Here is a 72,089-nt window from a genome sequence, read left to right on the forward strand (position 1 = left end):
TCCCCTCCCCTCCTTCTTCTTTCCTTTTGCCATTACTTTAGCTATGGTGGGAAAGCTTTGTCAAAGAATATTTTGCAGCATGTTCTGGAAGTAAGATTTTTTTTTAACATTAATATAAGGGATTTATCAGTAACATCAGCACCATCACATTAAATATCCATACATATGCCGGCTGATGTTCAATGTTAACAAGAGATGTAGGGGAATGTAAAGCACATCAATCCATGAGTAATGGTATAGTTCTGGCCATGAAAGGAGCAAAACCAAATACTTATATGGAACTATAAGTAGGACATTCAACATTATATTACTGATGATTTTATACTGGAAACACTATAGTGTGATTTTACTGAATTTGTCTCTAATATGACACAAAACACAATACAAATGATTGTTTTCCTACTTAAGAAATATCAGGCTTGATGCTTAGATCATGTAGCACAAAAATAATAGCTTTGAGGAACAGAAGTTTAATTTACACTCCATGACATTATAGAAACACAAACGAATGTGGCTATAATCCCTCCATACAAAAACCTTGAATAGATGAAGTAATGATCTGAATGTTAAACACATTACTTAATATTGTTCACTCACATTTATTGAATCTTGAAAAAGACACGCTAATAAAACCCAATTCCTGTACTGCCAGGTTTACCCTGCATTAATGTTTTAGTTTGATCATTTAAATGTTTCATAAGTTCAAGTTTTATATTTCAATTTATTCTAGCAAGGTCCATGACAAAGCAACTAAGTCTTTAAGAGTTTGCTTGCCAGAATGATTTAGTCTTAATTTTTAATCGGATTGTGCAAATTGGTGGCCTTAAATAAAACTCTTCTGGTAAGGCGTATGCAACTAGAATTTAGTACATAATTTGACATGATTACAAACATAATAGAAAATTGAGGCATGATTACACTAACGGGAAAACAGTATGTAAAATATACCAAGAAGTAAGGGCCAGATCCTCTATTGGTAGTGTTGGTGGCACCAGGCATGGCCCAGTGTTAACAGAGGGGTGGAAAATGACAGTGCCAATGAAGGCTCCCTGTATTAGGCCTCTGCTTGTTCGAACCGCTTCCATGTTTAGACTTTAATTAACTCCACAGGCTAGATGGAAAGAATGGAATGTGTGGCAACTAGTTATCAGTACCAGGAGGCAATTATACAGCCTGCTTGCACCTGGCTAAAGGGAGTGAAACAGAATGACCGGTCAAGAAAAGTTACTAACGAGATAATATGTCTTTTGCCAAGTATGATCTAACCTGTTTAGAGTAATTGCTACGTTATAATGTATTTGCTGTATGGGAACTAGAAGGGAGGGAAGAAGAGGGGGGGGGAAGGAGGAGCTGGGCATTGGGGGTAATAGACATGCTTAGCTAAAATCATGTATAAAGACAGAGAGCTGCTTGTCTGGGGTGTGCTTGATCTGAGACGTGTGTCTCCGAGCACGTGCGCTTTGAGATCTCAAATAAACTTTTTTTTTGCTTCTCCACCCTGGTGTGTCTAATTGGAGCAAGGCACTCCGGGCAACGAACCACTGTTGCTGTCGCCTCAGGCCTTTTGTGCCGGCAACAGTAGAAATGGATAAAGCTCCATTTAACTTAATGGATCCATACCAATTTATACTAGCTGAATATCTGGCCCCTATATTTTCTTTTCACTATGTCTAAATATCACCATTGTTTTGTTTTCCTTATGAAACTCTGTATCATAATAAACTACTTAGGTATGTTTAGCCAATCAATCTGCTGGGTAAATGGAATCGTCTAAATGCAGTAATTGAGCAATTACAGTAATGCATTCCATGTAGAACTAGCCACTCAGATTAGCAGATTGATAAGGTTACACTGAGAAGGCAAAAACATTCTTTCAAACACGCTTTATTTCATTATCATGTAATTTTGTTAGGTTTTATTTTGTTATTTCATAATTCAATGCTCATGATAAATACATGAGATGCCCTAAGGGTACTAGTGTTTGTGTTTTAGGAGGTCTCATTCAGAGATCATCTGGGATAACACTATTGTCATAAGCTTTGTTTTTACTGAACTGCAGCCTGAATACCTCATGAAAACATGCAATTAGAGTTACCATACTTAAAATTCCACATACATTTTGGTCTTGATATTTCAGTTTTTTGTGTAGTGTTTGCAGGGAGCACAAGTTTGTTTCAATTCACTGCTAGCAAGAGCAGAAGCCACGTATGGGTGCAGGTAAGGTGAAGCAGCAGGCCTCGTCCTCCTCACTGAGTGAAAGGATCAAGCCTTTGTTTGTCTGCTCCCTTACACACATCAGTGCAGGATACAAAAAAGGATCGAGGTGTGGGAATGGACACAGATGAAAGTACACGGGTGATCTTCATCTTTAGCAGCCACAAGGTGCTTACTTCTCTTACACAAAGCAGAAACAACTTGGCAGCTGCCTAGAAGGGCTCAGTAGTGCCAAATGGAGTCCTACATTCCCTGTTCTGCTCATCGTTTCTTACGTTCTATTCCCACACTTGTGTGGTACAGAGAGATATATATCCTAATTTGCTTATATAGTGACTTGTTTGGATAGTCCACACTATTTATTCCTAACCATTCAGAGTACTCAACATTTATCCAGTATTTATTGATCTGCATATGGAGAAGAGTTTGCTTATAACCCCCTCTCTTTCAGTTGAGAAGGTAATTGTGAACCTTGAATAGCGATGAGGGCATCAAAACAAATAGTATCAAACTCAATCTTAGATAATATTGTCATCTTTGCTAGAACACCAAAACACCTTGAAAAAATAATGAGAGGACTGCGGGTAAGGGTAAGGAATAGAAAAGTACTATAGAATTTAAAAGAGATAAAACCAAATAGGGTCCTGAAGAAATTACTTTTAAAAACTTCTGTAATTTAATAGAGAATGATACCCTTTCTGTAGATGTTACAAACTACTCAATACAAATCTTTTCACAACAGGGCCTAAACCTTTTCCTATGTTTGGAAAGTGCTTCGCACACAATGGACTCGACTCAATTTAAATAAGAAATACAATAACAAGATTTTTGTATTAAATTTACAAAAGGGTACAATAATCCTAATGAATTTTCAATTAAATTACTTTGGACTGCATAGAAGCTCAAACACTCTTTGTCTTTTTCACCAACAGAAGTTAGTCCCGTAAAAGATATTACCTCACTCACCTTGTCTCTCACAGGACAATGAGGGTGCCTAACTATTCAGAAGGTCCAAATGATATTCAATACAAATGAGACAAAAGACACTGCAGTGGATGGAAATAATGGGAATGTCTGTCTGGGCAACAAATACACAGTATTTCTAACCAGATGTAGTGAAAAGACAAGTTATGAAGGATGAAGAATTGAATTATGTAAAGCAAAGTAAGGGTCCCTCCACTAACAAAAGTTATTGGACAGTTCTATGCCACACCATCTACGGAAAACCACCTTGGGACCCACTTGGAAGGCAGTGCTCTCCTTCTCTGTTTAATATGCTTACATCCTTATGAAATTGTTTGCATGATATTGGTTTCTCTGAACTCAGTATAACAAAAGAAATTAAAAAAAAAAAAGAAAACAAGACGATAGTGACTGTACATCACACACTCTATACTCCAGCGATAGATAATGGGTGAGATCTTCTCCCCACCCCCAGTCTGGGCTCCTTATGCTTGGTAAAAAGACTGGAGAGGAGTAAATGGGTCTTGAATTTCTCAGATCTAGGTAGGGAGGATTCCCTGGCACACGCACTGCAGAAAACAGTATACGACTCTCTCTTGAGGATCCCCTTGAAAGCTCTGGCATAGGGGATCTTTCAGGGATGAGAGGGGTACAGAATCATAGAATTGCAGGACTGGAAAGGACCTGGAGAGATAATTTAGTCCAGTCCCCTGCACTCATGGCAGGACTAAGTATTATCTAAACCATCCCTGATAGTAAGTTAGAAGTGAGGCCAGAGTATGTATCACTGCAGAGATTCCAGGTATAATAGAGAGAGCCTGGAGCACTAGGCCTGGTGCAAGACCTGAGGACTGAATCAGTGAGCAAAGCCAAGCCATGCTTTGAGCCAAAGTCAGGCCCTGTCATAAAGCAGACTTTTGCTTATAAGTTTACCGTCTGTTACATGAACTTGGCAAAGGTACAGCAAGTGATGCTAAAACACAGGCACTCCTAAGTACTAGGTACTGGATATTCATGTAAACGCATTCCTGGTAGATGGTACAGGAACACACTGACACCGAGTAAGATAAAGATGGGAGGACAGAATAATAAATGGGGGTGTTTTGTTCAAGCCAACAGGTACAAAGTGCAGGGTTGGTAACTAAATATGCCAGGAGTGTAATACATATTCTGTTTGTATCAAGGTATAAAAGAGAAACCACAGGAGGAGCTCCTTTGAGCAGCCGAGGGCAACAGACTGAGCTGAGACCATTGTGATGGATACATGTGTTAGTGTACCTGTAACCCTGGAGCCAGGGTGCCAGTACCATGCTTCATCAACAATAAACTTGGTTGAGAGCCTTTGCCTCCGAACCAAGCCTGTGGTCTTTCTGGGTAGCACTATCGAGGTCTGCTGGGACAGCTATCTGCACAGAGCGGGGACAGCATGTGGAGAGAACACACAGGAATGCCAAGTGATGACTCCAGACATTGCTATGACCCGCAGAGCAGCCCAGAAATGCTTCCAGAACTTACTTAGGCCCCCAGAGCTAAATTATGGTGGGAGCATCTCCAGACCCTGAAGCAGCCCATGATCAGGACAGCTCAACCCTGGCTTAAAGTCACCATGTCCCTCCCTCCCACAGTGCTGCAAGTTCTGCACCTCTCAGATGCACAGCACAGCATCTCATCCCCAAACTGTGTTTGTATATTATGGGTAGGAAGAGGTGAGAGATAGGAGAGTTGGGACATTTAATTTCTTACATAATGTAGTGATCTAAGTATTCTCACCATGAAAGCAAAGATATTTTTGTTTTGTTCTGCCACTGATGTTATTTTTACTGCACTGCACAGATAGCAAAGTCACACACTTTTAAGGTTGAAAAAAAGGAAGAACTATGTTGTTTGAATGCTCTAATCTGCAGGCACATTGGGCAGCTTGGTATATTACACAAAGCAATTTATGATAATCCATTCCACTGGCAACAAGATTGCTTACCTTTCCCTTCATAAATAAGAAAGTAGTAAAGAAAAAATATATATATTTGAAAGTCTTATGACAATCCATTGTACTTCTCTCTGGTGCAGGATATTTCTCAAGCATAGCAAGTTTAATAAATAGACGTTTACACTATAGATATTTGCTATTATCAAAATTATTAGGGCAATTTATTCTCATGTTTCAAGGCATGAAATGATTAATAGATGAGATGAGTGAAGAGATGTGCAAGGTGCAGGTGAAGCATCTGGCATGACTGCAATCAGAAACAAACCAATGGTCTGATTCAGTCAGGAAATTTGCACGTACTCTGGTGTGGACACCAGACAAGTGGACATATTGGGCATTGCCATCCATACCATTTTCATAGCTTGTATTTAATGTATTCTTTCTAGATGAGGAAGGTACTTGGAAAACTATGCATTCACATGTAGAATCATAGAAACGTTAGACTGGAAGGGACCTCAACACATTATCTAGTCCAGTCTCTGGCACTTATAGCAGGACTAAGTATTATCTAGACCATCCCTGACAGGTGTTTGTCTAACCTGCTCTTAAAAATCTCCAATGATGGAGATTCCACAACCTCCCGAGACAATTAATTCCAGTGCTTAACCACACTGACATTTAGGAAGTTTTTCCTAATGTGCAACTTAAACCGCCCTTGCTGCAGTTTAAGACCATTGATTCTTATCCTATCCTCAGAGGTTAATGAGAACAATTTACCTCCCTCCTCCTTGTAAACTCCTTTTATGTGTATGGGTATGTAGTGTTGCACACAAATGTACATATGTACTATGGGTAAGTCTACCCTGCAATTATAGTATGTGATACCTGAGCTGGCTTTAATCTAGTTAGCTTAGGTTGTGGAGCAGCAGAGCAATGACAGCACAGACTGCAGGACTGGGTGCCTGCCTGGAATACTGGATAATTACTTGGATGGCTAGTCCACACTGAAGTTAGTGCTGCTGTTGCTTCACTGCTCCAGCACCCAAACTAGCTAGCTTAAAGCTAGTCTACAAGTGTTGTAACAACACCCCCTGATTGCAATGTAGACATACCTTAGCACATTGTTTTGCTGAGTTTTTTTCAGCTGAGTACCACTGTGGGATCATTAGTGTTGTTGCTTCCACAGTAGAGAATCACACCACCAGTTGTATCAGCAGTCACATATTTTCATTCATGTACGAAGACAAAAGATTTGCCTTCCCTTCAAAAGGAAAGTGGTTTCAGCTCAGTCTGGATACGTGAGCCTTATCAAGTGATACTTGCTGACAAGTTTAAGCACTTAGAGGAATTGTCTGGGGTTATGACTTTACCGTTAACTGCGAGCATGTGTCTGTCAAGAGCCTGACTGTCAAGGTGGTTCTTAGCCTTTGGGGCTTACTGGATTCTTCAGGGTTCCTGAATTCACAGGGAAACAGGCAAATCTGATCATGGCCCTATCACTTTCATCTTGGGTGGTGACATTATTGTTTCCTCTCAAATGTGGACATTATCGCTTCAGGCAAGAGAGGGCAAGATAAGAAATTACATTTTATTTAAAGATGATTCATAAAAGGGAAAAATGATTTTCAACACAAAACAGCATTTTTTACTTTAGAGATCCAGGTCTGGTCTATCCTAAAAAGAACTCATCAATGACCAGAGAATAAAGCTAAGCAAAAAAATGTGGATGAATAGTTTATTTGTCACACACATACACAAAAAAAAATGGTTTGGGACAGTCTGAAGCTGTTTGTGAATTTGACCTGATTAGTTTTGGCTGTGGAAGTATTTTTTCAGGGTCAGCAACGTAAAAGTGAGTCTGAGTGTCCCTTTTATAACCTTTATGCCAGTGTTTAGGACACTTCTCTGGGATGCAGGAAACCCTGGTTTGAATTTTCTTGAAATCACCAGCTGTGTGAGACTTTTCCAAGGTTGGTGTTTATCTCACAGTTTTGAATCTATATGTTACCACTCAGATCTGAGTAGTATTTATTTAGATTTCTATGAAGACAATTTTCAATGGATGGTCTTGTTTAAATTACTGTAAAAGGACTACATCGAGGCTTATGGAGGCATGCTCAGAAGACAGTCTTACACTTGCTTCCTGCAGTGCCTGTCCTGGGGGGACCCCCCACACATTGCCAGTTATGAGGCTTTTAGGGTCCTTTACACCAATGGTTTTCAACCTTTCCAGACTACTGTACCCCTTTCAGGAGACTGATTTGTGTTGCATACTCCCAAGTTTCACCTCACTTAAAAACTACTTGCTTAGAAAATCAGACATAAAAATAAAAAAGTGTCACAGCATACTGTTTCTGAAAAATGGCTTACTTTATCATTATCATATAATTATAAAATAAATCAGTTGGAATATAAATATTGTACTTACATTTCAGTGGATAGTATACAGAGCAGTATAAACAAGTCATTGTCTGTATGAAATTTTAATTTGTGCTGACTTCAGTAGTGCTTTTTATGTAGCCTGTTGCAAAACTAGGCAAATATCTAGATTAGTTGATGTACCTCCTGGGAGACCTCTGTATACCCCCAGGAATACGTATAGCTCTGGTTGAGAACCAAGGCCTTACACTTCTCTGGTTCTTTTACCTGGTGACAAGGAGCCAAAGAAGGGATGAGGATCTCATCTTCAGTCTTTAAAGGAAGAGAGATGATTAGGGAGAGGCACCTAAAACCTCCAGGGCCCAGGTACTCCTCTGAGGTCATGTCATTGATCTAACAGAGGAGGGACTAGGCTGATAAACTGAAGTTGGAAGGACTTCAACCCTGATTTATATAAGCAAAGCCTTTGAAAATTCTATTCTTCCTTCCAGTTTTCAGTGTGTGGCTTATATCTACAATTAGGGAAACTTCCACCAATGATGAGCAGCATTTACCTTAAGCACAGGGAGAAACCACCAACTGATCTATAAAAAGACAGGTCCTAAGCATAGGGCTTACCCTTCCACTCCACTTTCCCCGTTGAGTGCCTTCTCTCTCGTTCCCCTATGCAGTGGCATCTTCCATATGATGTCCTGTCCCTTTTCTCTCCATGCTTTGTATGCACCTCTCCTTTTCTGGCAGCCAGGGCTCAAGCTCAGATTGTTTTTCTATTTTTTGTCCACACACTATGGATTGATCACGAACAAAAACAATGGAGAGAGCTTGACAAAGCCATTGCAGAATTGAATCTCTCAGGGAGAGACAGTAATTTAGGAAGAGGTAGAAGTTATGCAGGATGAGGAAACTGCAGAAAATGTCAAATCTTTTCCTTTTGGGACCAAGAATCATTACTAGAAAAATTAGGCTACTGCAAGATTTATTGGCTGAAAGAGACTTAGAAGTCCTATTTGAAAGTCCCTATTCAAAATCCTACCTGGAGGGAGAGTTTAAATATAATTTTCTCACCTCATGTTCATGAAAAATAACTGTGTGCGCATGTATGATCAGATCCTTTTCTTGGTCATTTAATTCCTACTTTGTCAAAGTTCTAGAGAGAGATTTTTGGAACCCTGTTCCCCTACTGTCTAAAGCAAAGTCTTATCTCACTCATTCAGTGTGAATGTTCAAGTGTGCAATTTAAAATAAGCTTCTGCCAGCACATAGGAGAAAAACTCAATTACTTGAATATTAATAGAAACTGAATATAAAAGGAGTAGAGCCATAGACAAAAGAAATTCACTTTTAAATATGATCAATTACTTATAGAAATTTGATCAGTTTTTTGTGGTAATCACAAAAGCTCTTGATGTTGAAATGTAAAGTTGAATAACTGTTAATTCTGCCAAAGGAAAAAAAATCTATGAAAAAATTGGTTGTATGTGTACCACTTCACATCTCCCCCACAGCACATTATGGGTACTATCAGAATAGTTAATAAATTAATAAATAATACCCTCACCACCACATGGAGGCAAGTTGGCTTATGTGCTACAATACCTAGGCTTACAACGTGAATTAATGAAGAAGAAGATTACTAAACTCAGTATCATGGCTTTGGAGAGTTAAAGCAGCCTAGTTTATTTGTGTTTAATTATTTAGTGCCACTGCAAAGTGGGATGCTGTTAAGAATGCTACTCAAATATGAACAAAACAAGATACCAAAAGCTTTGACAGAAAGAATTTTCAACGTAGGTTTGTGTAATATCCACAGAGAATGATGTCCTCCTGTACGGATTTTAATTTAGGCTGAACAAACAGATAAAAGGAGAGGCTGACAAAACCCAGAAGGATAGTGCTAGGAAAGTGAACTGAATAATTCTGTCCAAGAAATGCAAATCTTTCAAAGTTCATTAGCACAGTCAGTAGAGAAGTAAAAGGAAAAGCACCAACTGACTGAGAGAGGTAAATAGAGTCTAGCTCACCCGTAAAGGATCATTTTGTCAGGTCTCAGACTTAGTGCCCTTTTCCTGGAAGATGTTCAGAACTGTCAGAACACTTTGTATATCTTCTGTGCAAAGACAAGGAGAAGATTCTTTAATCAGATTTAAAACAAAACGAAATGTCACATCTTTTTATGATTCAGCCAGAGATGGGAGATCTTGATGAGTAGAGAACAACCAAAACCTTGCTGCAAAAAATTAGATCTAATGACCAGATTCTAAAAGTATTAAAGAATCATAGAATCAATCTTAGGGCCATTCCAAGTGAAGTCACCCAATGCAGACTGCAGAGCTGTCTGTGTTTTTTTTTTATTACAGAAACAAGGTAGATGAGGTAGTATCTTTTATAGGACCAACTTCTGTTGGTGAAGGTACAAACTTTCAAGCTACACAGAACTCTTCTTCAGGTCTAGGGAAGGAAGCAGAGTGTCTGCGCTAAATACAAGTTGGGACAGATAGTTAAGCAGAAGGGATGCTTGGAGGTGGTCAATGGGACTTAAGCTTAACTTCAAATATGTTTTTTACATTCTGTCATGAATAGGGAAGCACTTAAGCATGAGTACTTTGTATATTTTCTGTGCAAAGAGGACTTTCCTGAATTAGGGCTTTAGTGCTCACTTATTGGTACTGTCATAAACGTGGAGAAATTAAAGCTCTGGGATTTTTAATGGGCCTAAGTCCCCATATCTGAATAACACAGAAGTTTGAAATTGGTATTTTGATCTTATTTTAATTCCCCGTCCTGTGTTGCATTGCTGGAGAAATCTGCCCACACAGAGCTAATTACAAGATAAAGGTTTAACACTTTAGCTATTTATGTAACAACATCACATGTTTTTTGAAAACCCTGGATTGGGTCCAAATACACATCTCCTAAATGGGCACTGGGTTGAACTAAAACCCCAGCTCTAAATGATCCTTGAACTTCAAAGAAGTTCAATTCCAAATTTGCTGCTTGGGTGCATCTTCATCTGGAACACTACAACTTTTAATATCAATGTGCATGTGTACATTATTTTATTACTTATAGAAGACTGACTCATTGGTCAATGTGCCCCCTTGTGGCTGCACACAGCATTGCAGGACCTTCCCCTTAGTCACTTCCTTCAGACAGCTGTTCAGGCCATGTGATAGTCTACTTTTTCTTACGATCTGGCCCTCCATCTAGGTCACATTCAGTCCCCACTTTTCTGGAATAAACCAAGAGTCCAAGAAACTGATAGTCCATCACCATCACTCTTCAGCCCAACTCCAGACTCAATAGTCCTTACACCTCAGACCAAGGGGTTTTGATAATCCTTATCCCTTATATCACAGGTTTTCCAGACCACCTTCTTCCACAGGCCCACTGGGGAACTCAGCCTCTCCTTCTGCTTTGGTTTCCAGTGCAGAAGCCCTGTAGCAAGCACCAAAGGTTTATCTATTCAGACCCCTTGCTTCCTCCATGGGCCATTTCCTATCAGTCTGTCTTCAGGCGTTTCCCACAGCCTCTTCCTGGGCTCAGCGTGTCTGAGTCTCTCTCTAGGTCTCTTCTCTAGGCTCACTGCAAAGAGTTTTCTAGCACTTACTGCCACCCATCATGCTCTACTGAAGGTGAGCTTTCTTACATCCCTTACAGGTCACTACCTGACCCAACTCAGGTCTTCTTGCTCCCTTTAGGCCTCTACCATGGCAAAGAACCCTGGAGCATACTCACTTCCTCCAGCTTTTTTTTCCCTTCAAAATTCCACCCCGTCTCTAGGATAACCACCCAGCTCCTCCCCAGCTGTGCCTATTACTAAATTGGGCCTGGTCTACCATCCAAGTGCCACTGGGTGTGCTAATTGGGCCCTCAATTAACCCTTTGTTTGCCAGTTTGGGGTTTATACACCACATAACACTGCTATATCATATTCATATATGAATACATACATGTAAATAATGATAGCCCCTCCTTTACTTCCTCTCATCTCCTTCTCTAGCTGTCTCTGTTTCTTCCTATCTCTGTTGAGAGGGAGAAAAAAAGATAATCACATTCACAAATGCTGTTTTCTTTCTCTGAACTATTGTTTGTATATGACTAGTTTAATCATGCACAACATTTAGCCTTCATTACATTGAACATTTTTAGTAGTGGATGCCTCTGAGCACAATAATGCATAATTTGCATTATTCTTGCTTTTTCATTATCTTTTATAGGGATAAAAACATATGCTACAAATTACTCCCTGTTTTTAGACTATAATAAATGTACAAATTACACTCTCACATTAAAACACACTTAATTTACCAAACTCTTCCAAAGTATCTAAAATTTACAATGCTTCCCTTTATAAGAAAAGAAAGAAACCCAAATTTCCTAAAACAGGTGCCTAAGTAATGTCTCTAAAGTGGTGCAAATAGGTGATTGAGCATAAATAAGCTTTTCCAAGCAACAATATGGTACTCAGTATAGGCATTTAAATATGTGTTTTCACACTCTGTTACCTACTTGTATTTGCAGTTTTTACAGGTGCAGCTTGGAACCTTTTTTTTTTTTTTTTTACTAAGGACTATAGGATTTGTCCCTTAGCTAAATGTAGAAATGTTGCATATTGCATTTTAAGTAGAGCTTTTGAGGAATTTTCTGACTAAACATTTTTAACCAAAAATGCCAATTCATTGAAACTGAAACTGGGAAAATATTGGTTTCAACAATTTTTTCCGCTTGAACAAATTCTGAATAAAAACATTTTGAATTGTTGAAATGTTTTGCTTTGACAATTCTTAAATGTTCAAATTTCTCCAAATTTCTGTTTCAATGACACTTTTTGTTTAGAAATTTGATGTAATATTGAAAAGACAAAAAAAAATGAAATTGAAATGAAATATGTTGATTGACCCAAACTAACTATATATTTTTTTTTTGGTTAGCGAAAATTTTCAAGATTAACTTTTTGTTCCAACTTGGAATGGGACCCTTTTTTGATATCTTTGAAAATTTAATGGGAAAATATTTTCCTGTCCAACTATAATTTTGAGTGCTATCCATTGTAAGTTTTCTTGTAAATTATCAAATGTATAAAATTTTTACATCATTCATTTGAAACCCTCAAAACCCCCAGTCCTACAGGATGTTCCACTCAGGAAAATGTCTCCACCTGCACAGAGCCTAACTTACATTAACTGATCTGATGCAGGAGTCTATCTCTGCCAACCTCCTGGCCAGAACTGCGGTCATTATCTAGCTCACTTACTGTCCTCAAGGAGTTGTAACCTTGATTTATGCTTACCCAATTAGTAGTTTAAAAATAAGGAATAAAGCCAAACTGAATTCTTTAAGGTTCGCGCCTCCAGGGTGGTTACAGATAATTTAATTGAGTAGAGAACTCTGTATGACACAATAAGTGATAAAATTAAAGACCTTATTTAAAATAAATTAGTTAATTGAGCAAACAGGGATTACAATATAACCATACACTGTATTATACTCACATTATAAGATTAAATGATGCCCCCAGAGTTGATCAGTCCCTGGATGAGAAAAATAGGTACAATCCTTTCTCTAATGGCACCTTGATGGAGGATTAGTGTGCCTCTCTAAAATCAGTGTACCACCCTTTTAAAAACACCCTTAATTAATTAGCATTAATTCCACCTTTTTTACCATAATTAAATATTTTCTACTTTCTTATTGGCTATTTAACATTAAGCATCATCATAATTAGTATCTGCATAAATAGTACACCATTAACTATCAATATAGATAACATTTTTTAAAACATTAACATTTTATCTAAAACATAGTAAAAACCAATTAGGATCAAAACAAGTTTATAACATGATCTGGAGTTATGTCCTAACTTATCTATAACTTTTTGCTCTCACTAACAAACCCAATTTCTCATACTCATCTGTTCTTATCTTAACTTAGATTAAGAAATCAGTTGAAATTAATCTTTGGCCTAACACATGCTATAGGCTACAGTCTATTCCGATGAGGAAAGACTGTAGGATAGGATCCCTAACATGAGCTTGACCTTGTAAAGCACTGAGCACTCTGGCCCTGATCCACCAAAACATTTTAAGCACAGGCTTAACTTTTAAAACTTCAATGGAACTACTCAGGTAATGAGAGTAAATAGATGCAACATATCATAGAACCATAGGGTCAGAAGGGATCGCCAAGGTCCTCTAAGCTAACCCCCTGCCAAGATGCAGGATTTGTTGTGTCTGAACCATTTAAAACGGATGGCTATCCAGCCTCCTTTTGAAAACCTCCAGTGAAGGAGCTTCCTTGACTTCCATAGGGAGTTTGTTCCATTGCCCTACTGTTCTTACAGTTAGGAAGATTTTTTTTTCTTGAGATTTAATCTAAATCTACTGTGCTGTAATTTGAACCCACTGCCTTTTGTCCTGCCCTCTGTGGCAAGAGAGAACAATTTTTCTTCATCTTTTTTATGGCAGTCTTTCAAGTGTTTGAAGACCACTATCATATTCCCCCTTAATCTCTTCTTTTTCAAACTAAACATATTCACTTCCTTCAGCCTTTGCTCATATCACTTGCATTCCATCCCTTTCATCATCTTTGTCGCTGACCTCCGGATCCTTTCCAGTTTCTTGACATCCTTTCTATAGCGGTGACCAAATTTGGACACAATTCTCCAGCTGAGGCCTAACCAGTGCCTTAGAGTGGTACTATCATCTCCCATAACTTGCATTCTTTGCTTCTGTTAATGCAACCCAAAACTACATTTGTTTTTTTTTTCCCCAACAGCATTGCATTGTTGATTCATGTTGAGGTTGTGATCCACCACAACTCCCAGATCCCTATCAGCAGTGCTGCTGCCAAGCCAGTTATCCCCCATTCTGTATTTGTGCATTTGATGTTTCTTCCCTAAGTGTTTCTTCCCTAATGTAGCACCTTACGTTTGTCTTTGTTGAATTTCATTTTCTTGTCTATAGTCTTTGAATTTTAGCTCTATCCTCCAAGGGGTTTGCAACCCCCCCTCCTCCCCACAGCTTTGTGTCATCAGCAAATTTGATCAGTATGTTCTTTTTCCTATATCCAGGTAATTAATAAAGATGTTAAATAATACTGTATCCAAAACAGATCCCTGTGGAACCCTGCTTGAGACCTCCTTCCAATTTGACTTCATTCCATTAATAGTCTTTGCTTGCCGTTGTTTAACCAATTATGTATCTACTTAATGGTAGTTCAACCAAGCCCACATTTTTCCAGCTTATTTATGAGAATCAGGGGCGGCTCTAGGTTTTTGGCCGCCCCAAGCAGTCATGCCCGGGAGGCGCCCCCGAGCCGCGGGAGCAGCGGACCTCCCGCGGGCATGACTGCAGAGGGTCCACTGGTCGCGCGGCTCGGCTGGACCCCCCGCGGCTGCGGGCGGTTCGCGGGTCCGGCGGCTCCGATTGAGCTGCCGCAGGCGTGCCTGCGGGAGGTCCAGCCGAGCCGCGGGACCAGCGAACCGTCCGCAGTCATGCCTGCGGGAGGTCCACTGGAGCCGCCGGCCGAGCGTCCCCTCCGCAGTCATGCCTGCGGCAGGTCCGCTGCTCCCGGGGCTCCAGTGGACCTCCCGCAGGCATGACTGCGGCAGGTCCGCCGGCCCAGCCTGCCGCCCCCCCGGGAAAGGGCCGCCCCAGGCAGGCGCTTGCCCTGCTGGGCTCTGGAGCCGGCCCTGATGAGAATGTCATGTGGGACTATGTCAAAAGCCTTGCTAAAGTCCAGGTATATTGTGTCCACCACATTCCCCATATCCCCAAAACCAGTTACCTTGGCAAAGAAGGAAATCAAGCTAGTTTGGCATGATTCGTTCTTAGTAAATCCATGCTGGCTGCTAGTGATCACCCCTTCATCCACCAGGTATTTGCAATTTGAATGTTTTATACATTACTTTAGAAGCTTCCCAGATGTCAAGATCAGACTGACTGGTCTATAGGTCCCTGATTCCTTCTTTTTTCCCTTTTTTAAAGATGGACACTATGTTAGCCCTTCTCCAGTCTTCTGGGACCTCTTCATATGACACATCTGAAGAACAGATTTGATTTGAGCAGTCATAGCACAGCAAAGAGATATCCAGAAGTAAGGTTCCCTCTAGTGGAGTAAGGTACTGGGCAGAGTGGGACTCGGGAAGGATACTGGAAGGTAGGGGACAGGAATACTATACTCATCTCTGGAATACAAAGCATCTGGGTACAGAGGTTAGAATATTCACATACTTAGATAAAGCTAGATAGGAAAAGTCTTAATGACACTTAAGAACATAAGAATGGCCCTACTGGGTCAGACCAAGGATCCATATGTGACAGTGCCACCCATAAGGCTTTATGGAAATATGCTTTTATATATATATAAAACTCAGGAACTCAGTCATGCATGGACATGTGACTTGCCCAGGTGATTCCAAAACTCCATTTTGTAGCTGAACTTTGCATAGGAGAGCGGAGCGGGTCTCCACCCACAAGAGAAAGTCTACTTAAGCCCAGGGGAGACCCCTCCATTTTGTCTTGAGCTGGCTAAAGAGAGACCCTCTCCACCCCCAAAGATACCTGAAAGAAACTGGAACAAAGGACAGTGACTGCCAGGGGTGTGAGTGATTGCTAGACCCAGACTAAAAGGAAATTAGCCTGTAAAAGGAAGCATTCTGGAACTGGTGAGATTATCTGTATTCAGTTTGATTAGACATAGATTTGCGTGTTTTATTTTATTTTGCTTGGTGACTTACTTTGTTCTGTCTGTTACTACTTCAAACCACTTAAATCCGACTTTCTGTATATGATAAAATCACTTTTTACTTATTAATTAACTCAGAGTATGTGTTAATACCTGGGGGGCAAACAGCTGTGCATATCTCTCTATCAGTGTTATAGAGGGTGAACAATTTATGAGTTTCCCCTGCATAAGCTTTATAGAGGTTAAAATGGATTTATTTGGGTTTAGACCCCACTGGGAGTTGGGCATTGGAGTGTTAAAGTCAGGAACACTTCTCTAAGCTGCTTTCAGGTAAGCCTACAGCTGTTAGGGGACGTGGTTCAGACCTGGGTCTGGGTTTCCAGCAGGCTAGTGAGTCTGGCTCAAACCAGGCAGGGCACTGAAGTCCTAAGCTGACAGGGCAGGAAAGCAGGGGCAGAAGTAGTCTTGGCACATCAGGTGGCAGCTCCCAAGGGGGGTTCTGTGATCCAATCCATCACACCATCTAGCTCAGTATCCTGTCTTCTGACAGTGGCCAATGCCAGGTGCCCCAGAGGGAATGAACAGAACAGGTAATCATCAAGTGATCCACCCCCTGTCACTCATTCCCAGCTCTGGCAAACAGAGGCTAGGGACACCAGTTTTAGAGGGACAGCACTTTTAGAATGTCAGGGAGACTACTCATAGGCTTAACATTAAGGACATGCTTAAGTGCTTTTCTAAATTCACCTTGCAGATTGAGTCCATATTCTGTACATTATTTTTCCCCTTCCTCCCCTCTATCCATTTCATTCATTTCTCAAAGAGAAAGTTCTGAGGATTTTCTTCATGCAAGTTGATTGAATTCCAAACTGGAAACAACCTTAATAGAAAATCAGCTTATTGTACAGCAAAACAGTTCTCCCTCCTGAGAAAACAGGTATTATTTTAGTCTAAAGGAAGTGTCTATTACTTTAGAGTTTAAGAACCCACACATTGCTTCTAGAAGAGAGATGCAATTACTTTTAACTGCTGTGCTCAGCATGAAAACATTTTGGAAAAAATGCTTCTCTTAATCATATTTTGATATCGGTATTTAAAAAAAATAAGTAATAGATGGAGAACTAAAATCTATGTTAATTTTTTCTATTATTATCTATAAATCTATTATATATTGTAAAAATACTAGCTATGATGAACGTTTACAAACTATGCACATACCATTAACATTTTAAAATATGACTCTATTTTAAATAAATGATTCCACCTTAACCCTTTGAGGTTTTCTCCTTAATTACTGTGTCTATTTAAAGTGGTAGCCGTGTTAGTCTGTATCAGCAAAAACAACGAGGAGTCCTTGTGGCACCTTAGAGACTAACAAATTTATTTGGGCATAAGCAATGTGGGTTCTAGCCCATGAAAACTTATGCCAAATAAATTTGTTAGTCTCTAAGGTGCCACAAGGACTCCTCCTTGTTTTTGTGTCTATTTAAAACCTCACATTTAATAAAACCAAAAACACTTCATAGTTGGATTTGTCTGTGTAAACCCTGATTTTGTGACTTTGATAACTTCTTACTAACAGCTTTGACTTATTATTCAACAGCAGATTTTGAATTAAAATTACAGAAAATTTGCCACAATAACAAGGCTTGCATGATTTATTCCAATGCATATGGCACAGAGAACAGACTCCTAATATTATATTAGCAATGTTTTATTTGGTATGTGTGATGTTTTTGATTACTGTAAAAAAATTTCTAGTATCAATTAATATTGTTGAGTTCTTTCTCCTTCTGTTTCTCCTGCCATGGAGAGAACTTACCTGCATATACTGATATTCAGCAATTGAAAGCCTCTAATGAAGTAAAACAAAAGAAAAAAAAGCTGAACAGTCACAAGCAACCTATTCAAAATATTTACTCTATGGGAGTATCTAAAATGGGCCCAAAGGAGCATTCCAGTAGTGGCTGGTGTACAAAATGAGTGATTTGGGGAGACTCTCCCTCCGCCGCTCCAGCACACACACTCTTGCTGAAACTGGAAACGTAGGAGCAGAGGCGTCAGGGAGCATGTGAAGACAACACTATATTCTGGAGCGGGTAATGCAAGTGTAACAGTAGTCTAGTATATTAGCATCTCTCAATATCTGGTGTGGCATCAGTTTGGAAATTGTAGCATCTGACCTGGGGAAACAAACAGGATGCATTTTCACTGTGAAAATCCCAATACCCAGAGATGCTTTCAAATCACAATTGAAAACGCCTTTCCTCCTTGGTAACCATTTGCATACTAGTGGTTTGAATTAGAATATTATTTCTGTGACCTGAATCTGCAGCAGATATTTAATCTACAAAGAGGAGTTTTGCTGCTGAATTTGCAGCACACATCACAGAATGACACTTTATGCAAAGACAAGCTGGCTTTGTGTGTTTTATGTGACATAAAAGACAGCGCTATCAGATGAGATATTATCCTGTTTGAACAGTAAATGTTCAGAATAAACACAGGAACTGAAGCTCTCCATGCATACCACTCCAACTGTGTGCTGGGCACAGAGGGTACATCTACACTGCCCTGGAAGAGAGCTGTCCAGCTTAGATCAAGGGACCCAGGCTAGCAGGGCTTGCACTAGTGCTCTAAAGATACCTGTGTAGGCACAGTGCTTTGAAGTTGTGGCTCTGTTTTGAGAGCACTAACCCAAGCCATGCTAGCTAGAGTCTGTTGACCCAGATGGGAAGGCTCTATTTTGTGGGCAGTGTAGATGTACCTGAAATGCTATAGGATTGGGCCCATGCTATCCTGATGATAAGTAGTAGGATATGCTCATTAGGGCCCCAATTCAACAGCCCATTCATATTCAGCAAAGCACATAAACATGATCTTAATTGTAGACACTTGCTTAAATCCCATGTAATTCAATGGGATTAAAGAATATGCGCTGCTGAATAGGAATAGACCTAAGCACTTATTTAAACACTTTTCTGAATTTTGATATAGGAAAAGGTCAAAAATCAGTTCCCTGGATCTTAGCTTGCGGTGTGAATGAATAAACACATATTGGGGATTCAGGAGATCTGGAGTTTTAATCCTGCTCTGCCACTAACTAACTGTGTAAACTAGGGAGACAAGGTGGGTGAAGTAATATCTTTTATTGGGCCAACTTCTTCTGGTGAGATAGAGAGAAGCTTTTGAAATTACACAGAGCTTTTCTTCAAGTCTTGGTACCAACATGGATATACAACATAACCTTAACCATAACACAATACCATATAACTTTGAGCTGTCTTAGATTTCCTTTCTATAAAATGGGGATAATGTTTATCCATCAACCCAAAAGGGTGTTGTGAGGATAAGTTATTTAACACCTGTATAGTGCTTTGAAAATACTAGTCATTATACAAAAGCTAAGTATTATTATTACTATTATAGTCTGCACGAGTGATGGGGTTCACCTAAAGAATGATAACGAAAACTTTATCTGTTAGACAGGTGCCGTCAATATTGTCTTTTAAAATGCCAGATTGTTGCTTTGGATTTATTTTCATTGCACCCTTGGTTGGCTGTGGGTTTACAAAAGAATACCTAATCTATCAGTCAGATAGAATGCCTTTATTCTAGGATTTCATCTAGACCAAAAAAATGTGTAGTTTTGTGTAGCTAATCAGAATAGAGGAATTCTGAATTATGCTATTTATTGCTATTTATTGAAGATAAATATCAAAATCTTATAGAGGTAGTGATTTAATCCTATTTGAGAACAAAATCACTGACACCACTTAGCCTATTTGCCTCACTACCTTTGTGTCTAGCTGCTTAAAATAAATGACTATCATATTGACAGAGATATTAGAAGTAGTCTATTCAGATAAATTCAGGGTATAGAACAATAGCTCAGAAACATGATTGTCAGCTAAAATATTAATGAAACAGATTCAGAATTTCACATTAAGTAGATGACAGTCACTTTATCAAAAACTCAGCTGCTGGCTGGGTTCAGAAGTGATCTTAATTGTCCCAGGGCTCGCTCTCTCTCCAGGTTGAGAAGCTGCAACATGTGCTTTGATTCATGAACATGCTTAGGTGATTTGCTGAGTTGGAGTATCCATGATTAAACCCACTGTCCGTGGAGGAGAGTAGATAGTAGATCACATATAGCTCAGGCACCCCATACTATCACTTCCCTGCAGCATATTGATAATACCATGAAACCATACAAATTAGACATAGAAAAAAACTATTAAAATTATCATCCAGTCCATCTCCCTGACAACGCAGGACTGATCACTACAGGAAATTCATAGTTCACTATCTATTTTGGTTTCAGATGTTCCAAGTGCTGGGTCTTCCTCCACTTCCCTTGAAACACTGTTTAGCACACTAACATATTGCATTGTCAGCAGTTTTTTCCCCAGCTGTTCAGCCTACCGTACATTTCCTTTTCTTAATTTGTGTTCACATTACTCCCTTTTATAAACCTACATACCCACTGAACTCAAATTGGTCTTGCTAGCCATTAAATATTTGTAGACATATGTGCCATGTACTTATAACTTAGCCAGAATATACTTCATTTTGAATGTATTTTTATATTTCAATAAATGTTTGATGAATCTATGTATTAGATTCTAACAAAAGGTTAATTTCACCTTTCCGGAAATGATTACATATCACACAGACACACACAAAGAGAATTATTTTAGAATGGAACTTTTGCTGTACTGCTTTTAAATCTTTTTTAAAAATTATCATTTAATACTAGATTTTCAGTTTGTAAATGTATGTCAGATATGCAAATTATAATATGGGTGCCTTTTTGCATATACTTAATATGTATATACATAAATAGAACTAAAATACATCAATAATAGAATTCAAATATTTTACTATACATAAAATTATTATCCTTTCAGCCACTTAATTTTTGTATCTCTTTTCTGAGCAACATCCAGTTTGTGGATATCTTTCTGGTATTGGTTTCCTCAGAATTAAATTAAATATTCCACAAACAGCCATACCACAGCCATATACAAAGGAACTTTCACCTTCCTGATGCATGACCAGCTGTCTTTTGCATATGCAGCTCAAAACTGCCCTGACATCTTTGCTGCCATATGGCATTCCAAAGTCATGGGTAAATTGCTCTCCATTTTCACACCTATGGTATTTTTGTTTATTTGTTCCTTTTTAGAATTACTGCTGTCCAGTTTCTTGCTCCCATTGAATGTCTGATTTTTTCCTCACTTTAAAAATTGCATTTTTCAAAGTTGAATTTCATATTGAAGTTTACTTTTATTATAATTTAGCCTTTATATTGCAGTAGTGCCCAGAGGTCCCAGTCAAGATCAGTGTCCCATGGTGTTAAGCAATGTACACGCACACAGGTATTTACTGGTCCTGTTTCTAAGATAATTAGGTTTCTTTTTATTACTTCCCTGTCCTCGCATCTCTTTAGTATCATCTTTGAATGTAATTAATGCAATGTATCTCTCTTTTAGATTAGTGAAGATATGAAGCCCTGATTTAAAGCAGACCCCTGCGGCACCCTACTAGACACCTTTCTGCATTATGAGACATTACTGATATTGTCTTTTGTTTATGCCCTTGAATCCGGCTTTCAATCCATGCAATAGTGTTAATACCTAAACCAATTTTAATTAATTAATATAGACAAACATTTTAAGACCCTATCAATATATTAAAATCCAAATATATTACAGCTACAGTTTTCCATTCACCCACTCATTTTGTAATTCTAGCACACACACAAAAGTAATTAAATGTATCTGCTCACATTTATTCCTCCTAACTCATGATGTCTATTGCTAATGGCTGCATCTTCTAGCTATGGAGTAATCTTTTCTCTTAATATGAGAATATTCGTTCTATTATTTCACTAGGAATAGGAGTCAGACATGCAGGACAGTAAGAGGCAAGATCCAGCAAGATGTTGAGTAGTATAGTATTTATTGCTTTGCTGTAACAGAGCCAATCTTTTGAGTGCATGAACAATCTTATTGAAGTCAATGGAACTATTCACACGTTTAAAGTTAAGCATGTATGTCAATGCTTTGCTAGATCATAGTGATCAGCATCTAGTAAGATCAAGCCCTAAAAACTGCTGTCATAATTCTTTCCTTTTTCTGCAAACAGTTCCCAAATTTGTTTCTCACTAATCTTCCAGTACCTCCCCCGAGTTCATTATGACATTTCAAAAATACATTTGAAGTGGTGGCATAGTTCATTCATTAGCTAACACACGTTAATAATTTAGGATGCATATCATTGAAACTGCTTGATTTGTATACTTTCAAATCTCCCCAAGTATTCCCTAGCCTAATTTTCATCAACGCAATAGCTACTTTACCATGATTTTTATTACTTCCTAATTGTTAAAAATTACTTTTATTTTTCTTATTCAAGGGTTTTTTTTAAAGAGACTTCAGTAACTCAGCCATTATGGAAACATCATTAATTTCATTCACTCCTCAGGACATACTTGAGTCCTTCAGTGGCAAATGCAATTTTGCTCTGCACCTGGCAGCATAATGGTTCTTGTTGACAAATGCTAATTATTTGTGTGGGTTTTTCTTTTCCCAACATTTTTGGCTCTGAACTTATAATCAAAGTAAAAAGGGGGCAGGGAGCTTCCCCTCAAATAGTGGAACAGCTTTATTTGTGAGTGTCATGGGAAGATAGAAGGAGAAAAGAAAGCAAGCAAGTAAATGCATTAGCCTGAGGGGGAGGATTTCTAAGGATGTACTCTTATATCCAGCTGGGACTGGTCTCTTCTTTAGCCCAACAGATAAAAAAACCTCCAGAAAGGTACAATGGGATTTTAGCACTGAGAGGGAATACCGCCTTGCAACAATTGAAACACAGCTTAACTAGCCTTAAATCAGACTACTTAATCAACTGAAATCCAATGAAAAATAGCGGCTGTTATGCCTTAGCAGAGTGTGGATGAGGAGATTAACTGGGGTGAGATTAAGCACTTCAGAAAGAGAACTTTAACTACTTTTTAATAACACATTTCAATATGGCTGAGAACATGGAGTTTCAGATAAAGGCTGCTAGAAAGTAAGAATCATCAAAGCCATGTGGAAATGCTTTGTTGCTCACATACAGTACGGGACAGAACTCATTTTCATGTATGCTTTCTTAAGGTTATTCCTTATTATCATCTTCTAAGGTTCATGATAAGCAGAAAGAGAAAGCAGCATTCAAGAGGCTTTTTGTCATTAATGGTTGTCATTTTGATTTAAAAAAAGAACCACTATAATTTAATGGGTAAATGCAAATGACCTCAGCACTACAGTTTTGTACTTCAAAGGGGGGAAATTTGTTTTGAAGTTTATTTGGCAGATGAATTGCAGCTAAAGATAAGCAAAAAAAATTTGAACTCCCAAGAGCTATAATGCTTGTGAAAGTGGAAAATGCTTGTGATCAAATATAATAGAAATTAAGGCTAATAAACAGGTTTCCTAATATTCTGTCTACAAGGTGAGTTGAAGTGTCTCTCTGGAGCATAGCATCATCACTTCTGAATTCATGAGGTCTGTTTTATTTACAAGTTCCCCCCTCCCATCCCTTTTCTGAATGAATGCTACCTTCACTCCTAAACAAAAAAGGTGTCTCTTGTAAGTAACCTGTCCAGATTTGTTTTTACAGTTGATGCCTCTTATATTGGATATGCAGGCAAAATTAATAGTTTCTTCTACCCAGCTCCTTTAGCAGACAAGTGCTGGGGAGTAACTCACAACAGAGAATTAAAATGACAGTTGAATCATTGTACAGGAATGTCATTTAATATAAACTGCTTCATTGTCATACTACATAGTCCTACAAACTATAGAACAAAAATATAAGACAAGACTGCCTTTTCTCATGCTATTTTTAAAAAAAATCACAGATAATGTCTACAGTATTATTAATATGTTTTTGCATTTCAACTAGAAACATTTCTGTTCAGTATTAAACACAGAGATTTGCACACTTTCTACACATTCTATTACCATCAATGCTGTGTTAATATTAGAGGTATTGGAGCTTCAGTAGAGCTATGCTGACTTACACCAGCTGAGAATCTGTCCCGGTAGCAAAGCACTTTGTGCTTTTTTTTTCTCTGGTTGATATGCAGTGTCCTACAAAACTTCTCGCACAGGCAAACTTGTTAGGGCTTGCTAGTAGCTCAGCAGTCAATGCCCATTCAAACAGGTGCACTTTGTCTGGCTCCGCTTTTTAACATCAGACATATAGAACAAGACACAGCTCATTGTGTGTTTGCTTCAGAGAGAGCTCCATGCTGTCAACTTGACAAAATCAAGTATAAGACAAGCCAGGACACTGTAAAAATCATTTACCCTCTAGTGCATATAAAGATAGCTTAAAGCAAGGGATATAAGTTTTGACAAGGCATTTAAATCCTCACAGCTGACCGCCATCTGAAACAACCAAGCCAAAAGAAGCATTGCACTATGGAACTAGCAGAACTGGAAACCACTGGGTGAGATTCTGGTTCCTGCTGCAGTCCTTTTACACCACCAGAGTAGCATGAAGTGATCCAGAGGAATTCCCCCAGTGTAGGCTCAGTGCAAAGCTTATGTAGGCGTCTCTACACTGCCTTCCTGCCCAGCATCTAGTAGAGGGGTGCACTAGGGATAGGAGGGGGAGGGGTGCAGTGAAAAGCACACCTGCATTTCTGGGCTGTGGAGACATACAAGGCTGCTTTGAGACTCGGCCTGAGGTTCCTCTAACTCAGGGGTCGGCAACCTTTCAGAAGTGATGTGCCGAGTCTTCATTTATTCACTCTAATTTAAGGTTTCGGGTGCCAGTAATACATTAATGTTTTTAGAAGATCTCTTTCTATAAATCTATAATATATAACTAAACTATTGTTGTATGTAAAGTAAATAAGGTTTTTAAAATGTTTAAGAAGCTTCATTTAAAATTAAATTAAAATGCAGAGCCCCCCGGACTGATGGCCAGGACCCAGACAGTGTGAGTGCCACTGAAAATCAGCTTGTGTCCCGCCTTCGGCACGCATGCCATAGGTTGCCTACCCCTGCTCTAACTTATCCTGACTTCTGGAGTAGCCAGAGTTACAATGGTGTAACACTTAAACCTTATTTTGAGGACTTAAGTGATGCACAGGGTGTTTGGGGTCCTCTACACAGAGGGAAGGAACATGGTCATGTACTTAAAGCCCTGGACTAGAAAGAGATCTGGGTTCTATTCAAGATCAGTGCCTCATTTTCTAACTGCAATAGTTACTTTACCATAGCTCTCTGCGTAATACTGCAATTTCTAAACAGATGTGCTTTTAAAATACATTAATTAATGTTTGTGCAGGGATCTGACACTATGGCAATGAATACATCAGAAATAAATAAATCTGGCAGGGGCAGAGAAATCAAGGAATATCATTATTATCACCGTGTTTATCTCATCTGCCCTTCAGAGGAAGGTGCTTTTTAGTTTACATTGCAAAAATTGTCATTTTTTCCTTACAATCTCCTTATTCACAGTTCTTTCCAGTGGGTTATATTTCTGTACAGCACAGAATATATTTTCAGCTTAATGTATATGCAGTAAATGTACAGCTCATTACAGTGATTGGGAGTGTTGTGACTAAAGCCACCTCCACACATCTGTGAATATTTGCCTCTTCAGCATTGCAGTTTTCCCACAAGAAAGTCTGAGCCTGAGCCAGTTTACAGGAATAAATATGGTTGCCTCTCAGTATCTTACTGAAGTGGAACACACACCCTGCACCCAAATACTGCAATGCCAAGCTCCAGAATGGCTTTTAACACATAAAGAGACATGGCAGCAAGAGACAGCAGAGAATGGTTTGGGTTCTACTGCTCAAGAATGAAGAAGTGGGATTGCCAGTGGCCCCTGGATATATCCATGGGGCCGGCCTTAGGGAAAATGGCACCCTGGGCAAACTTGTATTTTGGCACCCTTTCTTTGAGAACAGCATTGAGGGGCGCAGGGTGTAAGCTCCTGTCCCCAAAGTCAGACCAGGCTGAATAGGGAGGAGTTTCTGAGTGTGGGGGATCCCCTGGCCACACACTCCCTGACCACCTAGCAGGAAGAGAGTGGGTGTGCAGCCATCACTCATGCTCATGGGAAGGGGAGACCCAGGGGCTGGCTCACTGGCTCCACAGGGGCAAGCCCTGCTGCCTGTACCTCCCTGTCAGGCTGGCAACTCCAGGAGGCATCACCAGCCTCCCAACTGGCTGGCCAGGAGCTCCAGCCCTGGGCCTACCTGCACTCACCCTTGCCAGCTTACGGAATTCGGATGGCAGCCCCGTGACCACAGCAATCTGAATCCATAAGGGCAGCCCTGAATATCCACATCAAAGAGAGCAGGCCCACATCAGATTTGCTAACTGTACCTTGAAAATATTGGCATGTATTAAGAGGCAGCCAAGTCTCCTGTCGAGACGATGGGAGATGTGGGCTGTGACCTAGCATAAAAGGCTCTATCTGCCTAATCCTGCCCCATGGGAGTCTTTCAGTGGGACGTTGATCAGACTCCATGTTGATTAAGAGTTTCAGGGACCTTTATAATTTTGGAAAGAAAACATCTGATTTTCCGAAGTATTATCCAAACTGAACCTGTCTCCAAACCTGTTGAGGTTCACACATGAATAATTGCTAATGGCTTCCTTAATGAAATGAAAACTAGTTTGACAGTAGCAGGAACAGTTGTTTGGAAGAGATGACACTTGGTTTTGAGTAAGCATTCTTTTGAAAATCCCCACTTTACAGTTTAGGGACCTAGACCTATTTTTATATTCAATAATAAATTCCAGCAACGCTGTCTCCCACTGCAGCCTACGAGTGATTGTCATTGACTTCCAGGGAAGTTACTTTATCCTGTGAGAGGAAAGGACACCAGTAAATGCTAAACATTGTGAAACAAGTGGGAAATGGTAGGAAGGAATGTAGCTGTACAAAGATGTATTTGGAGACAGGAACAATTGCTTTATACATTCAAAACATAAAACAACAGCAACAAAAACAAATAAACAAAACTCCCACACTACCTCAGTTTCCTATTGGTTCTTTCACTCCTTATAAAAATCTTAGCTGTTAACTGAAGACTATAGTTAGTTTCTAAACAAGATTAAGGAATTTACAGTTGCAAACATAACTAGATTCTGTAGGGGTTTTTTGTTTATTTTTTCCTGTGGCATTTTTTCCCCTTAGAGAAATGCACACCAAAAGTTCAGTAGCTTATTAAGCACTGAGAAGGTGTGTGAGACAATTTCATTTATATATTTATTTATCTGTGATTTATTTGTTGGCACTGAAGATCTTATGGTTCTCTTCAGGGGACAATAACGTTAACTCCAGATTTCAACTAAGATAATTACATTCTGCTTTCAGTGTTTGTTTGGATAAGATAGTTTTCACTTTTGTCCTACACTTTTATGTATTATTGTGCACTCTGAAACAGCTTCTGTGTTTTAGTTTAGAGGTGGCTGAACTGTTGTATGAAAGTAGCTACCAATTCAACTACTTTTGATGTGATTTTTGATCACTTTTTTATTTGTGTCAAGTCAGCACTTACACATAGGTCATTTCCCCACAGCTAACAGTGGTTAGTGTCTCTGCAGGGTACTGCAGTGTCTAAACACTTACTCAGCTCCTCACGGAGATTTCAAAATTGTCTGTCTAAACTATACCTTTTGGCTTTGAAATACTTGTTCCTGTGAGGTCTAGAAATGAGACTTGGAGCCAAGTCAATGCAGGTAGCTAGATAGACATGGTTTCTGAAATTTCAGAGACAGAGGATCAATAGCACAAGCACACTCCAGCCAAACAATTTCTTTAAGAAAGTGTCCAAGGACTAAAGAATTTAAAATGGAGAAAGCTCTCCATTTAGGCACCCAGATGAAATGACAGTGCACTTCCACACATTGTGAATTGCACACATAATATATCCATTTTGCATTTCTACATGTGTTTTCCCCAGTTTTTACATAGTTTGCCAGCATGAGTAATTGTAAAAAAAAATATAAAAAAATCATGGACTAATCAATGTTTGCATAGTGTTTTCCTACAGCACTGAGAATGAAAATAATAACCTGCATCTGCTAAAAAATCACTTTTTTATTTCTTCCACAAGACATCTAGGATTTCTGCAGTAAAGAAATACTAAATGGCTGCATTCCCAAACTCACTGCTAAATTAGGGGGAAAGACTTATGAATCGAGGAAGAGGAAGAAAAGCCCAAAGTTCAGAACTGCATTGGTGATGGTGAGGGTTTAGTAGTTGGTGACCAGCTATACACATAGGTGACCAGATAGCATAGGGTTTCTCAAACAGGGGTCGCCGCTTGTGTAAGGAAAGCCCCTGGTGGGCCGACCCGGTGTGTTTACCTGCCCCGTCCACAGGTCCGGCCAATCGCGGCTCCCACTGGCCACAGATCGCTGCTCCAGGCCAATGGGAGCTGCTGGAAGCGGCAGCCAGTAACTTCCTTGTCCCGCGTTGCTTCCAGCAGTTCCCATTGGCCCAAAGCAGTGATCTGTGGCCAGTGGGAGCCGCAATTGCCCGGACCTGCGGACGGAGCAGGTAAACACACTGGCTCGGCCCACCAGGGGCTTTCCTTACACAAGCGGCGACCCCTGTTTGAGAAACCCTGAGATACCAACTGTGAAAAAACGGGACGGGGGTGAAGGGTAATAGGCACCTATATAAGAAAAAGTCCCCCAAAATGGGACTGCCCTATAAAAATGGGACATCTGGTCACCCTATAGACACATATCACTGAGGGAAAATGTCATTTCCCTTGGTCTGGAGGCACAAGAAATTATGCCCTTGTGTAACAGGTAACTAATGTAACATGTAACTAACTCAAAGGCTGGCACCGGTATCTTACAAAGAACTAGGGCCCTGACTCAGCAAGGTATATGAGCACTTGGGTAAATTTAAATATGTGAGAACTCTCATTAACTTCTATGAACCAGGGCCTAGGAGCCTTGCTGCACCCTAGGGAGGGAGGGATAACTCAGTGGTTTGAGCATTGGTCTGCTAAACCCAGGGTTGTGAATTTAATCCTTGAGGAGGCCACTTAGGGATCAATCTGGGGCAAAAATCAGTACTTGGTCCTGCTAGTGAAGGCAGGATTACCTTTCAAGGTCCCTTCCAGTTCTAGGAGTTAGGTATATCTCCAATTATTATTTCTACTGATCCTGCTTTGCAAGGTCCAATTCAGTGTGTGGGCAGGCAGGGACAAAAAATCTTGTTTCTGCAATGTGGACCTTATAGAACACTTTTATGTGTGAAGTATTTTTAGCAACACCAACAGCATAGTGTGCATTGATGCAATATCCACAAGAGGCCAAAGCTATGGGGGGGACTCAAAAGGCCCCCAAACCTGAAATGCATATAGATTTTAATATTCAGATTAAATCTTTTTTTGAGAAATTTACATTCAGCTATTTAATCTTCTGGATTTGTTATTAGAAAAGTCTAGGGAGTAATTTGCACATGTTACATTCAACCAATTCCCATTCAGCATCCAAATTTAAATACAATTTAACTGTGACTTCTCTGTAACACAGCTGCATGGCTGTACACTTCCTCTTGTTTTCATTTAGAAATGATCAGTCTACAGCAGTGCTGATTCTTAGATCTTAAGCCCACCAGACTGACCAGTTCTGGAAACTGGAGTCTTTTATTTATTCCACAGCAAAGTGTAAAAAGGCAGCAGGAGCTTCTCCACTCTGACCTGCCAATGATCCTCAAACCCTAACCCACAGGGACCATCTAAAGGACCAATAGAGTAGTTTGTGTTCCATGTACAGAACAAAAGCTTTAAGTTACATAGAGTTAGCCCAAAAGAAAAATATTGTCTGAATTGTAGACAAAAAAGGAGGAAGAGACAATTACTTGTAAAAAAAATCTGAAAGTAGTTTAGATATAATCTACCAGTTTACTATTATTTAAGAGTGTTTTTAGTAATGTTTTGCTCTTGACACTAGCAGAATGAGGTCCCTTTACTATGCTTTCAGACTTTGAGCTTTAGATACACATTACTAATTTTACAGCATGTTTGGAGAAAATTGGGAAAATCCTGTTTCTGTTACACCCGTGCAACTCCCAATAACTCATTTGGGAAAAGTACTGGAGTAACTACGCAAAATTGGTTCATTGGATACAGAAAAACCAATAAGAGTCAGGGTGGTATGAAAGATGAAAACCTTATGCTTGTTCTGGAAAGTGAAAGGAACCAATTTTACATACTGCTTCAGAGAGAAGAGCAAATGGACTAAGTCAGCAGTCAAGACAGGGTCTGAGTCTGACAGCTTTTATCTGTTATAGCTTTTATTACAGCTGCATCTACCAGCTTTCATGGTTACAGAAAATGGATTCATATGTATAGATAGCACAGTGCAATGCAAATGTATTGAACATAACATCTTTCACACAAACTGATCCCTACAGTTTTCATAGAGGTAGGTAATTTGATTTAAAAAAATAAAAAATAATAGAAGAGGGAGAAGAAAATTAAGAGTAATAGGCAAGGGAGAGAAGATGTTTTCAGGTGAGATCTCAGATAATAACAATCAGATATGTTATAGCTTTTGTTGGTAGGAAACAATGTAGTTCAAGTTAAGAATCAAATCTACCTTTAGACTCTACTTGCTCTCTGCCACTGTGGCAATGTAAAGTCATCTTAAGCAGACATCATTGCATTATTTTGGGGCAGCTTAGTATTTAAGGACTTAAAGATGAAAGCCACTCAGCCATTAAGGATGACTTTAGAATGAAGCTGTGGGTCAAATTCTATGTTGAGTTCCATCTGTGCACTCCAGTGAAGTCAATTTGTTGCACAGATGTATATGGTGGCAGATTTTGGATCTCTACTTCTAAAGAAGGCAAGTTAACTATTTAAGGACACATTTATTGATCTAAAAGTACTTTTGAGAGTGCCTTTTAATTTCTTCTCCACTTTCCGCTTTTTAGCATTCCTTCTCTTTTTTTCTTAAAAAATGCAAGCTCTAACATTCTCAACCTCTAAGATTCTTAACCTTATAGTTGCATTAAAGTTAACGTATTTCAAAGTCTGTTTTTCTGGCCCTCATCCAATTGCCACTGAAGTCAATGGAAAGATTCCCATTGACTTCACTGGGACTTGGTCAAGCTATCTAACTCAATGGTAGCTTGGCCACTTTGCCAAGAGTAAAAACATGACCACTTTGTATGGGGCCAGGTTTTTACCCATAGTGTATTTTAAATTGATGGTCTCTTTGCTAAATACAGACTTTAAGAGAGTACTTTATATGGGCCCAATCTTGCAAGCCTTCTACACATAGAGCTGTCATCAATTTCAATGGGAGTGTAAGAAGCAGAAGGCTAGAAGGATAGGGATCACAGGGCTCCAAGTCCCTACTATTGTATTATGATAGCTAAGAATGAAAATAATTGGCACACAGAATAAATGTGTAAATGTAATTCACTTAGGCGCCAATCAGGGAAAAAATCACTATTTAAGGCAGCATTTAAGCATGTGTCTTGTTGTATTCAAGTCAATGGAAAGCAAGCACATGTTTAACTGCTTTAAATTAACCATGTGTTTAAGGGCTTTCCTAAATCGGGGCCCTAATAAGCATACAGTTAATGTGCTTTGGCCAATAAATCAGATAATGTGAGCACTCCAATAGTCATCTAAGAGCTCACTATATCAGTCAGCACTATATCAGTCCCACATAAGCCTTTTTTTGAGGGGTACATTTTACCCTTAGATGAATAATGGCTATTTACAAGCAAACACCTGATTTGTGTGTGCAATTACAGTAATTATGTACACACAGTAGGTTTTCAATTCGCCATGTATTTTTGCATGTGCACATTTAGGAGAATCAAGCCCAAACTCTATATTGGAAGCTATAAAGGATGTGCAATGCAGCTGAATTAATGTTAAGTTAGTCATATTAATTTTAGGAATTTCCCAGCCTGGATGCTTAATGTTGTACTAATGTTTTGAATTTAATAGCTAACAAGACATGGTGAGCCCCATATTCAAAGGGTTGTAAATTGTAAATAAAACAGATCTTCTTGGTCAGTCACAAAATTGTTCAACACAGGCAAAGTACTAGATTTTTGGCTAATTTTTATACTCTGGACTCTACAAACCTGCAATCGAAATTTACCACTGGATTAGGCAGCCAGAACTCCATATACATAAGAATGGCCATACTGGGTCAAACCAATGGTCCACCTAGCCCAGTACCTTGTCTTCTGACAGTGACCAGTGCCAGATGCTTCAGAAGGAATGAACAGAACAGGGCAATTATTGAGTGATCCATCCCATCATCCAGACCTAACTTCTGGCAGTCAGAGGTTTAGGGACATCCAGAGAATGGAGTTATATCCCAGACCATCTTGGCTTAGACTTTCAGCCTGGGGCTGGAGCCCAGGCTCTAGGACTCTGTGGGGTGGGAGGGTCCCAGAGCCCCGTAAGTCTACATAGAAATGAAATAGCCCTGCAGTCCAAGCCCTGCGAGCCCAAGTCGGCTGACACAGGCCAACCTTAGGTTTTTCCTTGTTGTGCAGACATACCCTAAATCAAATGGATCACCCTTTTATAAATGCTTGTTGACACCCTCTAATTTGTGAGGCATGATTTTCTTTTACAAAAGCCATGTTGACTCTTCCCCAACATATCGTGTTCCTCTATGGATCTGATAAGCCTGTTCTATACTATAGTTTCAAGCAATTTGCCTAGTACCGAAGTTATGCTTGTTGGCCTGTAATTGCCAGGATAACCTCTGAAGCCTTTTTAAAAAATGGGTGATACATTAGTTATCCTCCATCTGGATACAGCCATCTGGTACAGAGGCTGATTTAATGGAGTTGTGTCCTCTTAAACCAGCTGTCACTTTGGACACTTGTTTAATTATTCATTACATTTGAATACTATACATCAGGGATCAGCAACCTTTGGCATGCGGCCTGCCAGGGTAAGCACCCTGGTGGGAAGGGCTGGTTTGTTTACCTGCCGTGTCTGAGGTTCGGCCGATCGCGGCTCCCACTGGCCGCGGTTCACCACTCCAGGCCATGGGGGCTATGGGAAGTGGTGGCCAGCACATTCCTTTGCCCGCGCCGCTTCCCGCAGCCCCCATTGGCCTGGAGCGGCAAACTGCGGCCAGTGGGAGCTGAGATCTGCCAAACCTGCGGATGTGGCAGGTAAACAAACCAGCCCAGCCCACCAGGGTGCTTACCCTGGCAGGCCGCGTGCCAAAGGTTGCTGATCCCTGCTATACATAAACACCATATAATCTATCTGAAACAAAATATTACCATTCTTTCTATAGAGATCAGCTTCAAATGGTATAAATACAATCTCTTATCCTGGGGCATTTTTCTAGCAGCAATTGTTGGGGTGATATAAATAAATCACAGCAACATAGTGAAATGAAATCAACAGAAACAAGTTCTTATGCCTCTTTCTTGCTCTCTCTTTTTTAAAGGTGACTTTGACCAGAAAAATTCTATGTTGTTTTGAACAAGGCCCCTGTTTATCCATTGAGCCAAGTAGGGTGTGGAAATATTCGGGAACTACTATTGATTTTAAGCATCATTTGAACCAAAGAACAGATTTCAAGTGACCTTCCACTGTGATAACAATATCTGTAATCTGAAAAAGAGCTTTGTGTGGAGGAAGTTAAGGTCTCTGAGTACAAAGTAAGATAAATAACAATTTAGGAAGGTCAGCTGGCAAATCGCAGTTCAAACCAGTAGCTAGCAATAGCATTCCAGTTAATATACCAACAGCAGTTCGGTAGAACCGTTTCAGGATTTTTTTGGCATTTTGTTAAATTTTGCACTAATGACTAATGGCCAACGCAAGCAACATGAGTCTCTGTCTAGTCAGTTTTGGACTCAAGCAGCAGTTACTTCTACATTTATTTTAATACTTTGCCAGTTCTGGCATTGAACTCTGAGAAATGCACATTGTATTTTTGTTTCAATGACAACATTTAAAAAATAAAATAAAAAAGAAGGTCAATCCTAGGCTCTAGATACCATTAACAGATAACTGAAAATACAACCCAGCTAAAATAAAAATAGGAGTAAAAAATCAACCAACTTTGTTTGCACAAATGTTAGCCTATAAAACCGACTACTCCCCGATACAGCCCCAACCTGTCCCCTATGCTCGGTTGAGAACAGGGCTGGTATACAGACCTTTCATGAGCTCTGGAAGGATCCTGTGCAAGCAGCTTATTCTCTGGGGCCATTTACACCCACTCAAAGGCACTTTTGTGCTGCTGGAACAATATAAAGTGGCCTTTGCTTTACTTAGCTCTGGTCTACACTACGAGTTGATATCGAATTTAGCAGCATTAAACCGCATTCACCCTGCGCCCGTCCACACAATGAAGCCCTTTATATCGATATAAAGGGCTCTTAATACCGGTATCTGTAATCCTCCCCGACGAGGGGAGTAGTGCTGAAATCGGTATTGCCATTTTGGATTAAGGTTAGTGTGGCCGCAATTCGACGGTATTGGCCTCCGGGAGCTATCCCATAGTGTACCATTGTGACCGCTCTGGACAGCAATCTGAACTCGGATGCACTGGCCAGGTAGACAGGAAAAGCCCCGCGAAATTTTGAATTTCATTTCCTGTTTGCCCAGCGTGGAGCGCCGATCAACACGGGTTACCATGCAGTCCCAGAATCAAAAAAGAGCTCCAGCATGGACCGTACGGGAGATACTGAATCTGATCTCTTATGGGGAGATGAATCAGTTCTATCAGAACTCCGTTCCAAAAGACAAAATGCCAAAGCATTTGAAAAAATCTCCAAGGCTATGATAGACAGAGGCAACAGCAGGGACTGAACACAGTGCTGCGTGACAAGCGTAACGGAAAGCCAAAGAATCAAATGGACGCTCATGAAGGGAGGGAGGGGGGACTAAAGACTTGAGCTATCCCACAGTTCCCACAGTCTCCGAAAACCATTTGCATTCTTGGCTGACCTCCCAATGCCTGAAGGGTCAAAAACATTGTTGTGGGTGGTTCAGGGTATATGTTGTCAATCTCCCCTCCCCCCACCCCACATGAAAGAAAAGGGAAAAAATCATTTCTCACCTTTTTTCAATGTCACCTGTGACAAAGTTCCTCCTCTACCTTGGTGGGTCATGCGCTTATTGGCAGATTTGCTCACCTCAGTGATCTTCCCCACAGTCTGGGTCAACTTCTGTATCTGATCAGGAGTTGGGAGGTTTGGGGGGAACCCGAGCCCGCCCTCTACTCCGGGTTCCAGCCCAGGGCCCTGTGGATTGCAGCTGTCTATAGTGCCTCCTGTAACAGCTGCATGACAGCTACAACTCCCTGGGCTACTTCCCCATGGGCCTCCTCCAAACACCTTCTTTATCCTCACCACAGGACCTTCCTCCTGGTTTCTGATAACGCTTGTAGATGGCAGACAGTGCAATAGGACTGGTAGCCGTTGTCATCATCCCATGAGTGCTCCTGGCTGGCCTTGGTGAGGTCGGCTGGGGGCGCCTGGGCAAAAATGGGAATGACTCCTGGTCATTCCCTTCTTTAAGCTTTGTCTCCTGGAGAGTCGTGCCTGGAATATCATAGCAGCTGGAGGCTGCACTCCTCTCACCCCCCCCCTTTAATGTCTAATGGAGATTCAGTCCTGCCTGGAATATCATAGCTGCTGGAGGCTGCCTCCCCTCCCCCCCCCGTTTTATCTCAATAAAGTCAGTGTTTCTTATTCATGCATTCTTTATTACTTCATCACACAAATGGGGAGATAACTGCCACGGTTGCCCAGGAGGGGTGTGGGAGGAGGGAAGCAACAGGTGGGGTTGTTGCAGGGGCACCCCCTAGAATGGCATGCAGGATGTCTGGGGCTCTGACCCAGAGCGGTCGTTTGCCTCTCTGGTTCTTTAATAGGCTTGCCTGATATTCTAGGCAGGACTGACTCTACCTTTAGACAAAATGTAAAGAAGGGAATGATCTGGGAAGTCATTCCCATTTTTGTCCATGCGCCTCCAACCGACCTCACTGAGGCTAGCCAGGAGCACCCATGACAGCAGCAGACGGTACAATAGGACTGGTAACCGTCATTGCCAATTTCCAAAGCAGCAGGCAGTACAATATAACTGGTAACCATCTCTGCTAACTTGCAAAGGCAAGTGAATGCTTCTGTGTAGCACTGCAGTACTGCCTCTGTCAGCAGCATCCAGTAGACATACAGTGACAGTGAAAAAAGGCTAAACGGGCTCCATGGTTGCTGTGCTGTGGTGTCTGCCAGGGCAATCCAGGGAAAACGGCGTGAAATGATTGTCTGCCATTGCTTTCATGGAGGGAGGATTGACTGACGACATTTATCCAGAATCACCCGCTACACCAACCCAGAATTTTGCTCCATCAACCCAGAATTCCAATGGGCGGGGGAGACTGCGGGAACTATGGGATAGCTACCCACAGTGCAACGCTCCAGAAATCGACGCTAGCCTCAGTACATGGACGCACACTGCTGAATTAATGTGCTTAGTGTGACCGCGTGCACTCGACTTTATACAATCTGTTTCCAAATACCAGTTTCTGTAAAATCGGAATAATCCCGTAGTGTAGACATACCCTTAGAATCAAGGCCCAGTAACTTCAGAGGTTTAGATAAATATGAGAGCTTTGTTGTGTTTTTCTGAAACAATCTCCTGTTGGTGTGGGTGGTGGAGGGGATGACCCACTATTAACACTTGGAAGAGTTATAGGGAAATTAGAACTATAACTTTTTCATAAAATGATATCATTTAATTTTATTGTTATTCAAATTGTTGCTGGAGCATTATCAGCAATTGGATGGCCCATTTTAAGAAAGGTAATTTCAAAATGCTATATTTTTGTTTGTAAGGGATGTAGTTTATCTTTTATTGTACAATGTCCATGACAGCAATGGGGCTTTGATAACTGGGCTCTCATGCCAGTTTGAGTGAAAGCAGCAGGTTTAATCACAGCATCTTCAGTTTTTGAATAATCATTTCATGATTTCTTAGACACATGGAGCCTGATTCCCATTTTATGTTATATTAAACTGATGTAAATTCACTGACTAGAATAAATCATAGACTATCAGGGTTGGAAGGGACTTCAAGAGGTCATCTAGTCCAACCCGCTGCTCAAAGAAGGACTAATATCCAGACAGATTTTTACCCTGGGTCCCTAAATGGCCCCTTCAAGGATTGAACTCACAAACCTGGGTTTAGCAGGTCAATGCTCAAACCACTGAACTATCCCTCTCCTCTTAAGCCTGAGCCACACCAGTAAGCATGAGACCAGAACCAGGTCCATCTTACAGCTGACTTCATGGCACATTCCTACACATTCCTATGACCTTCTCATAGGTCATTTGAGAGCCCTGTGAGCTAGTTTTCCTCCAGGTGATTGAACTTCATTCCTTCGTGAAATTCCCAGTCTCTTCATCAGCCCGTGGGTTTTCAAACCAGGAACTAATTTGGGATTATACCACCAACTGACATTTTAAAAATAAGCATTAGGAGCATCTGAAAGAATGAGGTAAGCCCACACTGTTTGAAAATCTAACAAACTTTTCATGCATCCAGAGTCTTTACAGAGCAGCACCTGCCTACCATACAGCTGACAGCAGGCAGCACTACCCACTGAATGAACATGTTGTTATACTTTCCATTCCCTCAGCCTCTCTCATACCACACCCACTTGCAACCCTGCTCGTGGGGGAGCGGAAGCCTAGTGTGTTATATATTGTAAGTATTAGATGACCCAGTTTACCCAGAGGATCTGAGTGGTTTTAGGAAAGGGAAGAGTATATCTGGTCTGTGTATCAACTCATGCTCAATTTACATACTGGCATTGTGCATGACAGGTGCACATATAATTCAATTATGTACAATGGGATTTATGTATTTGCCACCACTCTGTTTGTACAATCAGATATTCTCTGCCAGGCATCCAATTTTCTCTTCCAGCCATCTGATCTAATATGTTCAGTGGGGAAGTCTGAATGGAGGCATAACAAGACTTGTTAGAACATCTTCAAAGTTCCTCTTAATATTGGATCCATTTTGTTCATCTAATATATATATTCAGAATAGCATGCTTATTTGGAGTCAGTCTTGGAGACAATGTACCTAAATTACAGTATAAACAAAATTTCAAAATAACAACAAGCTTTTTATTGAATAACATACCTTTGGACTTGATTGTGTAACCCTTGACTCACTGATGAGCATTTACTCACGTGAAAAGTCCCATTGAAGCCAACGGGGACTACACACAGCAGTGCTACTCAATGTGCAAAAGGAGTATGACATAGGGTCACTCCTACCTGGAATGCCCTGCTCAGCTTCCCTCTCATTCGCATGTGCAAAGGAATATTGTTGCTCTCAGGGGCAAATACAAACCCTTTCATTAATATAAAGTGCCTCAGTCCAAAAATCCCTTTGCAGTCAAAAGAGTTCCTCTCAATACCACAAAGTAAAACAAGGTTACAATGCAGCAGCTCTTCAATCCCATTCCAAGGTTACCATTCCCAGGTCACTCACCCAAGAATCACTCTGTCCCAGTTCTTTTAACCCCTGTTCTAGAGACCCACTATCCAGGCCTTTTACTTGAGATTTCGAAGATCTGCTTCTCCCAAAAATCTTCTCCCATATCCCCCAAATCACTTCTGTGGCTTAAGGGTCCCTACAATATTTCACACACCTCAGGCCTCCTCTCCAGTGAGTCTGACTCCTGCTCAAGGGAACCTCCCTCCAGTACCAACCCCTTTTTCTTGGGATCCTCCTGAAGCCCTGCAGTCATGTCTTCTGTCAAAGGGCCCTCTGGATTGTTACACTTCTCAGGCCTTCTTGCCTGTGAGTCCTAACCCCACTTCCCAGGTCTTCTCTCCAGAGTCAACTGCTTGCTTCTGGGCTTGGCTTACACTGGCCATGCTGGTGGTCCTCCTCATTCCTAGGGGCCTCTGCACAAACCTTTCTGCAATTTGGTAGGGGTCTCCGACTCTAGCCAGCCCTTCAACAATTTTCCTCACAACTCATCACCAACAGCTCCTAGTTACTGCTCTCTAGTTTCTTGCAACTCTTTCCCTTGAGCAACTTTTCTGCTCCTTCTGTCTCTTCTCTGTATTTAAGCAACTCTCACCCAAACCTTCCTGTCTTCCTTCAGGGACCTCCCTCCTCTATGGAACAGGTTCCTTAATTTAAAACCCATTGGATAGCAGCTAATGAGTAACATGTGCACTGGGTCCTGTGACAGTGTGCAATCCCATCCTTTTGGACTGTGAGTGAGATTCTCAAAGGTACTTAGGTACTTGAAGTCAATGTGAGTTAGGCACCTAAGTACCTTTGTGAATCTAGTTTTCATGATTAATTTACAGGCTACTACTGGAATGAGACGTTGGACCTTTGAGGGCAAAAAGGTACAATGAATAATTGTATTCAGTTCCTTGTTAGGTCTGAAAAATGTTTTACAAACTTCTATTTCCCAGTACAGTAGTGGTGAAACTTTTCTTACTGTTCACTAGTTAATCCCTCTTTCTACTACAATATCTGTGAATATTCAGGGTGTATAAGTGTGTTTATGTCAAATTCTTCCTGTGGTACCAGGACCATAAAAAAAAATCTACTACCCTACAAAATATTTTAGTGGAGCATATTAATCAGTAAAATACGTGGTCTAGGAATTTGATACTCAAAGCTACCTTCAAGTATTTGCAATTTAAGCACAGTCTTGTCAACTCTTGCATTTTTATCACAAATCTCATGACATTGGTGTTTATGCTCCCAGCTGCTGGAGTCATGTTATTACTTAAGAATCCCAGCGTTCATTCTTTAAGGCCTTATCTACCCTACAGAGAAAAGTCGATCTAAGCTATGCAATTTGAGTTATGTGAATAGCTTAGATCTACTTCCCACAGGGTCCACACTATGCAATGTTGATGGGAGATGCTCTTCCATCAGCTCCCCTTACTTGTCTCGATCTGGTGGAGTACAGGAGTCAATGGGAGAGAGATCTGCGGTCAATTTAGCGGGTCAGACCCGCTAAATCGACCGCCAATGCATCGATCACCGCACGTTAATCCCCTGGTAACTGTAGACAAGCCCTAAGTTTCTAACCCTAAGAAAAGCAAGCAGAAAAGCTTGAAAATTTGAACCCTAGCTGTTCCAGCCTCAGAATGCAAATAAAAAGAACCCAGCATTTATTATTTTTAAATATTATGAGTTTTAAGCCAACATCTTGATTTTGGGGGGGCCTGGCTCATGATTTCTGAATAGTTGGGGTTTAGAGTAATGCTGTCTAGTACTGCTATTGGTGTTAAAGTTACAACTTAAGGACAGTTGCAAGTTTACATTAGTTGTCTCACCTCATAGCAGGAGAATAATGTAAAAAATACAAAGTTCTTTACATTAAAAGAGCTTTAGTAGATTAGTAATTAATCGTCCTGACCTTGTTTCCACTGAAGTCAGTGACAAAATTGCAGTTGATTTCAATGGGCACAAGGTCAGAACCTAAGTTTTTGTGGGAATAATGGTTTCATCTTTGTTTCATCTATTTTTTGCATTCTAAAAAAGTTGATTTCAGTATAATGTATTACTTCCTTGTTTGAAGTAGAATTTGACCCTATTTGAAAAGACTTGTCTCCTCCTTTCACATAGCTTTTGAATCAAAGGAACATTTTCATAATCGTGTCCAGGTACACACACAAATCCCATTAACTATAATAGGATTTGGCTACATATTTTCTGTTCAGTCTTTCAGAAATGTATGTGTCCCTCAGCATGGGTGTTTTTTTCCCCTTGTTTTCATTTACCTTTGTACACAAATACAATATACTTTATACCACATTAGTTTTAATTGAAGGAAAAAGATGAATGGATTTTTTTTTTGGAGGATGGGGGACAAATCTCCTCAAAATAGAAGTGAATTCAGGAAGATCACACCCATTTCAGTAACAATGGCTATTTAATGAAAAATAATGGAAAGAAGGTTTGCACAGTCCCATAGTAAACATGAGCTGTAGACATAACAAAATGTATTGGGATAGTCCAAGTAGAGAAGCAAGAAGTTAAACCTAGGAATGGACTATGTGTAACCTGTAGTTCAAATGCAGCCCAGATAATTTTACAATATGTTACATGGTTGGTACCATCTTTAATAATGAAGCATGGCTCATAGAAACTACAGGTGTCAGTATGTTAAGCCTAGAGCTTATACAAGGTTTGCATCAATTCTTATTTTCCCTGAACTAGTAGACACATCTCTACTTGCAAGGCAGTGAAGAAATTAAGCAGAACTGTGTTTTATCTCTCCTGGTTATCTCCCCCACTCTTCTATCACAAACCACTAACAATGCACATCTGTGCCTAGCGCACATGCTAATAGGAATTGAGCCTGAAATTTAAGATTTTCCTTATGACAGATTTTTGTCCATAATGCAGAAGAGAGTAAATTTTGAAAAAGCCTTCAGACTGAAGTCTGGACAAAACAATAGAATATATGTTACATAGTAAATAATCCTGCATGGGCAAGAAGATTAATTAGATAGTCTAATAGGTCTTTGCGATCTGTAAGCTCTATGAAAACCTACAGGAAAGTCAAATGTCTAAAATGCTCCATATTCTGGCTGTTGAGTAAGGTAGTACCCTCTGCTTTTTGAACTTCATTTACATCAATTTCTGCTGCTTTATGTTCAGTTTCCTGTCTGAACACAACTACATCCACATAAAAAAGATTTCCCAATCAGAAGTTATAATTAATTTATTTTTTTCCTCTAAGTGAATCTTTTAAAATAGTCTACCTAGGATTCCTGTATCTTGCCTATTCAAAAGCATTAATATATAATGAGGGCATTTTTTTTATACTATGCACCTGATGCTGAAGGCTAATTTCCCCCATTTTGGTCCCTAAATATAGGCCAGCGTCCTAAGTCTTGTTGCTATGCAGCTTAGCCATAGCAACGAACACAAAAGCTGGTATGTTATTTCTATTTTCCCTTCCAGACAGGTTTTCTTGGTAAAAAAACACATGCTAGATATAGCACTGTCAAAATAGGTGCCGTATTTCCTGAGAGAGAGATGTCAAACATTTCACCTTGCAAAAGATTATATTGTGCAAAGAATGCTAGGGAGGAAGATAGGGAGGTTGTACTCATCCTTTTGATGCACAGTTAGGGAAGTTAGAAATGCAAAAGAGAAGGTCAAGTCACTTAAGTCTTTACTGAGTGAAAAATATCATGGCATATTTTCTTCCTACACAATGAAGGGCCACTCCATTTGTACATACCAAGTTAAGTACAGTGTTCAGAATACAGTATGCAACCCCAGTTTATGCTCACTCTTTCATCATTTCCAAGTCTGCATTATACTGAATATAAACAAACCTGAGCAGAAACTGAACAACAGTGCTCTATGTGGCTCAAACCGGGGATTAAGGATTTTATTGTGGTTAAAGCACAAGACTAGCAGGCAGGAGACATAGTCCTATTCTGAGGCCTCTCATAGACTTCCCATCAGATTGTAGGCAAGTCACTTAAGAGGAGATTTTCCTAAGGCACAAATGACAATTAGGGGCCCAACTTCCACTGACTTTCAATGAGATCTAAGTGCCTAATTTTCAAGCATGCCTTTGTAAAGCTCCTCCTTAACAGCCTCGTGCCTCAGTTCCCCCCATTTGTAAAATGAGGAAGATAATACTTTCCCATGTCACAGGTGTATTGTACAGTTAAATTCATTAATGCCTGTAAAGGTCTTTGAATTCCTCAGTGCCAAGTGCTTCACAGTAGAGGGCAGGGAACTCAGCTAGCATAAATCACTGTAGCTTCATTACCTTATAGAGCTATGCTGATTTACACCATCTGAGAATCTGGCCCATTTTGGGAAATATCACTAACTTAAATACGAAGCTATTTACAAAACTTCACTGGTTGTTTTATTAGTCTTCACTCCACCCAGTGATTTTAGAAATACATTTAAAAATAAATCCTTGGGGAAAGAAAAATATTTACAGTGTCTTTTAGACCTGGTGACTTTCAGCCTTGAAGTTTCAGTCAGCTGTTACAACAACTTCATAAAAAAATAGTGGAATTTGCCTTCTCATCATTTTCATGAACAAATTATAAAGTTCCCTTTCCATCTGGGTCTGTGTTTCATCAGAAGTTTGCAGCAAAAGGAAGATGATATGGAACCTGAAGATCAGCCTCCTTCTGCAAAGTGCTGTGTACCTCTACACTCATAAACTTCAATGGGTATTACAAGTGAGACAGACTTTGTATTTGGGTGGTTAGGGCACTGATGTGGGTTATGGTAAACCAAGGTTCATGTCCCTTTTCTGCCTGATTTGATCAGATGCGGGATAAACAATACTCTACTCTGAGTGAGGCAGAGTAGGGACATGAACCCTGTCTCCCACAACCCAGGCCAACACCCTAACTATCACCAGATTTTAGATTGTGATACACATGACAACAGCTATATTGACACAATTACATGTTTGGAAAAATATTCAGAAGGTTTGCTTTTGTTTCAATGAGAAACTAAACAAATGCTGAAACCTCCAATGTGCCTGTGAAATAGAATCGCCATCCTCCTGTTAGTTCTACTTAACACCTTGCAGACTTGGGACCTTAGTCACAGTCCATCGACCAGTTCCACAGAACATCCAGGGAAGATGCTGAGTATCATCACTGCTTGACATGGAATGGGAAAGAGTTGTGAGTTAGTAATCAAACAAGAAGCTTAAACTAAAGAGGATAACACAAAACAAAACATTTTTGAAACTTGTGGCAAATTACACAAGCTGTCTTTTAGCACATCTTTTTCCTAAGTTGAATTCATATGTTACTGGTCTCTGATTGCAAACATAGGAAATAGCGAACTTCCTTACTGAGTTATATGGTTAATAGATTAATAGATACTATTAATATCAACATCTGAAAAGTGGAAAAAATAAGCAGACAAAACCATATGAGAACCTACAGACTCAGTGAAAAATTGGCTACAATAGATTTACAGTTCTTTTCATGTGTGTAGCCAATATCTTCCCCTTCACGGGTATGCAGTTCCAAATTGGCAATTATGGGCCAAAATCTACTGCTAGTTACAGTGGTATAAATTGGTATAATAACCTGAGTTGCTCCTAATTTACACTGGCTAATCTGAAAATAGAGTATGTTTTTCCACGAGGGGTACTACAGACTGTACCAAACTCTCCCATTAGCTCAGACTGAAACTTTGAAAGCGACTTAAAGGACAATGAAACAACTTGCCCTCTGATTTGTGAGCTGTGGGCAGAACCCTAACTACAGTGCCTGTGTATAACTGCTCACTGGGTGTCTTTATTTTCATTCACTTCCGCATGACACCATCAGACTTTTCTTTTCTCTTCCAACTGCTAGTTCTTTTTGTGTAAATGACACACTGTATACTGTATGTAGCCTTGAAAAATCCGGAACTATCTTAAATAAATTGAAGAAACTGTCTTATATCTTGCTGTCTCTCTTGCTGGAGTTACTCACATCTGGGAAGTGAATATATATTGTGTGTGTTATTAAGGATAGAAATTAATTCATATGCTACTGAATGTTTTGCACCCTGCCTTAATTTAATCCCTTTGGTGTTTCATGGATGTCGAAAAATGTAGGGCTTTCTGTAAGAATTTGGGGAATCTCAATTAAAGTTAACACTGAGTGCCACCCATGTTCAAAACATGCTGAAAATTGGAACTGTGTGCCTTCATGTCATTATGTTATGTCCAAAAGACATTATGCCTCATTATGCAATGTCACAATACAAAGATGCAATATCACATTGTGACTGTGCCGTGTCATGGCACTGCAACACTCAGAATAAGTGCTAACCCTACCATAATTACATTACACTTCCTCTCCACAAACTGAAAGAAATGGTAGAAACATAGATAAAATGGGCCAGATTCTCTTCTGTGCCAAGATAAGTTTTGCTACAGGAGGGAAAGTGGGTGGCATCACAGAACCACCTGATTCTCAAGATGCCTTGTCCCTATGTTAGAACAACCTAGCAGTTGGCTATGGACCCTAAGGGTAGCAGAGAATTGCCATAGGCTAATTCACATATGGCCAGCTATGGTCAGGTTACATCCACCTTTTATTTTTTCAAGCAGTGAAAAGAGGATGGATCTGGGTCTCAGAATCTGGCTCAATAATAATAAAATGTTCTTACTGTGAAGTATTGTGTAGCCCCCATTCTTATTTCTTTATTCCCTTTTCTCTCTCCTGTATTTCATTCTTTTATTTTAACTCTACTCCATTTTGTTCCATCTGTAATTTTCCTCACCTTCTCATTTGTTCCTTCTCCTCAGTTCTCCTTCTCTTTCTCATCATACCACCAGCTTCCTCTGGCCCTCAAACTACTTTCCCTCCCTTCTTTTCACTGCTGATTTCCCATTTCTTTCCTCATCTGAGTCCACCCAGGCTCCCCTGTCTCTTACTGTTCTCTCCCCCACTGTGCTGACTCCACTTCTTCTCGCTTGATGGAAGTGGGTTCATCCTGGTCACCAATGGCCTCTTGCTACAGTACTGCACAAAACATTTCCATCTTCTGTCTTTTGTGCATTGTCCATATGCGCTGATTTACTTGAATTAAAAACTCCCTGCACTTTTTTCCTTCTCAATAATTTCTTATATCATCCAACTTATAAATATCATGTCTATTTTCCCCTTGTACAAAGGGGCTAAGTGAGATACACACAAGCAGAGTGCAAAAAATCTCAAGTTCCTTTTATGGAAGAAGAGTAAAAGAAAGATCCTGACCACTGTTGTTATTAAAAATCCCACGACAATTTTTCTTAGAGTAGTTGCATTAACCTCTTTCTTGGAAATTTTCCAATATGGGTAACTGTGATTGCCTACTTTAATTCCACTTGCAATTTTGACTGGATACAGTCTTAAGGCACTTTTACAATTTTGCTGTACATTAAATAATTGCTATGTTTCATTCCAGAAGTGACTGTATTTGGGTGAAGGCTTCAGTGTTACCTAGCAGGAAGACCTGAAGTAGATGACTAGAAGAGTTTTATTTTCCTTTGCTGGTGATGAAATGGGAAAATATTAATTTAGGCATTGGTCCTGTTAGTTACTAAATAGCTTTTAGACTTGTATATGCTTCCAGAACACTGGAAGGGTGTGCTTTTATTTGACTGCTCTTTGGTATTTTAAAGGTGTAAAATTATTAAGGCCTCAATTCAGCAACCTTTAATCGTATTGAGAACCATTTAGTCTCAATTAAGTCAATAGGTATTTTTATGGGTCAGATTCTGATGCTTTACTCAACAGAGAATACTTTGAAAACACTAGGACTACTCAGACTAAGGTAATATCTCAACTTGAATAAGGGTTAATAAATCAGATAATAAGTAAGAACTGTTCGACATAGATAAAGGTTGTAAAATCAGGAACATAGACAAAAGAAAATAAATAAAGCAAATACTAAATTTAAAGACCAAAGTTCCACTCATGTTAACATCTCATTCCTAGGTTGCTTGATACTCCCATATTTGTGCCATATGATCTTCCAACTCAGCTCATCTTTATAATCTCCATATCTTCCCACCTCTGCAGCAACCCTGCCGCTCCTGAACCTATATGCCATGCAAAATCCCTGTTGCCTTCCCATCAAGTCCTTCCTCAAAAATTACTTTTTCTAGTAGTTAGTCATACACTGCAAATCTACAGGCTGGCTTTCAGTGTAGTTTATATATTAGAAATATATTAGAAACAAAAATACAAAACAGAAAGGACTGGTATGGTACATACGGAACAATTATGAAGTCTTGCTTCTCTAACTCACTCATTCTTGTATCCCCCCTCCACTCACCTTTTTGTGGAAATCCCTTACTGTGCAATATCTATTACAATTTGTAAGCTCCTCAGGGCAGGAATTTGTCAATGTTAGTTATCAGTAAAGTGCCAAAGACTCCTGTGGTACTCTATATAAAAGAAATCATCTCTCAGGGTAACAGTGAAAAAAAGGGGATTGAATAGATAGAGAAGCACCATTCTGTCTCTCAGGCATACATTTTGCCTGTGAAATGGGATGCCAGTTTGGACATTTGTCATTACTGTAATGATGAACAAATAACAAGAGGAACAATATGTCCCTTAAATGCACCTCACAAATATTTCCTGCAACATGGGTTTTGATGTGTTTTTGACATTATCAGAAAAGGAAAACAAAAACCCACTGTTTGGTATTTGCAAGAATTGTGTTTGATACCAACCAGCCTTTTGAAAGAGCCTCAGCAGCTCCTTCCTGACAAAACCTGGAGGGCAACAATACCTGGAGGGAACAACCCTCCCTCCCCCCGAACAATCCTAACAGATTTTTTTCAAGCTGAATTGGTATTATCCTCAAAAAATGGGTCTGGGTTTGTCCCAGAATTGTTCACCTAAAAATGATTGCTTAGGGGATAAGAAGTTTCTTTTCTGTATTTTGCTCTTGGAGGAACCAAACCAGGAACAAAACCAGGGAAATAAAAAGGAGAATAATGAAGACAAAAAACCTTGTTGATTATTCTATGGACTGTCTCACTAATGAAAGATCTCCATACCATAATCCTTAAAATAATGGGGGGCTAAATTCTGGAGTACATATGTTTAAGACTTGTATCCTGCAAAGAGAACTATGAAGGCAGAAACTCTGTGCCCAGATGGAGATCCAGTAATCTGCATGGTTTCCTTTGCAAGGCCAGGACCTTAATACTTACACAGGCAAGAATCCCACTGGAGCCAAGCACTTGTGAACAAGGACTTCAGGGCTTGGCCTAGAATAATATTAAATTGTGATTTACAAATAGTATTTTCAAATATGTGAGTTAAAACTTTGAGTTGAGTTATTGTTGTACCTGTTCATGATATATTAAGTGGACATAATTTGTAATAATGTATTAAGATTTTATAAGATGTGTTTTATGCATATGTGAAGACCATTCTTGAAAGGTCCATTAACTATAAAGAATGAGGCCTTGATCCTGCAAAGACTTACAAATGTGCTGAACTTTAGGCACCATAAGTAGTTCCACTGATTGAAGGGGACTATTCACATTGTGTAAAATTAAGCGCATCAGAAGGTTTTTGCAGGATTGTAGCCTAAATGTATATGTATGACATAAATTAAGAATATACACACTGGGGCAGATCCTAGCATACTGTAAATTGGCATACTTCACTTGACTTCAGTGGAGCTATGCTGATTTACACCTGGTCCAGTGTGTGTGTGTTTTTGTGTGCGTGGTAGGTTGTTTCCCCTGGTTTCTTTTTATGTTAGTTCACTCGCACATTGTGTGTCTTAGACTTGATCTTTTTAAAAAAATGTGCAAGTTTTATAACAATAAAAGTACAATGCAAACTAATAACAGTGTTGTGACCATTTTTTTTTCTCTTTTGGAAACACTTGTGCAATATTTAGAAAATGGAAAATTGCTGTGTTACTGTATGTACATTTGTAAGTGCATCATTAGTGACAACATAACAATAATTCACATTTAGGTTTCTCCTTTCATCCCCACAGATCCCAAAGCACTATACGAGCTACAGTGGAACCTGCTTATATTGAAAACATTTTTGACACAAATACCTGCTTCTGGGCCTGATCCAAAGCCCTTTGGAGTCAACTGGAGTGTCTCCATTGAATACAATGAACTTTGAATCAGGCGCTGTGAACAGAGTTTCATTATAGAAGAGCCTCTTTACTGCCTCTTTTTCATTTGGACTGGAGGATCACTAAGCCTGCCACTTCCTCACCTCCAAGCCCAAGAGCTCAAAGAAGCAACAGAGACAGCTGACTTCAGCCATTGCTGATGTTGCTCTCTTTTTTTCCTCCTAATTTTGTGCTGTTTGGAATAGGGAAGAAAGGGAGGAGCGAACCAACCCTCCTTGTAATGCTGCATGTTATATCTGGCCGGTAGATGATGGTGCTTCACTCCAAGGGATTAGTGCACTAGAATACAAATTGGGGTCAGCATTCTGTCTCCTAATTCGACTTGTTATAGTCCAGTTCAAACCCCATTGAATGTTATGGTTTAAACCAGCACTTGTCAGGGTATGGAACTTCACACTAATCCGTGTGAAAGTCCAGTCTAATGGAATGAGGTAATTCAGGACTTTTATTACTCTCCAGAATAGGAAGATTTTCACTACCTGTCCTGTCTACATTAGGGAAGTTTTCTAAAAAATTCCCAGCATGCCTGACACTGGCATCTGTGTTAGCAACACAGGGTGTCCTAGTATAGAAAGGCCACTGGCTGCCCCGGTACACCATATTATGTAGACATGCTATAGACTAGGTTGTATACTAACCCAGAAACGCTCTACACTACAGGTAGCCACAGTCCATATGTCAGTAGAGTGAGACAGCTACAGAGGCAAGTGCCTATCTATTTTAGGTACTTCTTTGTCACCCCCACCATCCCCCATCCTCACAACACCCCTATGAGGTAGGGGAAAGCTATTATCCCTATTTTACAGATGGAGAACAGAAACACAGAGAGATTGGGGCCCAAATCCTCAAGAGTATTTAGGCCCTCAATGAGAGTTAGGTGCCTAAATACTTTTGAGAATCTGGGCCCAAGTGACTTGCCCAAGATCACACAGGAAGTATATGATGGCACAGAGAATCGTACTGGAATCTGCCAACTCCCAGGCTAACACTAGACCATCCTTCCTTCCATTTATTTAAGATGAGTCATGTGCTGAACATGAGATGAAGCTGGAAGACGAAAGCTGATTCCCCATGGACATCCCCAAAGAACTCTGTGATTGAAAAGTCCTGTTCTAGAATGGTACACCCTCAAACAGAAGGAAGAAGGACCAGGCCGGTTTCAGAGATGCGTTTATTGAACTTTGTGGCCAACAACAAAACCTGAACTCCTCTGGGTTCATCCACCCCTAAGAAGCCTTGTTATTCAAGTTTCCAGAGCACTATTATGCACAGCTCCAATATTGTGTCTGATCATTTGTTTTCATAGGGCTTCTTTTTCAATTTTCAGCATTTAATTAACTTTTTTTCTTTCCATGTCATTTCTTCCTTCAGAATGAAAATATGTCCCCTTTACTGGGAATAAATTGTGATGCATAAAAGACAAGTCTCCCTCACCTCTATATATACTCATCTATACAAACATGAACATGTAGATATACACATATGTATTATAAACACACACATGCACATATATAGAAACATACATCAAAAAATTATAAAACAGCAAGGTGAAAATAGATGTGAAAATACTGTTTTAAATAGCTCTCAAATGCAGGGCACACTTCATAAACTGCAAATCAGCTTCCTGAATAAAATATGAGGACTTGTAGCTCCATGACGATCTATCTCAGCTAGTTTATAAAAAAAAATCTGAAGAAAATTTCTAAAATAGGCCATATACTCTCTGCAAAGGAATAAACAAAATAGCCAGCAGTGACAGTGTTTGCTTTTCATGTGGTGGAACTGTGTGCAAATACAAGGCATAACAAATGTCAGCTCCTCATTTGCAAATTAAGATGTAAAGGAAATGTCTGTGACAGTACATGCAACAGTTCATATTTGAAGTTTGGCACAGTGAACTGACAGTCACAGAGGAACTGCAGTTGCCTAATCCTTTCTTTCTGCCTTCCAGCGACTAGGGAGGAGGGTGGAATTTAATAAATATGTGATGAGGAAACACTGTGAAAGGCTGGCATATCTTCTCCTCTGCAAGAACTCATCTTCAGAGATAATTAACTAGGTGACAATATACAATGTGCCATTAACAAGAGCATTCAAGTCATTTCTGGACTTAAGTACAATTTTAAGCCGCTTATCAGATTTTCATTTCTGAATCCATTCAGCTGTCAGGCTTACATCCTGGCTCTTTAGTGAAGCTCACATGGGAATCCAAACCTTCTAATTTTCTATACAGATTCATTTCAGAATCAATTAGAGTTGGTGGCAGCCTTGTCCCTGTGTGCTAAGGGGATTAGCTGGGCACTTGCTCAGCTGACGCTACCTTTGAATGCACATTCATCCCCCCATCCAGAATGAGCTTTTTTTTCCAGAGGACTCTGAGTCAGTTGAAAGCACTGAAACCAACAGATGGCAGATAATCACTGGAACAGTCTCCAATTTTGTCAGGAAAAAAAATTATATTTCAAACTCTCTCCCTGGTAAAAGATTGTGGGCTGTTTAGGCCTGCCCTACTTAAAAACAACATGAAAATTAACACACACCCCATCAGGATTCTCTCCCAAACTCAGAACAATATATTGGGAGTGAATAATCTCTTTAGCTACCACCAGAACTTCCAAGTGCTCCTATTTTATTTTCCCTGCACTAAGTCTCTTTTGACTGAGTCTCTGTATCTGACCTTCCACCCATGGATTATTCTCCTCTCTCTTACTTATTTTAGCAGTTCCAGCTTGTCTTCCCTAAACGCATGGCTTTTGTCTTTGAGCAAACACTTCAGAGCTAGAAACCATCTGGAGCTGTTGTCCACTCTGTTCAGTTTCCAGTCAGTTGAGTCTTTATTCAGTGACTCAGATCATTGAGAAAATGTTTCAATAAAGTCTGTAGAGCGGATTTGCTGTGCTGAGTTTTTCAGCTCAAGGAGCATTTGTAAATTAATACTAGGATCCACAAACTCAGAAAGGAAAAGTCCTTCATATGCCTCTTTTCTGGCCTAGTTTTATAAGGTGCTGAGCACCCAAGAAAGAGATGTTGGTGCTCAGCTCCTTTAAAAATCATTCCATTACTTACCTACTAAGACTTTCATTCAGGTTCCTCTACTTCATCCGTAGGAGCTGACAACATAAAAAATACCTATTACAGCATAAGAAATATTTGCATTGTTTTAGGGGGTTATGATGTCATCAACTCTGACATGAGAAACACAGAACACTGAAGCAGATAAATACACTTATACATTTATATTTAAAATGTATTTAATTGCAATTTTAAAGCTTTAGACCCCAACTCTGCAGAGCACTTGAACACTTGCTGAACTTTAAACATGTGAATAACCCCAATGACCTGAACAGGACTACAATTATTTTTTAGGGATATTCCATCAACAATATGTAATGGGCTTAATTTTCTGAAAGCTCTTTGGTTCACCTTTAAGGCCTAGACTATACTAGAAAATTAGGTTGGCATGATCACGTTGGTCAGGGTGTGAAAAATTCACACCCCTGAGCAGTGTCATTAAACCAACCTAAATTCCCATGTAGACAGCACTAGGCTGACAGAAGAATTCTTCTCTTGGGAAGTTGGATTACCTATGCCAATGGGAGAATCCCTCCTGTCAGTGTACGTAGTATCTACATTGAAGCACTACAGCTGTGCTGCTGTAGCATTTTAAGTATCGACAAGCTCTAAGATATTTTTGACCTCAGAGGTACAGTATAGACAATACAATACAGGCATTGATCCTACTTCCACTGACTTCTGGGAAAGTAGGATTGGGCACACACTGTCTTATGTGAGAAATACATTTCTAACTAGCTAAGGAGTAGGAAAAATTGAGTGAATTTTCAAAGTAGTTGTCAGACTTTCCTTTTTGAGGATGTTCTGAACTCTGTTCTTGAATATACATCCTTTCTTTTTTATAACTTTCCTGACATAGTATTTTTGACTAGCATGCATTTCAGATCAGTAATGAAGAGGTCATTACTTGCAGGCATATAGACAAGGATTTTCCTGAATCAAAAAGCATGAGATATGCTACTTAAGTCCACATACTTAAGGAAAATATTTTTTGTGAAAAATCAGCTTAAATGATATGGGTTTGCAATGGCCTAAATGTTCAAGGAAAATAACACCACATGGTGATCTGTATTTTTATTATCTTTCACAGGCTCAAAAGCCCCCTTCAATTCTCGGCTGGAATCCATGTGGCTCAGCATGTTTGCATGACTGTCATATTGCTAAACTAATAATATTTAATGTGCACAGTCCAAATGTGAAAAGATCTAGAGATGAGTTTTTGTGAAATCATGTTTAGAATGAGGAAAGCTAAAGAAAATAATGTTCACATTTTATTATTTATAATAAAACGTGAACATTATTAATACAACCAAAATTGATGGCTCCATTATTTTATATATACATGCATGCAAGCGTGCACACACACACACACAGTCTTACTAAGACCATACTGAAAATTTATGCTAATTTGCAAAAGATTGTACTCCACATAAACTAATTTTAAATAGGTGTATGATATTCATATAATTTAGACATGCTAGAATTAGATCAAGTATTAAATTAGTATTAGATCACTGTTTGCATAGTATTTTATATATATAATGTATAATAATGTTGATGTCTTCTAGCATGAGAGGAATGTCTTATTCTTGTGCTCATTTGCATATGACAGTCAATTTAAAGTGAAAGCACAATATTCTTAGTATAATATGGTACAGAGTGATGATACCAGGATGGGAGTTGTGGGTCTCAGATCATACTGAAATGGGAAGCAGAACATACAAGCTGTTATCATTTTTTTCATTGTCATACATATCTATGGGTTAGGACCTCCATTGGTGTAAATAGCCATTGCTCTAGTGGCTTCAATGAAGCTACACTGGTTTACACAAGCTGAGAAACTGGTCCATAATGATCACTAAAGATGACAGAGTGACAGCCCTTGAGGGCTGAAGCCACCCATGAATCAAGAACAGCCAAGCAAGCTGACTCATGGCACCCCACCAGTGTACAGCAAACCTGATCTGAAGACCACTGGGATCAGATTCTGTGCTGTACTTTAAGGGTACATCTACACAGCAAGTGGCAGCCCTCGACAGTGAATCTCAGAGCCTGGGTCTACAGACTTGGGCTCGTGATAAGATGCTAAATTTAGCGATGTAGATGTTCAGGCTCAGGCTGGAGGTCAGGCCTTGGAGCCTAGGGAATGGGGGGGGGGACTTCAGAGCCCAAGTCACAGTGTCTACAGAGCTGCTTTTAGCACTGTAGCACAAGCCCCACAAGGCTGTGTTTGTTGACCTGGACTCTGAGACACACTGCTGTGGGCTGTGTAGATGCACTCCAAGAGGCTAAGAACTCCCAGCCCAGGGGGAAGACAGCTAAGGTGGCTTTAAGCCTCCTTTGTATCCTAACGATTCTGGGCTTTTCCAAGGGCTGGAGCAGCCTTTGGCATAACTCACACAGCCTCTTGGGGTTAAGGTACAGCTGCCTGTCCCCAGCTTCCTATGGGCAGCAGTGCTACCCAGAATCTAACAGCAGTACATGCTGTGGCTCCACCCCTGCCACATCCTTCCCATTCTAGCCACACTCTTGACATGAGCCCTTCATCAGGCTTACGAGGAAGACCTTGGAGAACAGCCTGCAGCTATTTTCCTCAGTTCCTGTACTGGGGGAATTCTGGCTGGAGCTGGGGCTTTAGATCTCCTTTATGTCACTACAGCTTCTTTACCTAGCATAAATGGTTTTGGGGGTGGGGGAGTTGAAGATCTCACCCCTGGTAATTTGCGAGTCTAACTTTTCTCCCTAATATATGAATTGAACAAATGAAGTAAGCAGGGTCTGGATGAGCTCTCCCCTGACATCTAGAGATGAACTGGGGGAAAAGGACATCAGGTTCAGGCCGTATTTGCATAGACACACCTACTCTGGCTAGGTGATCACCAGGAAGATCTGTTTAGACTGAGGCTATGTCTACACTACACACCTTACAGTGGCACAGCTGCAATGCTGTATGGTCTCCCATGTAGCTGCTCTATGCTGAATGGAGATAGTTCTCCCATCAACATAATTAAACAATCCCCAAGGAATAGTGGGAGCTATGTTAGTGGGAGAGCATCTCCCGTCAACACAGTACTGTCCACACCGGCACTTTTGTCACTGAAATTTATGTCAGTCAGCGAAGTGTTTTTTTCACCCCCTTGGCCAATAGAAGTTTTACCAACAAAAGTGCTAGTATAGACATAGCCAAAGTAATCAGTTTTGGCTGTTCTGGGTTAAAATTCACGGCAGTATTGATTGCAGAGGTCATGAAAAGTCATGCTTATTATGTGAATAAAGGGCAGCAGAATTCTACTTAGCATGCCCTGACTGAATGGGTCATTGTGATGGAGTGTACTCACCCCGCACTGGACAGGATGGGGTTAACTCTTCCTTGGTGGCTGAGGAAGCCACACCTCCACAGTCCTACTGGGCATGCTCCAGGTGCATTGGCTGTATAAAGGCAGGCGTCCCAGCTCAGTTGGGGCTGATCACCGGAGGGGAAGGACGTAGCATACAGGCTTTCACTGGGGAGCAGCTATCAACCCACCTCACAGAAGCTCAAAGCACTGAGGCCCCAGCCAATGCCTAGGTGCCTGCTGATACTCAGGAGGGAGCAGAGACATCGGGAACAGACCCAACTGAGCAACCTGGAGGTGTCCCAACTACTGCCATCAGAACCATGGTAGGAAGCAGCCCGGGGGGCACTATCCATAGTCCCGGACATAGGCAGTATGTTGTGGTGGGATCTCCACTGACCTCAGTGGCGGAACCCTCTGCCACTACTAGGGTCGCTGGGTTGGGACCTGGTGGAGTAGGGAGGTCCTAGGGCCCCCTACCCTAGGCCCACTACCCTGTGAATCAGGGACACCACATTGACTCTGGCCACTAGGTCTGCCAACCCTGCAGCCCAGGGACTCCTCATTGACTCTGGCCACTTGGCCTGCCTACTCTGCAGCCCAGGGAGGCCTCATTGACTCTGGCCACTAGGTCTGCTTACCCTACAAACCAGGGTCTTCTCAGAGACTCTGGCCACTAGGCCTTGAGACCCTGTGAATCAGGGACCCCCTATAGACTCAGGCCACTAGGCCTTGACCCTGAGAACCCAGAGATTTGCCACGGACTCTGACCTTTAGGCCTTATTGCCCTGGGACGTAGGACAATCCAACCACCGAAGAAACAGGTGCTTGAGGGATGGGGTGTACTCACCCCACACTGGATGGGGATCCCTACCCTGTCACAGTCACCCTAAAGTGAACCTCACTTGCTAAGCAGGGAGTAAGGATGCCAAATCCATGTGAAAGGTACAGGAAGTGCGGACAGGTGTTCCTACCTGGTGGTGTGAACTCTACTTAAAAATTCCTAGATATCCTACTGCCTTCCCTTCCAGTGTTTAAAGACAGAGCTGATCAGACTCAGTTGAGAATCCTTATTTCTGCTCAGGGATTACTAAAGCTGAAATCACAGATAAGCAGGTCTAAGGGCTAAGCTTTAGACCTGGTGTACAAACCATGTTCCAATGAACACGGAGGCTGCAGTAGCAGTGAGGTTCCCTGCTACCTGATGAAATTACTAAGAGTATGTCTACACTGCAAATAAACACCTTTGGCTGGCCTGTGTCAACTGATTTGGGCTCACAGAGCTGGGATGCAGGGCAATAAAACTGTAATATAGATATCTGAGCTCAGGCTGGAGCCAGGCCGTGGGACTCATGTTGTGGGGAAGGAACCTCAGAACATGGTATTGCAATTGCAGCAAGCAGTGACAGCAGCAGCAGTAGCAAAGGAGGCAGCAAGTGGAGACAGAGATAACATGAGCCACGCTGAATGTGGCAAAGGCGAGCAGCAAGCAGTGGCAGTGATAACAGCGGCAGTTCTGAGCAGCAGTAAACAGTGACAGAGACAGTGAGCAGAGTCACTACTTGACTCCCCTGCTTTGAGAGGTGAGCAGTGAACCCATGTGAACATACCTCTGGGACTCTAATAACTAGGGTGAACTGTAAATGGGATGAAATGGAGGGAAAGGGTAATAGCATGTTACTGGAACATTTAGCCATTGGACTTTGGCACTGCAAGGTGGGAAACTGAGCCAAAAGACACTGCCCAACATACTGCGGGGCAGGTGTTTACTTGTAATTTGCATACATTTGCATCTCAATTGTGGTGTTTTCCCAAATGAATACTGGGTTCCCCTTTAATAAAAGTTTTATTTTGTTATACACACACTCAGTGCTTGCGAGTGGGGAAGTATTGCTTCTTAGAGACACCCATGGGTGGTGGTCAGTTTTCCCAGCTTACTGAGTGGGAGGTCAAGCCAGATCTGTTTTGTAATGTTAAGAGGAACCCCTAGATATTGAATCCCATCCTGGCTGATGCCAGCAGCCCCAGGCAAAAGGGTTACCTAATAAAAGAAAATCAATACATAACTAGGGTGAGCTTCATCCCCCATAAGAAAGCCAACACAGAGACTTTGAGCTGGCCCTCTGCTTATCTTCTGTAGAGGGCAAATAATAGAACCATGAGTAAAAAGCAGCATGTTTTTAAAAATGTGCTATCTCTCACTTAATTAGTTCCCTGTCATTACAAGGGACTTGGAGGTTGGTGCATGTTGGTCCCTTCTTTTCTCTGTCTGTGACATACAATAGTTTAGTCTCCTGTGAGCTGTAATACATTGGTCTAGTTTTGGTTGCTGAGTTTAGTGTGTGAGTGCTGAGAGGTGCTGGTGACCTGTGATATACGGGAGGTCAGAGCAGATGATCTGGTGGTCCCTTCTGACCTTACATTTTATGACTCTACATAGCGTGTCACTTCAAATTAGTTGGCTAGGCCAAATAGATTGAAAACTGTCTAAAGAACAATTTGTAAATATTAATTATAAATGGCCACATATCAAATTGTGGAAAGGTGTCTGGTAAAGATAGGAGATACAGGGGCCAGCATTACTTGTTCCTTATTTGATATCTCCATTAGTGTTCAAGAAGAAGCTGTACACCTGGCTAAGGAAATTTGCAGATAATAGGGGCTTGTCTACACAAACATTTATTTTGCTGCAAGCTAGGCTGTGCATCTACCCCACACTAACCTGTCATGGACTAGTGGACCTTACTGACGTTCATTTACACTTCATTAATGTGCTTAGATCTAGTCCTCTTTGAAACATCAAAAAAAGGACTGACAAATAAAACAAAGGGACGCAGAAAATTAGCAACATGGGCATTAAAAAACAGTGAGATTCAGCTTGGAAAAAATGCAAGCTAGTACATTTGTGAAAAGATAAGCCAAAAAACCCAAATACCCAAAAGGATGGAGAAACCAAAAAGCACAAAAGCTGGTAACACTAGCCAATTAGACATGAATTTCCCATATTATATACTGTGGCAGGAAAATAAAAAGGACAATGCAATTCTGGGCTGAATATGCAGAGGTTTAATATTACAGAGCTGGGAAGTAATAGTTTCTCTCTCGCTGTGGCTCTGGTGTGATCTCACCTGGAATACTGCATTCTGCTCTGGGCATCTAATTTCCATAAAGATATTGACAAATTGGAGGGAGTTCAGTGAGCAGCCACAAAAATGATCAGGTGCTAATGTGAATGATTTATGATGAAAGATTAAGGGAACTAAATGAAGTCCTTTGGCTGCCGACAAGTCCAGCTTCCCGGCCATGGGAAAATGTCACTGATGCGCACACGCACACCTTCCTGTAAAAGTGACCAGGTCTATGGATGTAAAAGCACATCCAAATGGCAATTACGGAGGAACATGGTAATAGTCCACAGAGATCATACAAACACCAAGGATGTGGAGGAGTTGGCAGTTGGCAGTTTTAGTTTTTCAAAGAGACATTATTAAGGGCACAAGAGCAAACTGTCCCACTGCATAGGAAAGATGGGAAGTATGGCAAGAGACCATGCTGGCTTAACCAGATCTTCAATGATCTGAAACTCAAAAAAGAGTCCTACAAAAAGTAGAAACTCGGTCAGATTACAAAGGATGAATATAAACAAGTAACACAAGTATGTAGGGACAAAATTAGAAAAGCCAAGGCACAAAATGAGATCAAACTAGCTAGAGACATAAAAGGGAAACAAGAAAACATTCTACAAATACATTAGAAGCAAGAGACAGACCAAGGACAGAGTAGGCACATTACTCAATGGGGTGGGGGAAGACAATAACAGAGAACGTCGAAATGGCAGAGGTGCTTAATGACTTCTTTGTTTTGGTTTTCATCAAGAAGATTAGTGGTGACTAGACATCTAACATAGTGAATGCCAATGAAAATGAGATAGGATCAGAGTCTAAAATAGGGAAAGAACAAGTCAAAAATTACTTAGACAAGTTAGATGTCTTCAAATCACCAGGGCCTGATGAAATGCCTCCTAGAATACTCAAGAAGCCAACTCAGGAAATATCTAAGCCAATAGCAATTATCTTTGAAAAGTCATGGAAGTTGGGAGACATTCCAGAAGACTGGAAAAGGGCAAATATAGTGCCCATCTATAAAAAGGGACATAATGACAACCCAGAGAATTACAGACCAGTCAGCTTAACTTCTGTACCTGAAAAGATAATGGAGAAAATAATTAAGCAATCAATTTGCAAACACCCAGAAGATAATAAGGTGATAAATAACAGTCAGCATGGATTTGTCAAGAATAATGGTGTCAAACCAACCTGATAGCTTTCTTTGACAGGGTAACAAGCCTTATGGATAGGGGGGAAGCGGCAGATGTGGTATATCTTGACTTTAGTAAGGCTTTTGATACTGTCTCGCATGACCTTCTCATAAACAAACTAGGGAAATACAACCTAGATGGAACTACTATAAGGTGGGTGCATAAAGGGTTGGGAAATCATTCCCAGAGAGTAGCTATCAGTGGTGGAAGGGCATAACGAATGGGGTCCCACCGGGATCAGTTCTGGGTCTGGTTCTGTTCAATATCTTCATCAATTATTTAGATAATGGCAGAGAGAGTACACTTATAAAGTTTGCAGATGATACCAAGATGGGAGGGATTGTTAGTGCTTTGGAGGATAGGATTAAAATTAAAAATGATCTGGACAAACTGGAGAAATGGTCTGAAGTAAATAGGATGAAATTAAATAAGAACAAATGCAAAGTACTCCACTTACGAAGGAACAATCAGTTGCACGCATATAAAATGGAAAATGACTGCCTAGGAAGGAGTACAACGGAAAGAGATCTGGGGGTCATAGTGGATCACAAGGTAAATATAAGTCAACAGTGTAATGCTGTTGCAAAAAAAGCAAACATCATTCTGAGATGTATTAGCAGGAGTGTTGTAAGCAAGACACAAGAAGTAATTCTTCTGCTCTATTCCTTGCTGATTAGGCTTCAACTGGAGTATTGTTCTGGGCACTGTTCTGGGTATTGTTTCAAGAAAGATGTGGACAAATTGGAGAAAGTCCAGCGCAGAGCAACAAAAATGATTAAAGGTCTAGAAAACATGACCTATGAGGGAAGACTGGAAAAAAATGGGTTTGTTTAGTCTGGAGAAGAGAAGACTGAGAGGGGATATGATCATAGTTTTAAGTACATAAAAAGTTGTTATAAGGAGGAGGGAGAAAAATTGTTCTTCTTAACCTCTGAGGATAGGACAAGAAGCAATGGGCTTCAATTGCAGCAAGGGCAGTTTAGGTTGGACATTAGGAACAACTTCCTAACTGTCAAAATGGTTAAGCACTGGAATAAATTGCTAGGGAGGTTGTGGAATCTCCATCATTGGAGATTTTTAAGAGCATGTTGGACAAACACCTGTCAGGGATAGTCTAGATAATACTTAATCCTGCCTTGATGAGCAGGGGACTGAACTAGATGATCTTGTGAGGTTCCTTCTAGTTCTATGATTTTATACATACATCATGACAACATTAGTTACATGGTCACAAACTATTTTTTTCCATCCCACAAAGCTCCAGTCCCAATTTCGCTATGCCACCCACTCACAATCCCCAATTGGGAGTTTCCAGTCATTCTCCTTGCCCAGCCAATGTCAGTTTCTCTTCCCCACCTCCAGGATTCCCAACTTCAAGTCCCAGTGCCCCCTTTTGGGTTTCTTGTTCCAATCCATTCCCTTCAGACCCCAGCTCCACCTCTAGTCGCCTATGATTTTGAAACAGGCAGCTCCTCCGCCTCACTGCCTAGGCACCAGCAAGAGGAGGATTGAGATCACATGAGAGACAAGTCCACCTGTTCTCAGTTTCAGTGCCTGGTGCCACATCAGCCCCTAGCCACTGGTAGGAGCAAATATAGGGAAATTCCTACTCAGCCTCTGAAGGACAGGGATGGCACATGCACAGTACAGTACAGATGCAATCTTTGGAGAATTCAGCTGTCCAATTCTACCAAGTTTCTACTGTGCATGTGTGTACTGAGATTTGCAGAGGTTCCTAACTTAATCAAATGTGGGACCCTTTTAATGGGGGGAGGAGGGTAAGGATGCAAAGGCACACTCCTGATACCAGGGTTACCCCTGCCCGAAAATTCAAGTCCCTGCTTCAAAGCATGGAGAGATTAGAATACATAATGAAACAGTTATAAGATTTTGTTAACACGGGGAAAAATATTTTCCCCAAACCTCATTCTCCCATTTTTGCTGAATTTTTCCAAAAAATATCAGCATAAACCAGATACCAGGTATGAAAAATTGCATCCCATATGGTCAACGTTTAGAAAATTTTGAAGCAACTGTAAACAGGATCTTACAATGAGAGGTATTGGGTAACCTTAACTATAAGCAGCCTTATAAGCTCCTCTTATAGTATTTAAAAATGAAGTCCTCTGTAATAGAAATCACAAATTATTTTTAAAACCCTTTTTTTAATTGATGAAACCTAGAGCTAAATAGGAATTTTTTATTGATCTTTTTAAATTGAAAAATATCAACTTGTCAAAACAGATACCAGTCATGTCAAAGGCTCAATGAATTTCCAAAGTTGAAAAAATAACCTGAGAAAAAGCTTCAAAATTGTTCAAATGTTTCATTTCGACATTTTCTAAATAAAAAATTCCAATTTCAGTTCAAAATGACTTTTTGTTTCAGAATCTAAGCTAATTAGACTAAAAAATGTTATACGCAAAAAAAGGTCAAAATTCAAATGAAACATTTGGAAATATCAAACAAATATTTCAGCTGACCCTAAATTTATTTGATTTTTCAAGATCACAAATATTTTTTGAGATCCCAACTTTTTGTCCCAATTCAATGCAGGAAAAAATGTCACTCTGCTCTAAATCCCTCAAATAATTTCTGAGGTTCAAAACTCTCCAGGTTCCATCACCACTCTTAAATGTGCAAATAAATTTTTTGTTGCTCTTATTCCTTTTATATTAAGCCAAACTAACTTCATGTTTTAAAATACCAAGTTAGCTATTCAGTATCCTGATGCTGATTTATGCTTCAAACCGTTCACATCTTAAACAGGCAGTGACAGAAAAGAAAATCTCAATTTGTTAAAGAAGGACCAGTGAGAAGAGAAATATGTATCCATGCCACTGTTACAACCAAAATTCAATTTTGGGAAAAAATTGCAATTATTTGACCTGCATTTTGTTCATTTCTTGTGTGTATCTGAAGTAACTGGGCTTATGTGGGTAGAGATTAAAACTATCTTCTGGTGGCAGTTGATTGAAATTGGCACATTGGGGGACCCCAACTACAAGAAATTTTTCCTCACAGTGTAAAGATTGATTAAATAAAATGATAGACACACCACCCTTGTACAACTCTGTATGTATTATAGTATGGAAAACACTGAAATGAAATACAGTGTTTTCTTGTTTTAGCTCTGTGGAACTCAGTGATTTTGTTTTTCAAGGGTTCAGGTGAAAGTTTTCCTTGGTTCAGTTACATCTAGATTCACACCTGGTATTTCACTTTAACTGAGGATTTGAACAAACTCAGAAAATAAAAAATATAGTTATCTGTCAGAGAACTAAAACATAAATACCAACCCCCCATTTCCGAGCAGTGCTCTCAGAAAGTGAATCCTGGCCGGGGGGTAGGGGGCAAAGATTACCTTAACTACCAGCACACAGTGCAAGTTTGAGCAGCCCCTGTGACTGTTACAATTAACAATGATTTCCCATACACCTGAACCTCTGGCCCAAAATAGCTACAGCTTGGACAGCTCTGAGGATATCCCCTCCTGCACCTGGTATGTCCCCTACTCAGTGTAAGTGAGCCTCTGGCATAGTAATCCTGCCCTTTGCTATCTGGGTACTCCCAGCCAGGGGATTGGGCTACTTTTCATCCCCATTATGCTTCAGGAGCAGGGCCAGCTTTAGGGCGATTCCCCCAATTCCCGGGAATTGGGCCCCATGCCTAAGAGGGCCCCGCAGTGTCCAGAAGAGGGGCCCCGCACCCTCCGCCGAAATGCCGCTGGAAACAGAGGCAACTGATTGAGCTGCCGCCGAATTGCCGCCACTATCTTCGGCAGCAGCTCAGTCGCTGCCGCTGTCTTCAGAAGCATTTCGGCGGCAGCTCTTTCAAATCGGGCCCTGCACGTCCTAAAGCCGGCCCTGTTCAGGAGAAGCATAAAGAGTTACAACGTAGCCCAGAATGTGGCCCCAAATGCTATCAAACTTGTGAAATTCTTCCTCTCTTTTATATGCTAGTACTTGAAGAGCTGCCATAGTATTTAATCCACTGTACCAGTTTTCTAATTTCCACTGCTGTAGATTCACTACCACTACCACTGAGGCACATAGGCACTGAGGCACAAGGAACCACAGTACTTGTGAATCAGCAAGGGACTGCTTTGGGTGGTGAACATCGATGTAAACAGTTTTGTCTGGAACCAAACACAATTCACTAATATTAAGTGAATTCTTAAGAGTACCTCTTCCCCAAGCCTCCTAATTTTTGGACAGCTCCATGACATATATTCAAAATAAACAGGGGATCCCACTGTTTCAACACAAAACCAACACACTGATATTTGCTTGAAATTATCACATCTTAGCAAACAAAGGCTCAATTTCAAATTTGTAGCAAGGCCAAGTAAGAACTGTGTTTTGCTGCAAACAGTCAGATCATGCACCACTGAAGTCAATGAAAAAGCTACCATTAACTTCAGTAGCGGAGGGTGAAATTCATTGTGCACAGCTGAGAAAGCAGCCTTTAGTCCTAACCATATTAGAACCTACAGAGGTTGCTACTGTTGGCCTGACTCATGGAACTATTATACACCTACATTATCCTTTAACACATTTCTTACTTGTATATTTCAGTGATAAATAATTCACTTTTTCCCAGCAAGAAAAAATAAAATAAATAAAAACCAAATACATTTGATTCCTGGATTGTAAAGCCAGAAGACCCTGTTAGGCAAAAGTTAAAATTTAGTTAGCAGTGAAACAGAAACCCACATAACTAACAAGCCGGAACACTGAAAGCCCAAGGACACTGGCAACTGTAAACACTTGATAAACATATATGATCAAATGTCTGCCAAGTAACTCGGCTCTTAGAACAGAACAAACTCTCCCTTCACGGCCCTCCAAATACCTTTAAACACTCACCCCCACCCCTTCACCTAAAGGGCAGTTATAGATAATCGATGTAATCAAAATAGTGTTGATGTGTATGTTCTGTTCCTGTCACTGTCATGTTAAGTGTGTTCTCTTTTTCTGAAACAATGTTTGTCTCCATAAGAACAAGATAAATGCAAATGAAGTGATAAGAAAAAAAGTATATAATTGGTCACTGTAACTCCACACTTTTGAAGCTGTTTATCAGGCTTCCCGGTCCCGTGAATAAACCCCTTCAGTATTGTCTGTGCCTGCCTGATTCTTGGGGAAAAGAATCTCCTTGCTTCACAACCCCATTATGATCATTTAGTCTGGCCTGCGTAAAACAGATCATAGATTTGTTTCTCACAGCAATTTCCAACCCAACAATTTGTGATTGAAGGAGAGTATACAACAAAAACATTGAGTCCTTCTGATGTAAACACTCCAAGTGACAGTTAATTTACACATCCATTGGTAATCTGTTCCAATTGGTAATTATGATCACTGTTAAAAATTTGCATCTTCTTTACATTTTGATCTTTGCCAGCTTCAACTTCCAGCTATTGGATACTTTTTGTCTGAATGTTTCATTGAAATATGCAAAGCTATTTCCATACATTTGAACTTTCTTTCAGGTTAGATGTTTTACCATAAAGAAATGAAAGGGTTAATAAAAATAGTCAATATTTCAATATTAATAGGTTGTTTTTTCAAGTTACTTTTTTCATTTCAGAAGAATGATTTTACACTGACCACAAGTGACAGCTAAGTACAGATAATTGTGATAATCCAAAAATGGTTCAATTCCGTTTACATAGCAAATTGTAGCTACTTGCTAGGCAGAAAAGTACAAAGAACAGTTGACTGGATTGGCTAAATAAGACAGTGTTAGAATCTGTGACAACCTAACACATAATAATTGACAAAATTCCATACAGGGAATTACAGAATGATTACAGGGATTCAGTCCGTTCTAGATATTGTTACAAATCTAGATTAGCTCCCCCTTCTGGGAATTCACCAGACTGCTTTGAGAGCATCCCAGATGCTGGATCCTGTGTGTTTTAAGCTTTGAAAGTCTGAACGTAGTCCAGGCTTGGAGCTCTAGGCACATTCTCAGGATGAAAATCTTATGTCTGTCCCCCCTCCCCCCCAGAACTGCAACCACACCTTTCAATTGCCCAGTCCTTATGACCAATGCTGGCTCCCCAGACTTTCCTGTAGTTCATGCACACCCTGTCCCAGAGCTCCAGACATGTGGGTGCTCTGTGATTATACCTCTTCAGGGCCATATGATAGATATAGCACGTACCACACAGAGAGAGTCCTTGCAGAGGATTCTAAAAGTACAGCTCATTTAACATCCACCAACAACATCAAACAACCACCACCCTGAACTCCAGGCCATTTCCTTGTGCTCTCCCATCCCTTGGGAGTCCTTTAGGGGGTCAACTGTGTTCAGAAAGGCAGGGTTCCCCATAGCCTCAAGAGGTTCCTGCAAAAGTTTCCCTTTGTCTGAGCTGGTGAAAGCCATGGAAGAACCAGAGCAGTTCCTGCTCTTTTATAACCTTCCAGACCCTCTGTCATTAGACCTGCTAATCAGCCTCCTTAGATGATCAGTCCCCTACCAGGTGACCTCTCCCCTGACAAACCAGTTTTCTTGGGTGGCAGCCAGTCTGTCAGGATATTTGCATTTTAATAGAGGACCATTCAGGTTAAATGACCCTCTATTGTCAGCCCTGTATCACTATATCTTGGAAATTCAGTATAACATGGAGGTAAAATGGCAAAAGACAAAGTAAACGGTTTCATGTTCAAAATGGAGTTTGCAGCTTGATAGAGTTATATACATAATGTAAACTCACATAATCTCACACTGAATTCATAAATTGTATAGACAGATTCCCCAAATCGTTACATAGAGTTAACTGCGATCTCCTTATCTGAAGGATTTCTTGCTTGTTTTTTGTTACTTAGCTTTTTACCTATTTGCAATTTTTATATCTGGAGAGAATGTGAAGTTTGACCTTAATTCACATAATTCTACAGGACATATAGTTGAGAAAATACATTTTGTACCAGTCATTTGTATCTGCATTTGTGATTGGTCAAATTACAGAATATGGGTTTTATAAAATGAATCAGTTGAATTTGTTATTGTAAACAGCAGTGAGGCTTTCATAATTTGCTTCCTATATGTGCAAATTAAATGGAGTTATTTTTGTAAGTGAGAGAGGAATTAGGTCTTTTCCTCCTATAAGGACTGTGATGCTATACTGTAGGAAGTTCCTCTTTTTGTAATCTTAGTTACTGCTAGAGGTAATAGGCTAAAATCAGGTTCTCAGAGAAGTTAAAGGTGAGAATTGTTAATCCTCATTTGGGTTGAACACTAATATATAACTCATTAGCTCTGACTGTAGGTTATTTTTCTATCTTGTCATTACTTATTTATTTTTTAACCTTTTTGAATAGAGAACAATTTATATATTCCTTTTCTTTTCTTTCAGGAAGACATTCCAAGCTTTCACAGTTCATGTGACTACTATATATTGCTGAAGTGTCATTATTTTCCACATTCTGCCCACATAACCCAGATTCTGGAGAAAACCTGACCAAGTTTTGACATCTGAGAAGGGTGGGATTGTTCTATACCAAACCCATACAGTAGGGTGACCAGATGTCCGATAAAATCAGGACTGTCCCGATATTTAACCCTTTGTCCAGCATCCTGATTGATGTACGATCGGGATGCCATTTGTCCCAATTTTGTAGGGTTCCTTGCCAGGCATCCGGTTGGCATGGGACTGACAGGCTCCCAACCCAGCTCTGTGCAGGTCCCTGGAAGTGGCAACAGCTTCCTCTGGATCCTAGGTGCAGGGACAGCCAGGGGGGCTCTGTGTGCTGCCCCCACCATGAGCGCCTGCTCTGCAACTCCCATTGGCTAAGAACCATAGACAATGGGATCTGTGGGGGCGGTGCCTGTGGATGAGGCAGTGCACACAGACACCTGGCTGTGCCTCCATCTAGGATCCAGAGGGAGCTGTTGCCACTTCCGAGGAGCCACCTGAGGTAAGTGCTGCCCGGAGACCACACCCCCTCCCACACCCAAACTCCTTCCCAGAGTCAGCACCCCAAACCTCTTCCTGTGCCCCAAGCACCTGCCCCAGCCCTGAGGCCACCACTGCAGCAGGGGTTGGAGCCGGGGCAGTGCCGGAGCAGGGGCCATGCACCCCTGAACAACCCACGGCTTGCAGTGGGGGCCAGAGCCTAGGCCATGCGTTTCCGACCCCCTGCTTCCTAGAACTGTGCGCCCTCCTCCTGCATGGCTCTGGTGGGGTCTGTGAACCTGTGGCTGCCCCCCCCCATGTGTCCTGATATTTTGTTCTTGCGATCTGGTCACCCTACTATATGTTGAACTTCTTCAGGGTGCTTATCTTTAGTTTTATATTCCCAGACAAAAACTATGCTAACATAGAATTGTAGCCTGCCCTTTCCCTGCAGGCAACACTCACCTGTGTGTCCAGGCGCCTGATGTTGTTCACAGTAAAGAAGATCCTAAGTATTCCAGTGGTGATATTGGATAGGTAGGAATCCTCTATCCACCATTCTGCTGCAGTCCCTTTACTTGTAAACAAAATTACAGTTGATGATGCCTCCATCTGGCTGAGCCCTGTTCACACTCAATGGCTTGGCTTGCCTTGAGAACATCCAGGAATGAACCTGAGCTAATCTATGTAATGAGTCCAATTCAAAAGTACAATCATAAACACTGTATACCCAAATTATAATTAACACACCTTTACTTAACAACTTAAAAAAACCATGATATAACAGATTGAGATTCATTAAAATGTCACAACCAATTTAAATCAGCAGGGGGCACTTCAATAAATGTACAGTAGTAAATGAAACTTAACCAACTTACATTTATTCTGCCACCATTTACCCAACTCCCAAGTGTGGATGCCTATGAATTTCAAAGTTCTAAATACTTGCTTGTGTGGGGGCAGCACTCGATCAATAAAGAGATCCAGCCAAGGCAACAAGGAACAGAGACATTCTAACTTGGGATCATTCCAAGGTGCACAACCCCTCTGAAGATAGGAGTTGTTACAACTAATGTCAATAACCCTGGATCCCGGTTAGATAAGTCTTTGTCTCTTCTCAGATTCCATCTCTTCGCTATTCCCCTTCTTCTGCAAGCACTTTCCCAAACAACAAAGATGGTCTTTTTTCACACTGCCTCATTGCAGGTTGACATCAGTCAGCTCTGGGCACAGCAGCAGTCTCTGTCCTGGTTCCAACAAAGCACACCAACAGTCTCCATGGCTCCTTGCTTGGTCAAAATCTCAGCAGACTCTGAGCAGCAGCTTCTGGCCTTCTATCAGTAGCTGAGCAGCCGCTCCTGGCTTGGCCAGAGCTCCTCAAAACAATCTCCACTCCCTTGAAAAGGATCTCAGCTCCTCACACACAAGATCAAACCCATCACATGTTCTCCCTGCATCCCCAGGAAGAGGAAGTCAGTCTCTCTCTCTCTCTCTCTCTCTCTCTCTCTCTTCCCCAAGGCCTTGGAGGAGTTGTAGTCTCCAAGGCTGGACTGCAGCACTCAGGATCTTCCCAACTGGAACACTCCCAATTAAGTTCAAAGGCCCCTCTAATACAAGGTGCCTACAGAATTAAGGTTTAAAGTACATATCAGGAAATTAAGGGTATAACAATTACAGTGGTGTTTTAATCATCCCAAAAACAAGCATTTCAAACCCAAATGCAGAACTGAGGTTAAAATCCAAACCTGTTAAAATCTAATGTGCAGAGTTAAGGCACCCAAATAATCTTAACTCTTCCCTGTAGTGTTAGTATCTTTGCTTTATGAGCTCAGATCAAGTGTAATACAGGAACCATTATGGCAGAAGCATTTCAGTGTTTATGGTACCAGATTAGAATAAACTGATTTTGAAAGTCACAAACTAGTAGAGAGGGTCTGGAAGAAAGATGAACATCTAATTATTTGTCACATTGAGCTTGAGGTGGTGGCAGGACATCCAGAATGGCATGTCAGAAAGACAGAGGGATATGTGAGGCTGGACAAAGGGAACAACTCATCGTTGGAAAGGTAGATTTGGGAGTTATCTGTGTTCAGACAATAGATGAGATCAAATGAATGGATGACATTATCCATGGATAAATTAGAGATGGAGAAGAACAAAAAGGTTCTGGGAGAGAGTGTGTCTGTCCATAGAATAATTACATGTATCATGTCTCCTGTTATTGCTCTCTTTAATAGCCTTCAATGTTCATAGAATATTTTGAAAAACTGACGTTTTCTAAAATTGTATTATCTTATTTGCTTATAGTCCACGTCGTGATGCTGAATGCTTATATTCTAGTATTCTTTCCACCTCTAAGAGCCATTTTTCAGGTAATTTGTTCATGTGCCAAACATCCAAACCTCTGCTGGTCCTAGACAGGATGAGTTTCTTATCTATTTCTGGTTCTTCTGGTATGGAAAAGCTAGTTCACACAAGGCATATATCTAGTTTCAGTTCAAACACTGACAGCCGTTGAATGGTCCAGTAAGACCTAAGCCACATTGGCTTAAAATTTTTATAATGCTCTAATTGCCACCACTGTGATTACTCTGAATTTGTGACCCTTTTTCTCCAGCAGCAATTTATCCAGCTGTGGTCTAAAATGAGTTAATAAATGGAGTCTGTAACACTCACTGATTTCATTTTGGAAGGTTGAAAGCAGAATCCTCTTGGAGATGATAGTCCTATAAATTAGTCACTCTGACATGATGCTTTGCATGAAAGTTCTATTTAATTCACACTGTTGAATTCACCCTGACATTTGTAAATATCAATAGATCTCACACACTTCTTCTCAGAGACAGAAATATTCATGTACTGCAAAGCTTATATAATTATTTTCCATAAGTCTTTTTTTAAATCTGACTTTAATGTCATATCTCAGACTATTTATAGCAGATGTTGAATAGGGCTCTGCTATTTAAATAAAAAACATTACCCACTGCTTTAGTAGAATCACTTTTCATCTGAAATTAACAATTGCACCACTTATCACAGCAAGGAATCCATTTTGCTAAAAATAATAGAAAAGGACATGCTGTATGCCAACATTGTATATTGGTTCATTTGGAACAAACAAATTCAAAATGTCTGCAATGCAGACTTACACTAATTACATTCTCTGCTGTAGTCATAGTTCATTATTTTTTTTTAAGTTAGAAAATAAGTCTCAGCATTAAATGGCATTTCTGACAATTTCCCACTGGGTTCCCATATAGTTTTAAAAAAGAAAGAAAAACAATGGAAATTATATAAAATATTTAGACCTAAATCAAATATTTAAAAAATAGACAAATGCAAAAGATATTAATTTAAGATTTTTTAAACAAAATTAGAGTTCATTTATATTTGCTACAATATGCATATTTCCTCCCAACTCAAGAAACTAGAGCCCTGATCCAGCAAAGCTCTTTAGCACGTGCTTAACTTTAAACATGTGAGTAGTCCCAATGAAGACAATGATCTCAGTAAGACTGCACACTGAGTCACCTCTACATTTTTTCTCACTTTTCCCTGTACATGCTTAGCTAATGAAAAATTGGTGGAAAGTTCAGATGTTTTATTTTTCAATGACATATTAAGTTTTTCATGAGAAATGATGAATTTCATGTTTTCTGTGAAATCCATGAAAACCATGAAAGTATGCATGCTCACATATCATTCTGAACAGACCTGGGTGAATTCTGGGAAAATGTGTCTATATTCACGGATTCCATCTATCAATTTGATTCCACCGTGTTCATTCCCCTTTTTGTTTGCTGTTCATGAAAATGGTACATATTAATTTTTTTCGTTCAAACATATTTGGGGCATATCTGTTCTTCATATTGTGCATGATTATAAAACCCATCTGAATGTGCACAAAGATAGTGGTGGATGAACAAGACTATTTGTAATTGGGTCAAAAGGAGGTTTAAATCTGAATCCTCTCATTCTAAAAAGCACAAACTTCTATAATGTGAACTATTATTACATCTATTATCTGGCTGCTACAGTGTCCTCATAAACCTCTTCTGTAGATCAGCCACAAGAGGGGAGGAAAGACCCACATTCTCTTAGAGTTGGTTACATACTCCTCATTTGCTATTTACTTATGTTGCTGTTTAAAAAGTGGTGATAATTCAATCAGGGAGGAAAAACAACATGTGAATTGGGCAAACAATTACACAACATGAATAGCATAGAATCAAATTCCCCAGCGTAACCATCATCGATTTCAGTGCCAGAAGTGACCATTGACATCATCCAGTCTGACCCCCTCTATAACACAGGCCATAGAACTTCCCCAAAATAATTCCTAGATCATATCTTTTAGAAAGACATCCAATCCTGATGTAAAAAGTGTCTGTCATGGAGAATCCAGGACAACTGTTGGTAAATTGTTCCAATGGTTAATAACTCTCACTGTTACACATTTATATTTTATTACCAGTCTGAATTTGTCTAACTTCAGCTTCCATCCATTGAATCGTGTTATACCTTTCTCTGCTAGACTGAAGAGTCCATGATCAAATATTTGTTTCCCATGTTGGTGTTTATAG

General features: G+C 40.3%; 1 long non-coding RNA gene across 1 annotated transcript; it reads right to left on the reverse strand.

Annotated features, from left to right (window-relative positions):
- Positions 1 to 8,140: 8,140 nt before the first annotated feature.
- LOC123366280 lies at positions 8,141 to 51,962 on the reverse strand. The gene is made up of 4 exons (XR_006578010.1): positions 51,942 to 51,962; positions 11,434 to 11,505; positions 9,505 to 9,590; positions 8,141 to 8,268 (listed from the first exon to the last, which is right to left on the reverse strand). It is a non-coding gene; the product is annotated as an uncharacterized LOC123366280 (long non-coding RNA).
- Positions 51,963 to 72,089: the final 20,127 nt, after the last annotated feature.

This window comes from Mauremys mutica, chromosome 3 (genome assembly GCF_020497125.1).
Source record: "Mauremys mutica isolate MM-2020 ecotype Southern chromosome 3, ASM2049712v1, whole genome shotgun sequence".
In the NCBI taxonomy this organism is placed as follows: Eukaryota; Metazoa; Chordata; order Testudines; family Geoemydidae; genus Mauremys; species Mauremys mutica.